General features: G+C 37.1%; 4 protein-coding genes, 2 long non-coding RNA genes and 1 other non-coding gene across 7 annotated transcripts in view; 2 read left to right on the top strand and 5 right to left on the bottom strand.

Moving 5' to 3' along the window:
* Positions 1-3,108, top strand: part of LOC104106404 (uncharacterized) — a 4,196-nt gene extending 1,088 nt beyond the window's left edge. The window contains exons 3-6 of the mRNA XM_009614946.4: positions 1-92; positions 637-706; positions 2,152-2,217; positions 2,655-3,108. The exon at positions 1-92 is cut by the window's left edge and continues 44 nt beyond it. Of these exons, the coding sequence (XP_009613241.3) occupies positions 1-92; positions 637-706; positions 2,152-2,217; positions 2,655-2,885 (459 nt within the window). The 3' untranslated portion in view covers positions 2,886-3,108. The remainder of the gene's footprint in view (positions 93-636; positions 707-2,151; positions 2,218-2,654) is intronic.
* Positions 3,109-3,481: 373 nt separating this feature from the next.
* LOC104106406 (uncharacterized) lies at positions 3,482-4,531 on the bottom strand. The gene is made up of 2 exons (XR_011410665.1): positions 3,879-4,531; positions 3,482-3,656 (listed from the first exon to the last, which is right to left on the bottom strand). It is a non-coding gene; the product is annotated as an uncharacterized lncRNA (long non-coding RNA).
* A 2,725-nt stretch (positions 4,532-7,256) lies between these two features.
* LOC104106407 (uncharacterized) lies at positions 7,257-8,159 on the bottom strand. The gene is made up of 2 exons (XR_011410666.1): positions 7,513-8,159; positions 7,257-7,429 (listed from the first exon to the last, which is right to left on the bottom strand). It is a non-coding gene; the product is annotated as an uncharacterized lncRNA (long non-coding RNA).
* A 13,518-nt stretch (positions 8,160-21,677) lies between these two features.
* Positions 21,678-23,848, top strand: LOC104106408 (probable WRKY transcription factor 53). The gene is made up of 3 exons (XM_009614948.4): positions 21,678-22,203; positions 22,305-22,433; positions 23,036-23,848. The coding sequence occupies exons 1-3, from the start codon at positions 21,848-21,850 to the stop codon at positions 23,646-23,648; spliced, it is 1,098 nt and encodes a 365-aa protein (XP_009613243.1). The 5' UTR covers positions 21,678-21,847; the 3' UTR covers positions 23,649-23,848.
* A 1,586-nt stretch (positions 23,849-25,434) lies between these two features.
* LOC104106409 (protein SEH1) lies at positions 25,435-32,353 on the bottom strand. Its single transcript, XM_009614950.4, has 8 exons — positions 32,000-32,353; positions 30,681-30,792; positions 30,011-30,111; positions 27,804-27,881; positions 27,114-27,269; positions 26,664-26,776; positions 26,059-26,185; positions 25,435-25,881 (listed from the first exon to the last, which is right to left on the bottom strand). The coding sequence occupies exons 1-8, from the start codon at positions 32,156-32,158 to the stop codon at positions 25,750-25,752; spliced, it is 978 nt and encodes a 325-aa protein (XP_009613245.2). The 5' UTR covers positions 32,159-32,353; the 3' UTR covers positions 25,435-25,749.
* Positions 29,198-29,315, bottom strand: LOC117279235 (small nucleolar RNA snoR104). The gene has a single exon (XR_004509641.1). It is a non-coding gene; the product is annotated as a small nucleolar RNA snoR104 (small nucleolar RNA).
* Positions 32,354-40,930: 8,577 nt separating the features above from the next.
* On the bottom strand, positions 40,931-41,733 carry LOC104106410 (uncharacterized). Its single transcript, XM_009614951.4, has one exon. It carries the CDS (start codon positions 41,643-41,645, stop codon positions 41,151-41,153), a length of 495 nt encoding a protein of 164 aa, XP_009613246.1. The 5' UTR covers positions 41,646-41,733; the 3' UTR covers positions 40,931-41,150.
* Positions 41,734-72,089: the final 30,356 nt, after the last annotated feature.

Here is a 72,089-nt window from a genome sequence, read left to right as displayed (position 1 = left end):
TTGGTTGATTTTCACTCCAATATTGTCAAAGAGGTGTCTGCTAAATATCCTGGGCATCCGCTGATCTTGGCAGGGAAGTCAATGGGTTCAAGGTGTTAGTCGTTGCTCGTGTTTAGAACACCGTTATACAATTTGGAACTTTCTCCTGTTTTATTTGGAATCAGTTGATGCCATCTAGACAACATAATTCTAACCTTTGTGAATAAGAACGAGGGGTAATTCATCTTGAGTTGAGTTTCTAGCACAAATTAATGTATCGGGGTGTTAGTCAGAAGGATGTCCGGGTCCTTACATTCTAGATCTCTTTCAATAGATGAGCTTCAGTATGTGTCCATTCTAATCTCCGTAGCATTGTAACAATTAACTTATGTGTAGATATCTTATATTACCTTTGCTCAAATTTGGTTTGCTGGATGCTCTACTACTTCCAATTGCATTGTTTGCATTGTTTCTTTCTAAGAGATTATGCTGAAAGTTACTTAGAACTTTGTTGTGTTTCACAAAGCCATGTTTCTTTGGGTGCATTGCCTGATCTTATGTATTTATCGCCTTGTTGCACCGGATAATTGATGAAATGCAGGGTAATGCCATTTAATTCCATATTAACACATGCGGCGAATATCCTCTTTTGTGTAGGGTTAGCTGCATGGTAGCTGCTAATGGCGTCGGTGCTTCAGCTATCGTTTGCTTGGGGTACCCATTAAAGGTTATCTGTTATCCAGATAATGCTCCTGTCCTTCTTACCCATTTGGTTTTATTTAATGTTCCCTTTTTCCCCCCAAGCTGGAGAGTTAATGATGATTGATTTGCCAGATTTATGTCTAATCTTCCTAAAGCTTAGATGGTTTTCTCCCTCCAACATGTATTTTGCTGACGTTCATATGATGGTGCCTTTGGCAGATTGCGTCAACATAATTCGAGTAACGCGAGATGCCGGAAAGATGACACTTCTTACATACTGAAAATCTAATCCCACCATAAATTCATGGATTTTTGTATTTCTCTTGCTGGATTGAATTATTTACTCTTAGCATACAACCACAGATTTTAAAAAGCTTATAAAATTTGTCTCTCAACTAGTAAGATGGATAAAAATTTTAGCTTGTGTTTGCATCCTGACATGGAGGACAGTTGGACACCAATTGGTTTGTGTCTTTAACACCAACTTAAATTTCTTTTCTCCTTTCTAGTTGTTAAAGGCTGGATTGTTGTGCCCTCTATTTGAAACTATGAGCTGCTTTTCATTTTTTTTTTAAAAACTCCGTTTCATAAGTCAAAATTCCGTATCCCTATTTATAAATGTGGAAGAATAAAGGCCTCCTTTTAATAAATCTAAGTTATTATAAGAAGAAAATCCCTTAATTCCCTCATTGCTAATTTATCTACTTTTAGCACTTGAAATTATTTTCTAATATTTCTTGATAACTATTGCAATTGAAAATTCTTGAATACTTGCATCTATTTTTTGGTCATTGGAGCCTACAAATTGTTTGAGTATGTACATTATGCATATACACTCAGACACTTCTTCGGGTGCAGTGGTTGAGCCATGAATTTCGCTCAAGGGTGTTACAGGTTTTGATATATAAAAAGTAACTTTTGACCTATAATTTTCTATATATGCAGTATAATTTTCTGATGAAGGGTGTTCAACTAACCACCCTTCACCCTCTATGTGGCTACACCATTGCATAGATGCACAATTGGTTGCTCTCAAGAGTATCTATTTGTGTTTGATGTGTATGTACATGTTCTTTGCTACATTGGTTCTTACTTCTTATTCCAAAATCAAGTGCTTTATTTCTGTCAATCTTGAGTGGTCTAAATTGATTATTAAGATTGAATGCTCATCATATAAACTAAGTACTGGTATCTGAGCAACTTAGTGAAGAACAAACTCAATCACATTAATTTTTGGTTCGATGCTCAAGTTCTCGATGTTCATTACTTATTTACTTATAAAGGTGGAGATATTTAGGCATGTATGTGTATACATTGCAGTGAAAATATATACTTCATATAAATGCATGTGTAGTTCACCGTTATTAATTTATTTGTTGCTTTTACCTTTTTAGTAATTATCTTTTACTGAATATATATGCAGTCATTTCTTTTTTGTCTCTTTTATAAGTCTAGCTGCAAATCTTTCAGGGTGCAAAAGGTGCAACACGAGATGAGTTGCTGTTACAAATTGATGTACCTATTATGTTTGTGCAGGTAAAAGCACTTGCTTATAGATGCATCCATATCACATGGACATAAAGGTCGATCTTTATGAGAGGCTTATTTGTTAGACGACCATTCTTGTTTAGTAATACGCACAAGAATGGGCGCACACATTAGCTAAACCTAATTGTCTACAGGTGGGCTATACACATACGTGTTATAGCCCTAATTGTACATTTGCACTGACATACATGCATACATAAATACGTCTCATTATGATTTAATTTAATGGCTTTTGTGCACTCATTGCTAATTTGCTAGGTCATATAGCTAAAAAATTTATACTATTCACAGCTCAAATTAATCATTTTTGTTGTCAGCCATTACTATAATACCATAATATTAGTTTCGGGGAGAGGGTGGCGGTGCTAACTATAAACTTATCCATGTTCAAGACTTTGTAAATGTTGTGGCTTATTTTCATGTAGGGTAGCAAAGATGGGCTTTGTCCACTGGAGAAGCTGGAAGCTGTAAGAAAGAAAATGAAGTGTGCTAATGAATTATATGTGATTGACGGTGGTGATCACTCCTTCAAAATTGGGAAAAAGCACTTACAGTTGGCTGAGTCCACCCAAGAGGAAGCTGAAAAGCTTGCTGTTCATGCTATTGCAAATTTTGTTTCTAATCACGTGAAAGAGGGGTGCTTTTCAACTACTTAACTGTAAGCAACCGGTGATAGTTTTACTTTTTTTGTCCGGTTTGTGCAAAGATGGTTCATGACTGCTTCCTTGTAGGGTATAGGATTTTTTCCCCCTTTTTCTTTAGGGGTGGGGGGCATCTTTTTTGTTATGGCATTGTTGTAGCATATCTGCAAATGTTGCTCACTGTGAAGTACTACTAGTAATTAGTATCTAAAGCTTTAGCCTCTAGTTCTTTTCCCCACCTCAGGAGTATCCTCTTTGTCTATTTTTCTATGATACCATTACTTTCATGCAATGGACCAAGCTTCTGTATGGAAAAATATGATACGTACTCACTTAAAGAAGTAGCAAGGTTCCTATAAGTAGTTTCTGGAAAACTTTTATATGTTTGTTTTGCTTATAGCCAAGATATATGGACTTCTAATCGGGGGTTTTCATTTTCTATAAGCTTTGGAAAGAAAATAGGTGGTCATTGGCCATTATATGTGCAACCCTGTTCGTACTTTCTCACCATCCAATTTCTTTTTGTTTGGTTTAGGTAATGCTAATGAAGTTGTAGTGCAATTATATGGTCTTATTGATTGGTTTAAGGAACTGATCTTTGTTCTGATCACTTAAATTCAACATTGAACGTTTTCATTGCATAATCAAAATGATAAGCATTTATTGACAGGCACATCATTCCTCCATTCAGGTAAGGTACTTTAGCATCCGTCTTATTGAAGGATTCAAGTTGCTTTCATCTTTGCACTCCTTGTATATGATCTTTCATGGGATCTTCTCTTAGTTCTGCACACAAAACAAGAAATTTAGGTTGTAGAGAAAAGTTCTGATATTCTCTGGTCATGGGCTCGGAAATGAGAAAACATTTATAAATTTCAAGACATGTTACTTTATTATAAAACTTCGCTGTTGTGACTGTTTCTGCAAGTTCCCTACTAGGCTTATATGGATAAATGGTTACTAACACAATTGCCTTCTGAATGATGCATAGGAGGGTGTGGATCATACCTTCTTCTGTCCACATTTTTCATTATCACTGTCATCACTGCTGCTGCTGCTGTCACTGAACTTGTATTTTTCTTCTTTGTTCTTCTTCCTCATTTGCATCGTAGGCATGCAATGCCCTTCCATCTTTTTCCTTCCATTAGTTGTAGTATGAGTCGAACCATGGTATGAAGAATGCTGGGAATGGTTAGCATGAGTGCCATGAGTTGCACAGGATTCATGGCAGACAGACTGATGTAGTTGCTGGGTGTGTGCCTTCTGACCATTTTGAGTTTGATGTTCATGGTGAAACATTTTGTGTGCCATTTCTTTCATTTTGTCAGTGAAAGAGTGGCGCTCATTATTTGCCTTTTGGCTTGTTGGGGTGCTAGTCTTGTTGCCCACAGCTTTTTGGCTAGTCGGAGTGCTGGTCTTGTTGCCAACAGCCTTTTGGCTAGTTGGTGTGCAGGTCTTGTTGCACACGGTGGAAGATTGAACATGATTGTTTTGCTGAGTGGGCTTGCTACATTGAACTGATGCCATGAGTGATTGAATTGAAACTAGAGATATTTTCTTCTGGACTATTCTCTTCTTGTTGCCTGATATTCGCAGGATGATTGAAATATATGCATGTATGCAATAGCAACATGAATTAGTGGTGGGATTCTTTTCTTATCAGTTGTCCTATCATCTTTGAATCTCCTTTTCTACCAAAGGCTAAACTTTGAAGAGCATCTCATTCTATTCCAGGCCATGTTTTATTTTCTTATGGTTATATTCCAAATCCTTCAACTAAGCTCTTGACCTCATCCACCGCATATATTGCAGTTCACAAAGAAGTGGTAATGTAGCCCATGAACTGACCTTTTGGCTTTTACAAAAATGCACAGAAAGAATAAGACAGGTTCCCATTCTTTTGAGATTCCCATACCTCTTCTTCCACCTGCTTCAGTTAAAAAATATGTAAAATTGTTCTGGTTCAGAGGCTTGCATAATAAAATAGACCCAAAAAAGAAAAGGAAATGCTGATATTAGTTTGCTATTTAAAACTTGAAAATTCATTGCCCTAATAATTTAACGATTTTCTCTAGAAGGACTGAAGTGTAAATTTCTGAGAGAAGCAGTAATGAAACTTATTCTCATCTTGATTGACATGAAGGCAAATCAACAGACTATTTTAATGGAAAGCATGACAAAATTATTAGTCATAATTTCTTTGGCAAATAATGCATATATCTGGTGTTCTCAATTAAATCTCAGTAGCTGAGTTCTATGGAAGTAATCAACATCTTTTATGTTTGAACTGTCTAGCTATGTAGAAATATAATGCCATTGTTATGCCCCTAGGCTTCGCTAAAGGATTTTTGTGGTACTGACTAGATTCCTTATTTTCTCCGTCTCAGCTCTCCATCTCTTTAGGTGTGCGTATTATGAATGACAAAAACTTAGACACACTCGATGTTTACACCAAACAAGTTTAACATGTTAAGTGGTTTAGAGTATATGTAGAAGACATATGTTATGCATTCATTGATCTGATGTAAACACCGGTCTGGGTGCGTCTTTATGAACATAGGCATTGCAGAGTCCAATAGGCCAACAGAGTTTGATTAGTTTCAATTAAGGATGTCCAACGGGACGGGCCGTCCCGTCCTGTCCCATCCCGCGTTCCGTCCCATTTAATTCTAAACGGGATGGCCCCATGTTAAACGGGACACGGGATGGGACGGGATGGCCATTTCGTCCCGTCCTGCCTGTCCCGTCCTGCGTCCTATTTTTTGTGTGCATTATATACAAAAAACTTATAATCCTGCTTTTCAAGGTTTTCCTAAGACCACGGTTAGAAATGATGTTTTTAAATTTCAAATCGAATATCTTCAGTATATTCGTTGTGTATTGTTTCACTTAGATTGTAAAGTGTCTATCACAACTAATATAGGTCGTAGTCCTAATGGCTGTGATTATTTAATTGTTACATGTCATTGGGTTGATTATCACTGGAACATGCAAAAACGTATTATTGGTTATAAATTTGTTGATTCAAAACACACTGGAGCATATATTGCAACTACTGTTCTACAAATTGTTGATTTTTATGGACTCATTGATAAAGTTTTAACTATCACCTTAGATAATGCTTCTGCTAAGTGCTAACACAATTGCAACAACTAGCTTAATGAAATGATTGCAAAATTAATCCAACTTATACACCAGCCATTAATGAAATGATTGCAAAATTTAAAAAGTATTTTTTCCTTATTCCACAAGTTTATTTAATTTCTACTATACTTAACCCATCTTTAAAATTAAGAGGTGCAAATGGACTTGTTCGTAAAATTTAGGAGAATTTAGCGATTCAAGAAAATGAACAACCATCTCTCGAATACTGCCAAGCTAACATATATTCTTATGTTAGATCAATATTTGATAAATATAAATCTATGAAAATTACATGTGGTGAAACTAAGGAAGAAGAAGAATACAATGAGATACTTAGCACTGAGAGCTATGACGGCATGCAACTCACGGAACATCAATAAACATTGCCAATTCCAGAACAATGTCCGAGAGAAATTATAGATAAGTTACAACGAAGTTATATAGGAGTTTACAAATATTAGTATGATAATTTGTAATTGGCTACTAAGAGGCCTAGTTCAAACAGAACCCTTCATAGAAGGTGGCTGCGTGGATTAGGTGCTCTTCAAAAGAATTATATTTGTACGTGAGATTTGAAAGTTCTATTAATAAAATAAAAGGCTCTAAGCGTTGAATTTTTTTTTATGAATTGTCTTACACTCTTACTTAGTTACTTAATAGCTTGAAATTATATTAAATAAATTATAACTCTATTATAAATTTATAATTACTAGAATATTTCATTACAAGTCTTTTGTTTTAATATTTTATAATTCTTTACTTAGTTTCTTAATTTTCGTTTAATTTTTAAGTTTATTAAATAAGTCAAAAAACTAGCTGTTGCAAACTTTAAAAACTTAGTCATTGTCAAAAGAATAGCGGTTGCCAAATTTAATGCTTAAATAATTTTTTTTTTAAAACGACACTTAAGGCCCGCGAACCCATCCCGTCCCATCCCGTTTGTTAGCGGGACGGGATGGGCCTACCGTCCGTCCCGTCCTGTCCTGTTTGTTAGCGGGACGGGATGTGCCTACCGTTTCGTCCCATCCTGCCACCGTCCCAGCAAAATGTCGTCCCGTCCCGTTAATTTTGTCTCGTCCCGTCCCGTTGGACAACCATAGTTTCAATATACTCTTTCTGACCCCTGTTTACCAGCTGGACGATGGTGCTGTCTGTCCTCATTGTGCATCTCGTTGCGTTTTAATTTTGGACTTTGTGACATGGATTCCTGCTTTATTTTCTAGTAAAAATGCAGCAAGATCAAACCCTTCAAATGGCTGATGGAATAAACTATTTTGCTAATACATTCATGAGTAGCCTGAACACTTTAAGCCTTTCTTTATTTCCATTTACACTTGCTGCTTTCTTATATTGGTTTCTGGAGTTTTATGAGGAGTTCCACGGATGTCTTGAGCATTCCTTTTAATACCTACCAACTACCAACAATGAAATGACCATCTTTTTCTTCATCAGTGAACATTGAAATATACAGAAGCAAAAGGTAAACAATAGGCTATACCTTGTTCCTTCCACAGTTCTCGTTGTCGCTCTCATCACTGCTGCTATCACTGCCATCTCTGCAGCGTCCATCTTTGTTCTTCTTACATGGTCTTCAGCTGATCACCTATTTTATGCATGAAACCCCCTTCCTTCTTCGAGCCATGGCATGCTGTCTGCTGGCTGTGGTTACCATGACTTCCTTGCATAGCAGTGGAGCCATGGCATCCTGATTGTTGAGGTTTGGCGCCATGGCATGCAGTCTGCTGGCTGTGGTGCATGATTTCCGTGCATAGTAGCGGAGCCATTGCCTGCTGAATGTTGAACTTTGGAGCCGTGGCATGCAGTTTGTTGGCTATGGTTAGCATGACCTCCATGCATAGCAGTGGAGCCATGGCCTGCTGAATGCTGAGTTTTGGAACCATGGCAGGCGGATTGCTGACCGTGATTCTCGTGGTGGAACATTTTGCCCGTCATCTCTTTCATTTTGTCAGCAAAAGAGTGGTGCTCACTGTTTGCTTTGTGGCAAGTCACAGTGGTGGTTTTTTGGCAGACAGTTTGTTGCGCAACTGGCTTTTGGCACTGAAGTGATGCCATTGAATGTGGCTGAAACTGAACAGAGAATGACTCTTTTAATTCATGTTCTAATTTCTTATGGCTTGCTCACTTGACATAGCGAGTCATTTGACATCTATTTTTAGTAGTTTTGGTCGCGGAGATTCTTCTCTTTGCACCTCACATTACTAGCTCTATCATTTTTGAATCTCTTTCCGTCAGTTAAAGGATTGAGAAGCATTTATTCTATTCCTTGCGATAATTGTGTTATATATTCATTATTCTAATTTCTGAACTTGGACGAGTTCCACATATATGGAACAAGAATAGCTGGAAGAAAACTCTAGACAAGTAAGCATGTGGCATGGTGTAACAATTTAGGCCACTAGTGATATTGTTCGTTTTGGGTCTAGGCCCTCACGGCTTTAAAACGCGTCACTAGGGTCTAAGACTTGTTAACTTATATACCCAGCATCTCTCTTGTGTTTTCTGATATGGGACTCTGTCTAAAGTCTGGGGTGTTAGTGTTACACCTAGGATATGACAATTTAAACTTGTTGATTCTTTCCCTTTTGAGCGGTAAACCTGGGATATGACAGTTTATTCCTTGGGATAAATCTGTTATCTGTTGAATCTGTTCAATTATTTTGTTGCTACAGTGTGAAACTTATAAATAAGCAGAATAATTTGATCAACTATCTTCTTATTTGATTTACTATCGTTAATGTGTAGAAATGTGTACAAATCTTCCTAGGCATCAGCCAAGGAGAAAGGTAAGTACAGTATTTTCCTCCCTAATAGGCAGAGTACATTTGAATATTATACACATGCTACTGATTTGAAAAGCTTTTGAATTCGACTTTATTCTATATGCGTTTCCATTATTTGTTGTCTAATTCATATATTATCTTTTCTCTTTCTCCATATAATAACAAATAGAGGGCAGGGAAGGGCTAATTGTGCAGAGGCTATTAGGATTCAAACTGCAAACATTTTAGAGATAGATATTCTAGATTGACAGCAGCAGATGCACTGAAAAATGTGTGCGTATAAAAGGGCAAAATTCACAAATAGCCACTTTTTACTCATGTAATTGAAGAGTTCCAAATTTCACAGGTGAAAGTCCAGGATATTGTTACTTGTGGAATTTGAAACTTCATGACAATAATTATTTTTCAATTATTATAAGGCTAAAAAGCGGTTAGCCTGCACAATTACTACCCCCATTGAAGCAAGAGTTGTCACATAAACACATATTTAAGCCCAGTGCAATGGATGGTATCTCTATAAAATGCCCCAACAAAGATTGACACTCTATTACGAATTTTTCCATTCTCAAAATTCGAACCTGAGATCTTTGTAATTTTAACTTATACGTATTAGCCTCTAACAAATTTCATTCTCAAAATTCAAATCTGAAACCTTTGTAAGTTTTTATTCTTTTTCTTTCTAAATGGTCATCGCAAATTCCAATATCCGATGTTTACGGTTCTCATAATTGTATGAACATCGGGGGCCATTTGGTTTAAAATCAAGTTATGCATAAATTTGTTGTGCAAGGATTAATAATATAAAATTTAATAATACATTAATTATAATACAGCTGATCATTTTTTATTGACCCGTTTAGTCCATTGTACTAAAAATTGCATATATAATATATAACTTAAACTTGTGTTTGATTTAAAAGTGTGTAGTGTTTGGAAAAGGGTTTGAGGAGATCCACAAAGGAAGGTTTGGCATTTTGAATGCTTTATTCATATATAACTTAAACATTCTATTGTTATACTGGAAGGGGGACTTGACGTAACTGGTAAAGTTGTTGTCATTTGACTACGAGGTCACGGGTTTAAGCTGTGGAAACAGACTCTTGTAGGAATGCAGTTTAGTGCACCGGGCTGCCCTTATTATTCTATTGTTGGTCTTGGTAAAAAATAGTACATCAATTGGTGTATTATATTATACCAAGCTTAGCTATACATCATTCAAAAGACAAACCAAACATTGGATATAACAGTACCAAATCTTATACGATAATTGTTTCAAAATTCCACCCAAACAAGCACTTAGTTTTTTCAGATAGTGATTGGAGAGTAAGAATAATTCAACTGGACAACAGTCGGTCAAAAAGGCAACTAAACTCCGAACTCATAACACTATGGTCAAATTTGAGTCTCGTGGAAGCCATCTCGTTGGAGATATTACACTATCTAAATTGGGGGAAAAGGAAAAAAGTTTGACTCTCTGAGCAAAATGGGCAACCAAATGCAACTATTAGAGTAGTTTGGTTAGGATGGAATAGACAAAGATAGCTCACGGGATTAGTTATTCCATTTTTTATATAGGATAATTAATTTTACTATTTTAATACAAAATGATTTACGAGACTAACTAATACTCATAACGAAAGGAATTATTCCTTATTTCATTGACCAAATTCTTGGTCAGCGCCAACTTCAACCAGTGATGGAGCCAAAATTTTGGTTAAGAGGTGTCAAAATATATAAAAGTAAACATACCAGGAAATTAAGGGAAGTCAATATATAATATATATATATAATTTATATTTTTACTTACTTACACAGTGTATTTTTTTCACCAAGGGATGTCATTTGACACCAATTCCTATAAGGTGGCTCCGCCACTTACTTCAACAGAGTTGAAAGAGGAAATCATAGTACTAGCACTTAAGGTTAATAACATCTAGAAGTTCTTGTCTAGTAATCTTTGAATTTTCATCCCTTTTTGTCAGTGAGCAATAAACCAAAAAAAATTAAAAACTACATATATAAGAGAAATTATGTGGCACTCATCTCATCTACTGATCTACTCAATAGACAGAAAGGACGCGGAATGAGAGGTTTGAATATATATTCTTGTAATTTTTGTTTGTCCCCCAAAAAATCACATTTTTCAAATTTTCAATCTCTGACTTAAAAGACAATTACTTTTATAATTGTGGTAGTCAGACTAGCTCATGCACACATCGATCAATTTTACTTCACATCAATATAAATACCAGATAACTTTATTTACTCAACAAATAAGAAGAAATCACAGTATTTTTGCTTGGGCTAATATTTGAGCCCGAGACTGTATGATTATTAACCTACGTTATAACTATTAGTCCATGTCATTGGGTGCACAGTTTTTTTATTATCGAAAACTCAATCATTAACGTCAAAATGGCCAAATCATCTAGAGATAGAAATGGACCCCATTTTTGTGGTTTTGAATTGGTCAGACAATGGACTTTTTTTTTAAATTTTCTAGAATTACAGCGATAAGCAAACAATGCCTCGTGCAAATGTGATGTATGGGAGAGAAATAGAGAATTGAGTCAGATTCCAAAAATAAACGCATTAATTTCCTAATGTTTGCACTGTTATAGATTCAACTGGTTTGGTCAACATTACTATAAGTAACATGATTGTAATAGAATTAGAGTTTTTTTTTTGGTAATTAATAGAATTAGAGTTGTTAATGATTGAGGACCTGAACTATTCAATAGTAAAGGGTGGCCTTTGAATAGTGTATTACAGGATTTTTGTTCTCACTGAAAAGCATAGACCTAGGGCTAAAAAACATCAATTTGGAAACGCAATACATAATATAATAAATAAATAAAATAAGTATGCCAGCAGAGATGTTCTCCAATTATTCGTACCGTTAAAAACTCATTTCGTGGTTTATATTAAACCATAAAATTTATTCAAGAAATTAAAAATTAAAGTCAAATACATGTTAATTAACAACATATTAAATGTTAAATATGTGAAAGACATATATCTTTTATTCATTTATTTAATGTAAACATCGAATATAAGTAAAATTTTATGGTTTATCCCATGCATTGTTTTCCTTTTGGGATTTTCTCGGACTATATGTCGCCATTGCTACTCAACCTCCTTGCTAGTTCGTATATCTCTATATAATCCTATGTGGATTAGATTGATCGATCGATATCTATCTATTCTATATTATTATAAAAATATGAATACAATATCGGTTTATAAAAATAATTTTATAATATTAACTATAATAACTCTTAATAAAATGATATAGCCGAAATTCTAAATATTCGCCTTATAATTCAATTAGTTTTATGACATAATACTACACGTTAGGAATCCTACATGATTACCTTTAGAAATCCTATTAATATAATTACTTTTGGGCATAGACATATAATACTGCATGTTAGCGTGTATACCTAATACCTTTAGGAACATGTTATGCTTTCTTTTAATATAACTACTTTCGGGGTAGAAACATATTTTTAGTCATGTAATCCTATTACTTCTAGAATATACTTCTTAAAAATTTCTATTACTTATTTAATTTGAAAACGTATTATAATGTCCTATTACTATTTTAATTTGAGAATGTATAATATTGTCCAAATCGATTTAGAAAAAGGAGATCTTGTACTATTATAAAAGCACAAATTCAATATTAATAGATCAAAGTAGCCCTAAAATATTAAATTGAAGAACTCACAAGGAAAGGACATAACTGCAATAACCTTTTTTTGGATTGCAATAATCTTTTATTCTAATTTTTAATATTTAAAATATTATCTATTAAATTCTTATTAAAATATGTATGAAGGTTTAATAAAATCAATTTCATAAGAATCATCCGTATTGGCAATACATTACCACTCCATAAAATTAATTTCATAAGAATTGTCCGTATTGGCATAAAATATTGAAATTAAGAAAAAAAATATCCCCACAATAATATATTTTTATATTATATTTAAACTGCTTTCCTACTCAAATAAGATTTTTTATCAATTTTTCATGTAATACTGAAAAATACCCAATTATTAAACAACAACTAGAAAAATATTTAAGAATATAAATGTGTGAGAAATAGAAAAAAATAGTTAGTAAGAGTCAATACCACTAATGATTCTACAAACATAAAGATCTAAAAGTGAAATGTCATATCAATATTTTACTTTTTAAAAATAAAATTTATGGTGGATAAAATTATAATTAAGATTAAATATTCAAAACAAGAGATGAACTAATATTAACAACTAAATCAACATAGAATAAATTATTTTTTATGTTAAAATTAAATAATTATATCTTTTAATTAATTATTTAACAAGAGAATCCAATTTAATTATTTTTTAAATTCATCATATGAGTAAAATTCTTATTCAAGTTTAAAAACAAATCTTAGGATACATAAATTTATTCCATAAAAAGAGCGTTAGAGATTTAAAAGATTAGAACACAAAGTAAAAGGGTTACTATATTATTAAGTATCAAAATGCTATACAAGTGTATGAGGAATCACAATCAAAGCTAAATCCTTAACAAGAACAAGCTTTCAAGACTATATTATAAAGAGTCGACTTTGGTATAGCAGGATAATTCTTTGTAGATGCCTCCATCAGAATCAAAATAATATTTCTATGTCATGCATTATTTTCAAATATCATATCAAGAGGCATGATACTGTTAGCAATAATAGCAAGTGATGTACCAACAACGATTTTATTTTGAGGCCACCCACTTTAGATTTGGTATACCTCTTCAAACAATTTAAATAACTATCAAAGCAGAGCAATGATGCTAAATTTATAAAGAAAGCAAAATTGATAATATGGGATGAAACACTTATGGCTAAGTGTCAAACGATCGAAATAACTGCCCGAAGTTCTAGGGTTATACTGGATATTAATGAACCGTTTGGTAAAAAATTAATGGTTTGGGAGGTAAAATCTGTCAAGTACTACCAGTAGTTCCAAAATAGACAAAATCGGAGACTGTAAAAGCTAGCTTGCCAAAGTTATACTTATGGCCTCAAATGAAAAAGATTCAACTGACAAAAAATATAAAATAAGAACTGATCCAGTATTCAGTATCTTCTTGCTTCGTGTTAGAAACGAAGAAGATCATCCAATAAAAGATGATTTGGTTCTTCCTGAATACCTGGTTATCAACCCCAATGATAATGGTAGTGCATTTAATAAGAGAAATATTTCTATCATTAGATTAAAACGCAATTTGTGCATATCACATGATAGTATTAAAAAACAATCTTAACTAGCAGAAATGAATATGTTGATCAACTAAATAAAAGGTTGATTGCAAAATTTTATAGTGACAACAAAATATTTTTCAGCAGCAGAAAATGATACCGATAATTACTACCAAGAAAAATACTTAAATACTTTAATACCAAATGGACTTCGACCATACATGTTTGTTGTCAAGTTTATTATTTCACACGTATGTTAGTGTCACCGTATATATAATAGACTACGTTAAAATTCATCTTCCGTTATATATAGGTTGATTTTGAAGAAAAACATATGCATGTCATGCTACTGAAAAAGTTAAATACGCCGAATAGCTTTTGTAATAGCACATAGATGGTATATAGAAATTTTGACAATAACGTCATACATGCAAAAATTATGATACCAGTCAATGTGCTTCTAAGTATATTCTTATCCCTAAATTCAACTTTGGTCTTCCGAAACTAAGGATTATCCTTTTAAATTTGTGTGAAAATAATTTTTAGTATGTTTATATTTTGCAAATATAATAAATAAAGCACAAAGATAAACATCCTAAATATTGAACTATATTTACCGCAATATATTTTCTTGCATGAAAAATTATATGTTGCACTTTCAAGAGGGATATCAAGATCGACAACCAGAGTTCTGATTAAGGCAGAACAACCAAATCATTAGGAGGAAACAAACACACACAAAAATATCGTCCACAAAGAAGTGTTCAGTAAGATACCATCACATTGAATACTTTTAAACTATACTTCCTCCGGTCTACTAAAAGGTTAATATGGTTAATTACATTGTTAATTAATGCTAAAAAGTGGATTCCTTAATATGTGTGAAAGCAACTAAAAAATCACTTAAAGCGGACCAGAGGAAGTAATACATAATTATCTAACTAACATGACAAAATTGATCATTTGTGCAAGTTTTGATGATACCGTTTTATTTTAAATTCATGTATTATGCTAATGCAATAATATTTTTCGGCATTTAGAATATTATTGTATTATTATACATAAAATTTCTCTAATTAAATAAATTTTATTATCCCTTCATATAAATAAAATTTTAAATCATCACGTGTCATTCATAGATACTAGTATTATTAAAAAAATACGAATATTTTATGCTAAATGTTGAACGACTAAAATATTCCGAAAATATTAATCGACTTTTATGCCCTTAAATATTTGTATTATTTAAGGATGTAATTGTAAATTATCCAAGGCTCAAATTCTTTTCCAATCTAAACTAAAATTGTAACATCAAAAACCTCACTGCAATATAAATTTGCGTTGAATTCTTATACCAATCGTGCATCCTACTTCCATACAAGTCCCACCTGAATAAGAATACCTGGAACCACCCCTTACTAATATAAAAAATGGTTTTACTACTTGAAAAAAGGCATTTTTATCGTAGATATTATCACAAGTGTATAGCCGCATGGACCTTGTAACGATCCGATCGGTCGTTTTGAGCTATAGCGCGTCACTCGGCGGTTTGAGGCCTTGAGTAGTTTCACTTCATGTTTATAACTTGTACGCGTAGTCGGAATCGAATTTCGGGAAGTTCAAAGTTGATTCAGATGGAAATATCTAATTTCGGAAGCTTTAAGTTGGGAGAATTGACTAAGGTTTGACTTTTGAGTAAACGACCTCGAAACCGGGATTTGAAGGTTTTAATAGGTTCGTATGATGACTTTCAACTTGGGCGTGTGTTCGGGTCGAGTATCGGGTGTCTCGGGAGCATTTCAGCGCTTATTATGGAAAGTTGGCATTTTGAAGGTTTTAGAATTTCATATGTTTGGTTTGAAGTAGATTTTAATGTTATCGATGTCTGTTTGAGGTTCCGAGACTTGGAATAGATTCGTATCGTAATTTGTGACTTGCACACAAAGTTTGTCGTCATTCCGGAATGTTTAAGTATGAATCGAACGCGTTCGTCGAAGTTTGAATGTTTGAAAGTTTAAAGAAGGTTTTGATCGTCGATTCATGTTTTGATATTTTTTGGTGTGATTTGAGACCTTGAATAAATTCGTGTTATGTTTTGGGACTGTGATTGAACGGGGTCTCGGGGGGTCTCGGGTGTGTTTCGGATGTGTTTGGATGGTGTCGCGCTCTTATTTGATGTTTCGAGGTCATTTCTTTGGGCATAAAGGGCACTATATTGAGCAAACGGCCTTTGATTTGTGATTAGATTAAACCATTACACTCGTATCGTAATTACGGAGCCATAACAACAAGAATGTCGAATTTCTCCCTAGCCGAGTAAGATCCAAACGGACGGGTACATTATATAATAACTTCATGGCTTTCATAAATATTATCATGTATTTATAGTTTGTAGTTGGTTATAAGCATGTCAAAAGCTTCTTCTTCTTTTTTTCTATTTGCAAACCAAAGATAATTTTCCTAACATGTTGAAATCTTTTAGTTTTATGTGATGTGGAGTAAGTTTTGGAAAAGGATAATATTTGTTTATAGAATATTTCTCATGTCTACCGATGAATTAAAAACGACTAAAATATCCTAGAAATATTGATCGATTTTTATGCCCTTAAGTATTTATATATATAATTTAAGGATATCGTTGTAAATTATCCAAGGCTGAAATTCTTTTCCAATCTAAACTACACATACATCGCTCTACAAGATATTGCGTATAATTCTTGGGCTACACTTGATATTTGGTTCTCCGGTTTGTATGGGTATTGTTCCACATTATTCATCATAATAAAATTTTTTGATGCAGATATTTCAAAGTGTAAAGCTATAAGCCTCTTTGTTTACCCGAAAAATAAATAAAGTTGAATTTGTACGTAGTTCTAAGGATACGTGATATAACTTGGTACAAATCGAAAAAAATAAGTAAAGATATATCGAAATTAACTGTAAAAAGAATGAATACAAACCCAAATTGAATAGAGAGCGATTGATAAGAGAACAAGATGAATCAATGTCAAAGCCCAAAAAAGATAATATTTGTTGGATGTTATGTAAATCTCAGTAAATCTGAATGTGTGAATGAATCAATGTCCCCCTTGTACAAATGATAATCACTCTTAGTATAGTGGGGGAAATCCTACTTTGGATACAATTAAAAATATATAGTGGGGATCCCATGATAGATTAATTAATTAACTATTCCTTGATTCAAGCCATGATTTCCGCCGAGATTCTACCCCCAATTGCGGTTATAACGGCTTTTCTGTTTTTTGGTTTGATCTCGATCCCGGCCGCTCTCGATCGTGATTGGTCTCTATTCACTCGACTTCTATCTGGGCTCGATCTCGATCTTTGCCGCTTCCGATCTTGATCGGTCTCTATTTGCTCGACCTCTATTTTGACCGGTCTCTGGGATTCGAACTCGATCCTGGATAATATCGATCTTGATCGGTCTCTGGGGCTCGAACTTGACAACCCAACTTCACATCACATCTTGATATTATAATGACGAACCTCGGTCCATCATGCTCCAATCTTGATTAGTCACACGAAGGGCAAACTCAGTTTTGATCGTATATAGATAGTCCCCTCGTTTCTCGGAAAGAAGGTGGCGAGAAATGATATGACGTCTGCGACGAGCCCAATTATGACGTATGTGACAAATATCTCGTCGGTCCAGTTACCAAGGCATTAAATGCGCGTCAGTCGGTGGTCGGCCACTACCAATTTTGAACCGTCGTTGTGAAATCTATAAATAACTCCCTTCTTCATTATTTCAAATTTTTACCTTCAAATCTTTTTCATTCCAATCTTCACAGTTTTTCGCCTTCTCCAAATCTCCCTATTTCTAGGTTTTGAAATTTCTTTGCTTGTTCTTCTCAAAACACCAAATACTTCAATCTCCCTTCTTCTTTGTTCACAAAAATTTAGATGACCAAAATATCTAAAACCGTTCCACAGAAAGAGGTTGCTTCCTCATCTCAGTTGGTCGCTGAGAAACCAGTGGTGGAGCCACGCCTTGAAGAACTCATTCTGGGGTGTGTGTTATCGATTCCGACTTTAAGGTCGAGAAACCCTCATCGGTTGCTGGTCTATGCGAGCCGGTATCGAGATATTTATGCTCGATACCCTAAAGCCTTCTTGATTTGGTGAAGAAAGATTGCAATTGGGAAAACAAAGAGATTGTGATACCGGCACTGGAGGAAGCGATCACTACCCACGTGGAAAGGTACCTGAGTGTTTACACTTATCCTTTCACGTTGGGTCCCCTCGGTCCGATAATCCTCGATTTTTGCAAGAAATACCATGTGACCCTCGGCCAAATTCACCCTTCTTTCTAGAGAATCGTAATACTGCTCCGTTTCTTCGTGAGCAAAATCGACGGGCTCCTCTTTACCCTTGACCACCTCGTAATATTATATAGCCCTCGACTCTACCTAGGTGGGCTGATAAAGTTTCAATGCCACGCCACCAAGGCGTTCACCTCGAGTATCTATGGAGACAAAGACCGGGGCTGGATGGGCCGGTTCGTTCGGGTGAAGACCACATACCTAATCCTGGCTGAGAGCATGTCATTTCCTGAGAAATGAAATATGAAACATAAGTATGATGCCATTTTTAATTTCCGTTTGCTGTTTTTACTTATTCATCCCTTCTTATTAGTGTTTTTCTTGATGCAGTCATTTCTTGGATGTCGGGTGTGGTTCCCCATCTCGATAACTGGGTCAGGATCCTGGTTTCGACGTCAATATACGCCGAGCGCGCGTGTCGTGAGTTGTCAAAGGGCTGGTGGAAGGCTCGTACTCATGGTAAACCTCTTCTTGTCATACTGATTTACCTATCGTTCAAGTATTTTTTCAAGAACAAGTTTTACTTACTTTTTTTTGTAGGTCTCGGAAAGGTTGCTGCTATAAGACCCCCGTCAGGTGATGAAGAATCTTTACCGCCTATCCCAAAACTGGCGAAGATGATTTATAGAAAAGGGGCCTCGGACTCAGAGGGTCAAAAACCCAAGAAGAGAGCGGCCCGTAAACCCAAGGGGAACACAATCCTACTGACTATGGAGTCGATAGTGAGTCTAAAGGAAGAAGAAGAAGAAGAAGAAGAAGAAGAAGAAGAAGAAGGTGACTCTGGGATGGTGGCCCATGCACGAGCTAGCATCGATATTCAAAAAACTTCAGTACGGGCACCAAACTGTTTACTCGAAAAACGGATAGAGTTGAATTTATACGTAGTTCTAAGGATACGGAATATAACTTGGTACAAATCGAAAAAATAAGTAAAGATATATCGAAATTAACTGTAAAAAGAATGAATACAAACCCAAATTGAATAGAGAGTGATTGATAAGAGAACAATACAAATCTGAAAAATAAGTAAAGATATATCGAAATTAACTGTAAAAAGAATGAATACAAACCCAAATTGAATAGAGAGTGATTGATAAGAGAACGAGATGAATCAATGTCAAAGCCCCAAAAGGATAATATTTGCTGGATGTTATGTAAATCTCAGTAAATCTGAATGTGTGAATGAATCAATGTCCCCCCTTGTACAAATGATAACCACTCTTAATATAGTGGTGGGGGTGGGGGAGGGGGAGAAATCCTACTTTGGATACAATTAAAAATACACAGTGGAGATCTCATGATAGATCAATTAATTAGCTTTTCCTTGATTCAAGCCGTGATTTCCGCCAAGATTCTACCCCCAATTGCGATTATAACGACTTTTATGTCTCTTGGCTAGATCTCGATCCCGACCGCTCTCGATCGTGATTGGTCTCTATTCGCTCGACCTTTATCTAAGCTCGATCTCGATCTTGGCTGCTCCCGATCTTGATCGGTCTCTATTTGCTCGCCCTTTATTTTGACCGGTCTCTGGAATTCGAACTCGATCCTGGCTAATCTCGATGTTGATCGGTGTTTGGGGCTCAAACTTGACAATCCAACTTCACATCACAGCTTGATATTATAATGACGAACCTCGGTCTATCATGTTTCAATCTTGATTAGTCACACGAAGGGCAAACTTGGTTTTGACCGTATACACTCTCGCCGAGTAAGTTCCAAACCAACAAAAAGTTTAAACTTTCAGACTAACAAGTAGTTTACATCCTTGTTACTACTATATTTACATTTTGTAATTGGCTATAATTAAGCATGTAAAAAGCTTTGCCTTTTTGTTTCTTTTGGCGCTCTTCCGTAACGTCTTTATATGCTAATGAAAGAATCTAACATGGTTCTATTTTGCTTTCTTTTTATTCCTTTATTTCTTAATGCTGAAATCTTTAGTTTATGGGGTTTGGCTATTGGATATAATTGTGATATTATTGTAGAACGAAGAAAAGTTCTCCAAAGGCATTATTAGTTTTTTTTTCTTTTTTCTTTTTCGAAATTGAGTAATGATTTGGTTTAGGACTAGGGATGTTCGTTTGGATCGGATATCCGAAATCCGAACCGATTCGCTCAATTTCGGATTTCGAATATTTGTATCGGATTTCGTATTGTGTTTATTAAAATTTCGGATATTCGGATCAGATTTGGATTGATATAATTGAAACCCGATCCGATCCGAAATTATTAGGGTGTGTATAAATATTAAACTTTAATTTCTGATAGTCATTACTTCCTTTACATGTTCCTCCAAGTTATTACCTTTACAATTGATGGATTTAGCTATATTGGCACCATAGTACTCTCATAATTGCATAAACATGAATTTTTCTTACTTTATTGCCTCTTTTACAAAGAAAATATTCATATAAGTTTGCAACTTTGAGGCCTAATAATCTGATCTGAAATCTGAAAATTCGATCTGATCCAAACTTTAAAATTCGATCTGATTCGATATTAATTCGGATCGGATTCGGATTGCATTTTGTAGAATCCGAAATTCGAAATCCGAATCCGAAATGTGATAAATCCGATACGATCCGATCCATGCACAATCCTATTTAGGACCATATATATGAATTTGACGGCAATAGCTATTTTTGTCCTATTCTCAATTATGGTGCTTTGGTTTAGGGTCATATGTAGGTCGCGTTTTAAATATTCTTTTACTGATAACGCTTACCGTTCAATAAATAATAATTCTCTCTTCAGAAAAGAATTAGACCTTCAGCAATTACATGAGAATTCACAATTATTACACACCAGTCAAAAATTATTATATAGCATGAGGTAACATAATTCAACTCCTAATTCGTTTAACTCTTATTAGTAATTCAACTTAAAATAATGTACTGTCTCATAAAATATCAACATGACAACATTTCCCCTACTTAGAAGTTGAAGATAATAACTCATCTATTTTATGTGGACGTGGAGATTTATGAAAAGAAAGAGAGAAAAAAATAAAAGATTGGAGAAAGTGATTTATTTGTTGTTAGTGGATTTTTTTTGTGTGGGGGGAGGGGGGGGGGGTTATTGGAAGTTTGAATTGGTCAGCATTTGGACTTTGTTCACTAACATTTTTTTGAAAAAAGATTATGACCAAAGACTGGTCTACTAAGAAAAACTCGTTTTCCACAGTCAACTTTCAAACTATCTTCCATTTCACCATTCCCTTTTTGAGTATATTTTTCCACATTGCCTTTTTCTCACCTTCCCTTTTATATATAAGCTGCTTCTACTCTCTAATTTCATCATCATTTTCCAAAATTTCATGCACCCAACTTCACAAATATTTTCAGAAACTTCTCTTTTCCTTCTTCAGAAACTTCTATATTCACTTCATTTATTTATGTAACTATAAGCACCTGAAATATAACTAGCCATTTATTTCCCCAGCATTATTTCAAGAAAATGGATTGTGGTTTCAATTGGGAATACAATTCATTGATCAATGAATTAACACAAGGGATGGGACATGCTAAGCAACTAAGAGCATATTTCAGCTCTGCAGCTTCTTCTTGTTCTTCTAATAAAATTCAAGAATTGCATTTGCATATGCAAATGATTCTTTCTTCTTTTGAGAATTCTCTGTCAATTCTCAAATGGACTGGTTCAATAACACAAACCCCACAACTTGTAGTAGCACCACCTATATCAAATGTTGCACTTGAATCTTCTTTTTCTGTTGATGAAAGTCCTAAAACTGTTGACTTGAATGGAAATTTCAAAGAGAATGATCAGGACCTAAGATATGTTTCAAAGAAGAGGTTAGACTTGGATTATATTGTCTTAGAATTTAGTTACAAAATGTGATGATTAGTTCATTTTTTTAAAAGCTAAATTGACTTGGTTTTTATGGTTTTTGCAGAAAACAGTTGCCAACATGGACAGAACAAGTCAGAGTTAGTGCAGAGAATGGATTTGAAGGGCCTACTGATGATGGATATAGTTGGAGAAAGTATGGACAAAAAGACATTCTTGGTGCTAAATATCCCAGGTGATAAGTCAGTTTCTTTATCCAAAGTCATAAAACTCAAAAAAATTACTAAAAAGGGGTACCAACTTTTTTAACATTATAGATTAAAAAATGAAAAATTTAACTCAAAATGTCAAAATTTCTTGTCTTTTAGTAATTCTCTCTTGTTGAGCTGTCAAAACGGACTCGTCCAACTCAACCAACCCACGTGGGTTATGGGATTAGATCTCGGGCCGGCCCTTTACTTAAAGGGCATTTAAAATGCCAAGTCAGCTCAGCCCAGCCTAAAGGGTCGGCGAGCTGACATGGGTCGGTCCTATTAGTTTCATATTTATATGAGTTCCAACTCTACTCAAGTAACGAGTTGAGTTGTCTAGCATGATGGGCCAAAATCATTTTGACGGCTCCAGTCTATTAATAGTGTAAAAATGACACCAAGTAGCCACTCTAAAGTGCTGCTATTTCAGAATTAGTCAGTGCATTCTGAATTTCAGTTTTTCAGTTCAAATTTTCGGGACAAAAATGTCCGAAATTGTCATGAAGTTAAGAATTTTAGTTTAAAGTTTCAGAATTTAAGAGAAATAATGTTCCTTTGTACTAATGACAAGTTTTTATATTTGCAGGAGTTACTACAGATGCACATATCGACTAATGCAAAATTGTTGGGCAACAAAGCAAGTGCAAAGATCTGATGATGATCCTACACTATTTGAAATCACATACAAAGGTTCACATACTTGTAACCAAGCTTTTAACTCTGCAGCACAACCAACATCACCAGAGAAATATGAATTCAAGAAACAAGCCAACAATCCAAAAATAGTACAATCGAACCAGATGCTCGCCAACTTACAAGCAAATTTAAGAGTGAATACTAATGACTTGGACAAGAAGGAGACAACATGTTCTTTCCCATTTTCACCTACATTCTCTGGTTTCGTAGACGAAAATCTGCATTTTCAAGTGTCACAAGTTAATGACAATTTGGTAGGAGGTTATTCGCCGTCATTTATCTCTCCCACAACCCCAGAATCAAGCTACTTCTCATTACCAAGCTGCCAAATGAATGGTTCGCAACGAATTCACAGCTTACATAATTCAGAATCAGATCTTCCTGATTTATTCTCTGCCAACACTTCATCAACAAGCTCTCCAATTGTTGGCTTGGAGTTTCCACTTGAACATGTGGAGTTAGATCCAAATTTCCCATTTGATAACTCAGAATTTTTCAGATAAACTCAAACTAGTACTGTCAAAAAGGAATAATAAAGAGGAATAGCTGTGTTTTTCATCACTAAATCAACTCATTAAAGTTGATGATTTCTTCCTTTAGGAAGTAGTAGTATAGAGGTTTTTGTATAAATTAACAAGAAAGCTGGCCAAGGGTAGTAACAAGCTATAGTATTTGTATCAATATAGCTTAGTATTTTTGAACTTCTAGTCATCTAACATCAAGCTACTGAGTGAAACTCAAGCACATTCTTGCTGAAGACACTTGAACATTCATCAATTTAATCAAGCTTGGTTTTTTTTAAACCTTATATTTGCATATAAGAATTGAGTTTGACACCAAGTAGAATAAAATTGTTTAAAAGCAACAAGGATAAAGAAAGATTTAAAACAAAATGTTTAGATGAGTTTCGTGCAAGATATGAACCCAAAATTTAATAGTACAATGAGTTTAGTGCAAGATTGAACCTATTAATTTAAATCCTGGATCCGTCTCTACAGAAAATTGGTGAAATTCAAAAATAGCCAAATTTACAAGTGATAATTGAAAAATAGTCACAGTTTCAAAAGTAATCGAAATTTAGCCAATTTTCATGTAAAGATAAATCTGAAATTCTAGCATAATATACTGGAATTCCACTGTAATATACTGGAGTTCCAGCATAATATATTGGTCCAGCATAATATGCTTGAAGTTCATACACGTGCTCCAATCTCCAGTATTATGCTGGAACTTTCCGTGTGTTGAAGTTCCAGCATAATATGCTGGAAGTTCATACACATGTGCACCAATCTCCAGTATATTATGCCAGAACTTTCCGTGTTGCAGCAAAATAGTGGCTATTTTGTCAATGACTTTGCAAACACTGGTTATTTTTCAACTACCAGTCCGAAAACTGGCTAGCCCGTGCTATTTTCACACAGAAAATACATGGCACTTCAGATGGGCAACTACCCAACTTCTGAAGCCCACCAACATTAATTCTTCTCCCTCCCGTTCACAGGCAAATGACCACTCCTTCGTATTCAAAGACAACAGTAAACTAATCGGTCTAAGATTAAAGTCAAGTTGATCAATCAATTGATTAACTAACTGCATATAGCTTTAATTAAGTATCTATTGAGGGAAACTAACAGTTTTGCAGTTGCAGTTACACTTTGGTGCTCTCTTCTTTCTTGCTTCTTTTCTTTTCTTCTGTCTCTGATTTTTTTTTTTTTGGGGGGGGGGGGGGGGGGGTAGTTCCGCTTTCATTCACTGTTTTGCATCAATTTTTGGAGATTTCAGAAAAATGGAAACTAAGTATAAAGATTGCATAGTGCAGAGTAGCTTAATTTCAACTTGGACATCATTCAGGTGCGACCAGACAAACAAGTAAAAATAGCACGGGCTAGCCAATTTTCAGATTGGTAATTCAAAAATAGTCATCGTTTGCAAAATCATTGAAAAATAATTGCTATTTTGCTACAACACAAACCGGTCCAGCATAATATACTGGAGATTGGTACACCCGCGTATGAACTTCCAGCATATTATGCTAGAACTCTAACACACGAAAAGTTTATAATATACTGAAAATTGGAACAACTGTGTATAAACTTTCAGCATATTATACTGATACTCCAGTATATTATGCTAGAATATTTTCCGGATTTTGAACAATGTTTTCGTTCAGATTTATCTTTACATGAAAAGTGACTAAATTTCAATTACTTTTGAAATTGTGACTATTTTTCAATTACCACTTGTAAATCTGACTATTTTTGAATTTCTCTAAACAAACAAGGCCTATGCTGCCTGCCCAAAGAAGTCAAATTGGATATGAATAATAATAGTAAATCAAAACCTGTATCCCAATTTTCCACACTAAAACAATGGGATAACAAGTTCATGATGTCAGATGAACATAAATTATATTGGGAATTTCCAATATTCCCACTTGCTACAAAACCACTTTATAATGCAAGAGTTGAAGCCACAGAATGATATGCTTTACAAAATGATATGCCTGATGGCAAACTGGTAACGTGGATAACCACCAGAGAAACTGTGTTTTGCTGGGTTGTTGCCTCTTTGTCAAAGCTTGAATGTGAAAATCACATAAGCAACCTAGCTAGTGGGCTCTAATACCGCTTGTTCATGCCAAACCCCATTCAAGTCGGACTGCCACAAGCGAACTACATCATCGCTCCCAGTAGTAGCAAGTGTCATCCCGCTCATGTCCCATTCCATCTGCCATACCTGCATGACAAAAAAATCAAATATGGGGTAATAAAATGTGTGAATTAGTCGCTTGCTAGTCAAAGTTTACCCTAGCAAAAAACTCAGAATAGATAACAAGTGACACTACTAAATTGAGGCTAAGACATAATTGATTTACAAGGGAACAGCTAAACTAAAGAGTGTGGCACTAGGTACCTCGCTGTCATGAGTAGAGAGCGTGGCAACCTTCTCCACCGAGAGCCTTCCATTGGGGTCAGGATTTGATCCAACATGCCATATTGCAATTTCCTTGGAAGTAGAAACTGCTATTAACTCGTACGGCCTGAAAAAGGAAGCTTTTAAGTTAGAAAGCGCATCCAACAAACTGAGCAGATAAATTTTTCTTTGCTTTGCAGGACTTTGGAAACCACCCGTGAATTCTAGCACTGAGCAATTTTAAGCCTCAGTCAGCTGTCGAGTTGAGTGTATAGTATTTGCATTTTTTATAACGAACAAAAAGAAGCAGACACTGCACACTCAACTAAACAGTTCTAAGGAAGTCATAATTATTCAATTATTAAGATACAGTATCTGCATCATATATGCCTTAAATGTGCAGAGACATCTGTCCATGGGTTAAGTACAGTATGTACAATGGAAATCCCTTACTCACCCAGATTAATAGTGGATCGTTCAGGCTAGAAATCTCCTTGGCCAAAAAGGAAAGACTACAGAAACATCTTTTGTAAACTCCCTAATACCACTGCTGACGTTCATATATGTTCTATAAATGATTAAAGAGGATGTTTCCAAGAGCGAACCTTCCAATATTTGGTGCCCATGCAACTGTAGAGACTGGATCACCTTTATCTGCAGGTAAAGCTAATTCCGCAACTGGAAGCCATCTCTGATGATCCTGATCGAATTCCCAAACCTGTAGAAATCTATGATATGATAACATTACATATGTCCCACCAGAGACCAAGTACACTAGCAGCTTTTTAAGACCATACTGCATGATAGCAGCTTAAGATTTCAAGAATTGCCTCTTCCGACTTTATGAATGCCCAATAAATACATATAAGTTGCATAACTAGCTTTACTCTTCATAAAAAAAAATAGCTTTACCTTTACTCATAATCAACAAGAGTCTGAATGCAATAAATACACTGCCAAGTTTTAGCTAATGAAGAAAGACTTTGTAAATAGAACCAAATAAGGATTTTAGAACGCAACCCTTAAAGTAACATAAAGAAAGGAACTCATCATACCTTGGAGGAGTTCATGTGTGGCATGTCAGAATTAAAACCCAAAACAAAGCTTGATTGCTGAATTTCTCCTTTTAAAGGATTCCAAGCAATAGAAGCAGATCGGCATGAGACGTTTCCAAATTTAGATACAGATTCAATGACATTCTGAAATTCAGCCTACAGAAAAGAGGACTAAAAGTTAGCCTCTGCAATTTTCAGTAACATACATAATGTGTCATCTACAAGATGTAGTCAAAAGAGCTTAAAAATGCTACCTATATAGGATAACCAGCTCAAGAAGGTAACAGAAATTAAGAATTAAGAAAGTACACCATGAAGAAAAGAGCAAAGACATGGGGAGCTTGCAGAGGATATTATTATAATACACATTACTGTAATGGTTGGTGACCAGCAAACCACACAACGATAGGGCACACCAAGCTTTGGTGCCAAAGAACCACCAGTAGAATTTGGAATTTGTACAATTGCCAAAAATAAGCAGAATAACACTATTCCTCTGATTCGGTTGGAGCTCTCAATCCAAAATTTAACAAAGATCATTTGTTTGAGAGCATGATCAAAACCATGACTAGGAAGAGAATGCTGATATGTGACCAAATAACAACATGAAAGGTGATTGCCGTATTTTTCAGAGTTTGGTTAGAACAAGTTCTTTTCTGGAAAGGAAAGCAGACATAGATGATAATATACCTGTAGCTGCCAGTTCTTCAATTCAAATGGATCTAGGAGCTCAAACACTTTTACTTGGCCATCTGAATATGCGGCAACCTATGGGAAATAAAATAATGATGTGTCACCAAAATGACTCTGTGTATTCATACTCACTAAATGCTATTGACAGAAAAGCAAGAGTCACTGGATCAAGCAGATTGATCTCAACATTGCCTATCCAGTGAAATTGAAGAAAAAATGAGAAACATAACATCAGATAAAGGCCCCATAAATGTTTTGCGACTAAAATAAAGCAAGACTACAATGTACATTTATACATTGACCACTCTGCTGTATCACCTTCCTCAATGAGGATCCCCACCTAACACATTTAAGTGGCTTTTATAACACTTTGGCATCTCATATTGTCAATTATAAAAGCAAGCAAACCAAAGAAATTCACTTGTAGCTAAAACGAGTGACAGCAGTTGTACACCAATAGAGCTTTGGTGCACCAGCCAACTGTTTTTCCTCTCCTCTATCATGTATCCAAGCAATATAAGCTTCTTTCTTCAGCTTGTACTTTAGATCTGTGCAAAACCCTTTCTACCTAATACTGAAACTTCAATAAACAGTAGAGTGGGGCTGATCCCTCCCTATAACTGACCTTCAGATTGCTTCTGAATTGTCAAAAGTTGCTATTAGTCACATTCACCTCAGGTATACATGTCATTGAGGTGCATAACTCGTAAAACCATAAGATTACACATAAAACAATTATCAAGTCTAAAAGTAACTATGTTAGACAATTATCCAAAAATAAAAACCAAAAGAGCAAGAGAGAGGGAGAGGAAGTTACAGGCAACCCCCCCTCTCCTCTCTCAGACTGAGGAATGCAAAAGAATTTTAAAAGGAAGCCAGATTTTCTGAAGAATAACATGGAAGACCAGACTCTTTCCTATCGCTCCAAAATAAGTACCTAAGAAGAGCAACAACAACAACATACCCAGTATAATCCCACATAGTGGGGAAGTACCTAAGAAGAGCGCAAGCCAAATTTGCAAATTAGACACAACTTACTTCTTGAAAAACTAAGTTTAATGGAACATATAAAAAGGAAGATATTTGTAATGCTTGAATCTAAACATATGATGAGTTTAATCCATGAATTATAGAGTAGAATCCAAAATGCTGATAAATATGAAAACACCAAATGCTTCTCTCACCGAGAAAGAGGAATGCTGGAGTAGTCTTAGAGATCTTTCCTTGGAACATCAAAAAGGAAAGAGAAAAAAACTTGGGAATACTTTTAACTTAGTACCAAGTGATCTTGTTCAAGAGAGCAATTCTTTTTCTTTTTATAAGTATTCTAGACAGTTCTTAGAGCCAAATAACAAAATCCAGTGATGAATTAGTATTAACCTATAGTTGCGTCATGTGCCTCCTGATCAATAGCTTGAAGAACTCTCTCAAGTAACTCGAGCAGATTATGACAGAGTTTTACTGTGGGAAGATTGTATCGGGCAACATCTTACCTCATAGATGCTCCCCTTCTTTCCTTCCAGATGAATTTATTAACTAACACAATCAACTTCACAAGGACTTAGGCACGAAGTAAATTAAAAGACTAATTCATCCTCACACTACCAAAAAAGTTTCAGTTTTGCGACAAGTAAAATAGATAACTGCAATAATTAACAAATATAGAAGCAACCTTGGCATTGTAAGTTGTATTATACGGTTAGCAGATTAGTAGAGGTGATATCATTTCAAAACAACTTAATAAACAAAATTAAGTACCAGTTATGTTGAACAAATTGCGATATAAGCTTTCTAAGCAATAAAAGAACATTATCATAGCAGATCGCTCTAGGAAGTAACAAGAAATCAACCCCAAACGGAAACTATGAAGCAGCAAAAATCCAGAAGAGAAAAAAAAGAAGACGGAGGAAGTCATCTCAGTCGAGGGCAAGCAAAAAGAACTTTTTAATGTTTTTTCAGAGATACATTAAAGAATAGATTGTTCATGACTATCGCGTAATCTCATCATAAAGCCTCTAAAGCACTATAGACATGAAGGAGAAAGAAGAAGAAATCCATTAAGCAAGTCATACGCAACATAGATACCTCCTTTGCTCTAATCCTTCCTCCCCCCCCCCCCAAGCCTTACCCCGCAATTCAAACAGCTACAATCACATTATAATGTCAAATCATAGACATTTACAACCAATCTATTTCCGACTCACCAATTTCAGACTTGTCTTGGAGACTCCAAACTGAACATCCAGAACTTGAGATGAGATTCTGTCAAAGCATTTGCACAGCTTCCACTGAAGTAGCTCTGAATCTAAAGAATAGATACTCATTGTAAGGCTATGATCAAGTTTTAATAAAACAAAAGCAAAAGCAGGAGAAACTATTGTCAGAAGAAAATTTTGAGAAGTATATTACAGGTAAAACTAGAAAATAAAAGATTAAAAAAGAACACAAAAGCGAATCCAGGGTAAGATCAAGATTATAGTTTTACTGCTAGTAGGGGACAAAGATTATTAACAAGAATTTAAGGTAAAGATTTTTCTTCACATTTACTCTTGCAAAAAACAATAGAAAAGAAAGAATAAATACCACAAAGAACCAAAATGATCTGCAATTCGAAATCAAGTTTTATTTTTAGATTTTTTTCTCAATATTTCATAAACATTCGTGGAAGAACAGAGAATAAGTTTTCCTTTGATCCATTTTCCTGTCTCTGGAGATTCACACAAATGAAACCAAAGATTTCACATTGACTATCTCCTTTCATCAGCAAAACATCCCCATGCAAAAAGAGGAGAGGGACAAATAACATAATAGTGTTTACAAGTTAGCTTCATGACAATCATTTCATCATCAAGCATAGAAGAAAAATGTGTTTACCTTCAACCACCTCCTCCCACAACAACAAACTTCCATCAGCACAAATGCATGCAACTGCATCTCCATATTCTGGTGGAGCCCAAATAATTTTTACAATGCTGGATTCATGCACCTAAATCAAGATGTAAAAGGTGGAAATGCAAAACCATAGACTTCAGTTCAAGAATTTAAGGCTACTTTATAATCACAATTATTTTTTTGATAGGTAAGCAAAAGAAATTTTTTCTAAGCTTACTGCTCGGTACTACGTCATTGCTGGAGTTGGACAAAACAAAAAGGACTAAGCCAGTTACAGTTCCTCTTCCTTCTGAAGATAGTTTATATAATTCATCGCATTTTCAATTTCATACTCATTCTTTTAAATTACATCAGCGCAAAAGAGTTCTCAATAAAGCTGCCCGACTGAAAAAAGGAATTAACTTTTCACTGATCTGGAATAGTTATTTCTTCCTCTACCTAGTTATCCTCGAAAATTCAACATTTTGCAAAACAGACCACTAACACCCCAACTTGCCGCTTTCTGGCCATAGTTCGATAATACTACTTGTGCAGTTTTTTCTATGTAAACTTCTTAACAAGATTATGGTACTTGATGCCTCCACAAGAAGCACGAGGATGACATGAATCCTCTCTTACTACATTATGACTTCCCTGCAGAGCAGTGGTACTTAATATATCAGTTTTCAACATTCAATTGGTGATCTCCTATACAGTTGCAGATACGATAGCAAGTTGGAGGATTACCCAATCAGAGGCAAGGAAAAAAGAAGTTTTGAATGTCTGCCCCCTTTTGCATTTTATTGGCAACTTAAGAAATAGGAAAAAATTGAAACGAAGTCAAAAGTCCTTTTTTGGTTATAAGAATCCTTATTATCCCATATAGCCGATCCCAATTATCTTGAATTGATGCATAGTTGTTATTGTTCTATTTTTATGCAAAAGTGCAAATTCCTATATGAATCCTCACTATCCCATATAGCCGAATCCAACTAGCTTGGAATTGATGCATAGTTGTTATATTATTTTTGTTCAATGTGCAAATTCCTACATGTATAAACAGTTGATTAAATTCTTTTGTGAGGCTTGATGTACATTGCTACAACATTATTTGTAAAGTTAACACCATCATTTTTTTCTTTTCCCAAAAGGGGGTTCAATCTATGTCCAAAGACTTTTCCAAAAAACTTCAAATATGTAATAAGAAAAATCGTCCAAAGAACACAAACATTACGACACAGACACATATGACTGTAAAATGTGAGTAAAAGGACAGATAAACAAATTCATAGGAAAAATGCAGAGTATTTAGATTTTCGAACCTTAAATTTAGAAGAGCAAGTGAAAACAGAAGAAGCAGGGTCAGTAGAATCAAAGATGGACAAATTGCCGTCAGTAGAACCAGCTGCTAATCTCTGACCCGAAAAATTCCAAGCAGTACATGTTGTACCTTTGTCCAAATTTATAATAGTTTTGTCCATTTTTGCTTCTACAAAAATCTCAAGCTAATCTCAAAGTCTGCAGCTTTGCTGCTTCTAAAACCCTTTTCTGTCTAGGGCTTTTGCTCTGGATCTGTTCCTTCTTTTTATTATTTGAGACAATTATATAAATCTCCCCTATAGTTTCAAATATTACATAATTTCACTTCATGGTTATGTTTTCTAACAAAACTAATCAAAGTACACTCATATGTCCCAATTCCCATTTTTTGTGGCATTGGCATACTTCAGATTATTCAAACAAGAATAACATATTTTTATATTTAAAAATAATATAAAGTTAATTTTTTTATTTTACTTTTAATAAAATAATTTATAATCACACAAATATGTATAATTTATTTTAGATCATAAATTTTAAAAAATAATTAAATTTTAAACTTCGAGTTCAATCAAGCACGGCCACGTTAAATTGGATCAAAGAAGTAATATAAAAAGAAATAAATTTAAAATCCAAATTTGCCCCTCTATGGTTGGAATTGTGTTAAAGTCACTAGTGGTTGTACTTTCAGTTTGTTGATATCTTTACTGTTATCAAATTGTCTAGTATTTATCATTCACTCTAATGGAGCTTTAGTGTGGACTATGAAATTTTGAATACGGTGGTTAAAATTACAACAACAATAACTCAGTAATAATCTTATTAGTGAGTTTGGGGAGGGTAGAGTGTACGCAAACTATACCCTTACCCCGGAGGGGTAGAGAGGCTGTTTTCGGGAGACCCTCGACTTAGAGACAAAAGATATGTAACAACAACATAAACTAGACAAATAATATCAGTATCGTAAGAAACAACAAATAAGTGAAAGGACAATAATTATGGTAATACTAAAATTGAAAATAAAAAAGTGTGATGAAACAAAAACCGTTAGTAGTCCTAGACAAAACACTATCAGATTAGCCGGAACAATGAGGAAAAAACGCTCAATTACCCCCTAACATACAATCCTAATGTTCGACCTCCACACCTCCTTATCCAGGGCCATGTCCTCGGAAATCTGAAGTTGCGTCATGTCGTGTCTGATCACATCGCCCCAATACTTCTTAGGTCGCCATCTACCTCTCCTCATACCTGTCAAAGTCAACCGTTCACACCTCCTAACCGGGGCATCTAGGCTCCTCCTCCGCACGTGCTCGAACCATCTAAGTCTCGCTTTATGCATCTTGTCGTCCATGGGAGCCACGCCCACCCTCTCCTGAATATCTTCATTCCTAATCTTATCTAGCCTAATGTGCCTGCACATCCATCTCAACATCCTCATTTCGGCTACTTTCATTTTCTGGATATGAGAATTCTTGACTCGCCAACACTCAGCCCCATACAACATGGTCGGTCTAACCACCGCTCTATAAAATTTACCTTTAAGTTTCAGTGGCACCTTCTTCTCACACAGGACTCCAGACGCTAACCTCTATTTCATTCATCCCACCCCGATACGGTGCGTGACATCCCCGTCGATCTCCCCATCTCCCTGGATAATGGACCTAGGTACTTGAACTCTTTCTCTTAGGAATGACTTGCGAGTCAAGCCTCACATCCACGTCCGCTTCCCCCGACACATCGCTGAACTTACACTTTAAATGTTCGAACACGGTGGTTGAAATTCACATGTGAAAATACTTTGGAAAATATCCAAATCTACTTTTTCACTTTGAATATGTTTTAAAATTACCGTACACTCACTCTTGACAAGGTATTAACAGTTATATTATTGAAACACTAAGGAACGATTCGTAGAAAAAATAATAATAAATGGCCTTTTATTTTTTTTTAAAACGTCAAATATTTTATAATAAACTTAATTTGTCAAAATGACTACAAAATTGTGTCTGAAGGGAGTGACATTCTTTTTGTTATTTCGATTTGCTTCATTAAAAGAAAAACACAAGGAATATCCAAATCAATAAACAGGAAATCAGCTACAAATTAATGCATTCATGGCAAAATTCCATATTAAAAAAATAGAATAAAAAAGCAAGGTTTCATCGCCTTAAATTAAAGGAGATTTTTCATGTAGTAGTACACAATAAAGAAGGAAAGTGTCATTGATTTGTACCGATTGAATTAAGGCAACTACCTTATTAAATCATCTTAGTATCATCTCATTATCTATCATTTTAAAAGATGATAATGAGAAAATGAAATTGGCAAACCTAACCGCCATATTTTCCCTCGCAAATGGGGTGTCTTAAAGATAAGTGGATAACCTACCTCTTCACGTCGACAATCACAACCACAGGTTTAATTTGTACACGATATATATTATTAAAGGAATAGAATCTCTCCACTTAACTATAGATTTTGGGTTCGAATCTAATTATAGAAAATTAGTGGAAGAGAGCGTTTTCTTCTTTAATGTTTTTTTTTTTACCTTTTCAACTAATATAATGTTAATTAAGTGAGACATTTAAAAAGAAATAATAGGTTATTTTATAGATACTCTTATTCAAAACAAAAAAATTGTGAGCTAACTCGAAGACCTGAGATCTTAGCTTAGTAAGATGGAAGGAAGCTCTTCGAGCTCTCTTGTCACGATCCGAAATTTTTCACCGACGGGACCATGATGACGCCTAACATTTCACTTGCTAGACAAGCCAACGTAAAAAAATCGTTAAACCAATTCTTTATTTCCATTCAGTAAATAACAATAATTAACTAAGATGAAATATAATAAGTGCAGAATATCATAAAACTGTATTAATTACTACCACCCGGATCTGGAGTCACAATTCACGAGCATTCTAGAATTTACTACAAGTAATAGTCTGAAAGAAATACAACTGTGTTGAATGAAAGAAAACAGTAGGACATAAAAGATAGACAGGGACTTCAAGGTATGTGAACGCCGACAGATCTACCTTGAGTCTCCAGACAGCGGACCAGTAGCAAATCTCGATCAACCTGAACCGGTATCAAAATCTGCACAAAAAGTACAAAGTGCAGCATCAGTACAACCGACCCCATGTACTGGGTAAGTGTCGAGCCTAATCTCGGCGAAGTAGTGACGAGGCTAGGACAAGACACTCACATGTAACCCGAGCAATATAATCATGCTAGTGGCAACAACGGTAAATAAAAAAATAATGCAGAAATAATATGAAGGGGACATACAATGGGGAATACAACATAAAGAGTGGGAATAATGAAAAGTCATAATTAAACAGAAAATCCGTAAACGAATTGAGCAATTAAAACAGCAAAGGAAAACTGCACGGCATCACCCTTCGTGCTTTTACTCTCAATCCCGCCAAATAAATAAATAGAACGATACGGCATCACCCTTCGTGCTTTTACTCTCAACCTCACCCAAATAAATAAATAGAACAGCACGGCATCACCCTTCGTGCTTTTAAACCTCTCATAATATACACGACATCACCCTTCGTGCTTTACACTCTTCCTCACAATATAAATAATGCATGCATGACATCACCATTCATGCTTTACACTCTTCCTCATAAATCACAGAATCAATAACAACGGATAGATAAGAGTATCACAAAGAAACGAGTATTTTTCCCATACACAATAGTACAATGTAATCTCAATTTCGAATCAATATTTGAAAGTTACCAAATCTCAGTGAAACCAAATATGAGTCACCCAATATTTTAAATAACCCGCTAAGCATGTGTAGTAGAATTTAAGACTACAAAATAGACAAGAATAGAATTTCACTCGCATGCTATGGCTCGACAGCGACGCATAGATGCTCGTCAGCTCACATATACATCGTATTTAACAACCAAACACGTAGCAAATGAACACATAATACGTATTCTCTCAAGCCAAAGTTAGACACGACATTTACCTCGCTATGAAAGCCACTTAATTCTCAATCACAACTTTTCCTTTGGAATTCACCTCTAAACCACTCGTATATATTCAAAAATGACTCAATAATATCAAACATTGCTAAAGGAATCAATTATATTTCACAAATTAAATTTCCAAAATTTTTCTCCAAAAAGTCAAAAAAATTGACTACGGGCCCGCTTGGTTAAAATCCGAGGTTTGGACCAAAATCGTTTTACCCATTCACTCCTGAGCCCGAATATATAATTAGTTTTGAAATCTGATCTCAAATCGAGGTATAAATCTCCAAATTCCTGAAATTCCTATTTTCTACTCTAACCTCTAATTCTACCATGAAAATTCTAGAGTTTAGGTTGAATTCTATTAAAATGAAGTAAAATATTGAAGGAAACGAGTTAAGGAACACTTACCTATGGTTTGGGGAAGAAAATGTCTTTGAAAAATCGCCCTAGGCCTCCTACCCTTTGGAAAACGAGAAGAAAAATAGTTGGAGTCCGAATTAAATGAACTCACTGCCCAACGACCTTCGCACCTACGGTGCTTTGGTCGCACATGCGCATCCGCACGTGCAGACAGGATGTGCGCTTCTACAGAAAAGGGCTGGGCCAACTGGGGCCGCACCTGCGGACATGGTTCCGCTTCTGCGGAGAAAAGTCCGTATCTGCGTAAAAATGAAATTCAGGCCTGGGTCGCACCTGCGGGGCTATTGCTCGCACCTGCGAACTCGCACTTGCGACTAAAGGCTCGCAGGTGCGGGCACACCAGATTTGATGCACCAACAGCCTTGTTGAGGTGTGAACTCAACTCGCGCATCGCCTGAATGGCACCCGAGCCCTCGGGGTTCCAAGCCAAACATGCACGCAAGTCTAAAAACATCATACGGATTTGCTCTTGCGATCAAATCGCTAAATTAACACCTAAAACTACGAATTTAGCACCACATCAAATGAAATTCTCAAGAACACTTTAAAATTTCTATCTTCTCAACTGGACGTACGAATCACGTCAAATCAACTCTCTTTCTCACCAAATTTCACAAACAAGTCTTAAATATCATAATAAACCTGTACCGGGATCCGAAACCAAAAATACAGACCCGATACTAACAATACCAAATATCAATTAATTCTTAAAAATAAATAATTTTCAAACTTTTAATTTTCATCAAAAAATCATAACTCAAGCTAGGGACCTCCGAATTTGATTCCGGGCATACGCCCAGGTCCCATAATTCGATACGGACCTACCGGGACCGTCAAAGCACGGATCCGGACCTGTTTACCAAAAATGTTGACCGAAGTCAACTAAAATCAACATTTAAGGCAAAAATTCTTATTTTCATTAGTTTTCAACATAAAAGCTTTTCCGGAAACCTGCCCGAACTGTGCACGCAAATCGAGGAGGGTAATAATGAGATTTTTAAAGCTTAAGAGTGCAGATTCTAGTTCTAAAATATAAGATGACCTTTTGGGTCATCACATCTCTTTGCCAACGACTTATGTATTAGTCATATTATATATAAAGCTCGCTAAGCTTCACTCCCCTCTTCCTTTCGCCTATTAGGTGAAAAATATAATTGGTTCAATGAAACGTTATTTTTCTTGTAGTTAGCCCTTAATGCCTCGTGGAAAGTGCTCCAGTTCCGATCTGGTAAAGTAAACCTCGCTTTCAGTGGCAGAGCCACATGCACCCAAGGGAGGCGGAGCCACATGCACCCAAGGAGTGACCAACACCTATTCGTCGGAAAATTATATTATTTAGATCGGTAATTTTTAAAAAAATATGTATATATATATATATATATATACTATATAATGATTCCCCTTGACTTCTTGGTGAGTTTGTTTCTTTATATTTTGACTCTCCTTAATAAAAATTCTGGCTCTGCCATTACTCGCTTCATTGTCAAGGACTTTTCTCTTTAATTTTTTCCGCTAATATATCTCCTATTTGATCCTTTTCCACGCAAGTTCGTTCTTACACATAAGAAACGGTCACAAAGGTGGTCAACTAACCACCCTTCGTCGAAAAATTGCATTGTGTATATAGGTAAAATATTACGTTTTAGAGGTATGTAACACATATTGAACACCCTTTGTCGGATTTTTTTTTTTCACTTCTTTCAAATTTGAATACCCTTGGGAAAAAATCCTAGCTTCGCCACTAATAAGAAACACATAATTAACATATTTTATGGAGGAATTTTCGAAGTAAGAAATCAATGAGATTATACTTTGCCTAATTACTATTTATAACTACTATTTAATTATTATTAGCTTGTATCACTTGTATTCGGATGTGCAACAGATACAACATGTGTCAAACCGTAGTGTATTCGTTCGCGCAACGAACATAACTCTCATTGAGAGTTGATGAATTCAAGACTTCCACCTACTAAGCGAATGTTCTAACCAATTGAGCTATAAGAGCTGTTATTTTTTTATTTCAGTTCAAATAATTGATCTCTTGTTTCAGTACTACATGTGAATTTGTATAAAATTCAAATGTAGCTACAAATGATAATTTTCTGAAAGTATAACTATGAATAATAAATACATTGTATGTGTTGCTATGTTACGTAAATCATCCTATATCAAAAGCGGTGTGAACTTCCGCAACTAGTGGTAGATCTAGAGTGTTGTTATTGGGTTCCGGGGAACCCAGTAACTTTTGCATATATATGCACTGTATTTCTATTAAGAAATCCTCTAAATATTTATAAATATATAATTGTGAACTCAGTTATTATTGTATATTAACTTAAAATTACGATAGAAACCCATAAATTTTAAATCCTAGATTCGCCTTCGCCGGCAACTCACACAAAAAATAATGCACAAACTCACTTAAAAACATGCACTTTTCATATTTATCAGATTGCCACATATTATATTTTTGAAGTATGTACAAAACTTTAAAAGTTGTGCGTATATGACCTTTAAAAGTTGAAAACAGCACCACGTCGAAACATTTCAAAAATTGAATCTGGGCCACGCATGCATAGACAGCCTGCATTAAATTCATTGATCAATCCTTTTTAATCTTTACTACTAAAGACTGACATGAAGTTTGAAAAATAAACTCTGAACTTTCTAGTCTCAGTCCTTCTCATTTGGCCAATCAAAAGCTTCCCTCTTCAGTAAATGCTGCCACCAACCTCACGAGAACTATGGTATCTTCTTCCTAATTAAACCGTTCATTAATTCACGTTCTATCCGTGAATATCTTTTAATTTTTATAGCTATTTTTGTGTAATTATATTATCTACTGACACTCAATCATTTATGTTATCCGAACTCTTTAAAAATAAAGCGGTGTGTGTATTAGATCTTCTAAAAATAATGCATTTTGAAGAATTAGATGTGTTATAATATTTTTGAAGAGTTTGAGCGACATAGCTGGTTGCTAAGTTTGATCCATAGCCACGATTTGAAATTAATAACTAATTTTTTGGACTCAGATCCGGACCCAACTAATTATAGATAGTGGCTAAGTCATAAACTCAAAGAAAAAGAAGAGTAAGAATGAACACACTTGGAATTTGAATGAGATTGTTTTTTTTCCCCTTAAGAACAAGACAATATAGGTAAATAAGGTACATAATATTAATTCATAAGTTCTAAAACAAAAAACATGGATGAGAATTGAGGATGTCATTAATATTCTCTTTAGTAGTTTTTTAGCTGACGCCACAAATATAGACAATACCTCGAGTTTATTGCTTCTTGTTTTCTTCTATTCCACCCACCACAAGATGCCATTAACTTCTTTGTGGTAGCTTAGCATCTTCTACATTTGTTTGATGCATAGTTCTATGGTACTGCAACTTAATTATTCCCAAAACTACAGTTCTAAAGAAAACAATTCTTTAGTCATTTTTTGGTATTTGATTATCAAGAAAACAATTCCAGCGAAAGTTATTTTCCTTCTAAATCACTTCATTTTAACATGTAAATGGTAATAAAACTACCTCGTATAGTGCTTGGTTAGTGTCAAATTTTGGTCACTTACAAATGTTAGAATATTTCCTGTCAATTTTACTTAAATACTGCACGTCTCCACCTCTAACGTAGATAGTTGGAGTCAACTTATATGTACCGTCATCAGTGATGTAAAAGATATCAATCACTTCGAATTTAAGCTAGAATTAAACACCTTTTCCCCAAAACAATCGCGTCGACAAATTTACAAAAATTATCATCTCAAATCGAGATCGCAATCCTCTTTGATTGATTTCATACTATTTATACTACATAATTTTTTTAGTAAGATATATATCACCAAATTTTTTTTTAAAATGTATTATCATCTAGCCCGTAGCCTGAAGACTGAAGACGGCATGTTCGAATCATGTATGCCTAATCAGTTGAGGTGTACTTTTGCATATGCGTTAGTGATTGAAGTTTGTAGGTTTGAGATTCTAGTTCGTTTATATGTAGGTTCCAAATTAATAATTTATATATATATATATATAATGAATTTTTTAAGACAAATACATGGTTTAGATTAGAATTATTGGATTCAGCTAAACCCGCAAATCCTATGCTAGCTCCGCCCCTGACTATTTGTAATTTTATACAAACCTTACCCCTGGCTCACAATATAGCTTGGAGTCAACAACAACAACATACCCAGTATAATCTTACATAGTGAGGTAATGGGAGGTTAGTGTGTACGCAAATCTTACTCATACTTTGTGGAGATAGAGAAGTGATTTCCAATAGACCCTCGACAATATAGCTTGGAGTCATATATGATAAATATAAAATACTGGCAATGGATGCATGGCAGCCCGGTGCACAAGCACCCAAATTAAAGAAGTATGACGTTGTTTTGGTTAATATGCAGAAAGGCACCAACAAATGTTTGATATGAAACTAAAAATAAATTACTAATTCACAATCTTCAATTGAAGAAAAATGGTCCTAATATGTAAGTCGTACCAAAATGATCAACCAATATTCTTGGAATCATGATGTCACATAGAAGTACTACATTGTATACGCCATTGAAACTTCAAAATTGAGTTTTAAAACTAGCAACAACAATATTCCAAAAGCAGAAACGTATTATTGCACTGCTGAACTTAATTAACCACCCTATACATATTAGTCATTGGTTTCTAACTACTACAATTAATTAATACTAATATCTATATTAAGCACATGAAATACCAATAGAAGCCGCCGTAAATCGTTCAGAACCCGTTCTTCTAACCAACGACTTAATTTCTGGCGAAAGATTATCATATTCAGGACCTTCGGGAATCGTCGTAAGTGCACCAGATTTATCATAAACAACGTAAAATCCATCTCCAATTGACTGTTTATGTCCCGAAAAGAGCGGACTATTGTTCTGCTTTTGTCTGAACAAGGATTTCAGAAGTTTTTGGAAAGATCTAGAGATTTTTGAACTCTTTTTGGAAATGGGTTGAGTTTGTTGTTGTTGTTGTGAGTTAGAAGATGGAATAAGAATATGACGATCGGGTAAATGAGGCATAGAGAGACTTCTAGAAGCTATGGCTGAATCGAGTTGACGTTCGAATGATTTTAATTCGAATGAGTCGTAGAGTGAACTTCCACAATCCCATATGTGAGTTTTGTTTGATGCTGCCATTTTTTGGGGTGAGTTTTTTTCTGGAGTTTTTGCCATTAGTTGGAGTTATTATTATGGAGAGAATAGAGGAAAGATTTTGAGATTTATATATATGGGAAATTGTGTTGAGGGACTTAGGAGGAAATTTCGGTTTTTATGTTGTGGCGAGTAAGATTTTAACGTGTTGGCTTTGACTAAAACGAGTATGGGGTGGGGTGACTTGGGTTGGTTGGGGGGGGGGGGTAAAAGAAGTTGGAGGGTCTCATATAGTTGAAGGAGCATTAAATAAGATTGAATGAATGATTTTGGGCATTTAAGAAAAAGAAGTCAGATTTCACGGGGTCGGATGAAGATAATAAACATAGGGAAGATCAAGGATTTTAGAAGTTAAAATGAGTTAGATCTATTTAATATGATAAAAATATATTTTAAAATAGTAGTCAAAGTTCACATAATTTACGAAAATAATTTATATCGAATATAAATACTATTAAGAAAAGTGGTCAAAATTCCCTATGCTATACGAGATATTCTTATTTTATCCATTGTTTTACTTGAGTTTATTCATATCTTTATCCCTAGCAAAATATCTTGTATTTGCTTGCATTTGACGTCCAAATTAGAGTACCGTTAGATGAACAGAAAATAAGAGACAATTTACTAATGTCAAAAGTATGAAATATGAATGAATTCAAATATAAGATATGATAAAATTAAGAAGGTATAGTCGAGAGTCGGATTTGGATTTTTTTTCTTATTTACTATTAAAAATTCACTATATATATATATTATAAAATAATAATTACTATAATATTCAAGTTTTTTTAAAACTATTTTTTCATGCGATGTTCTAATATATATTTTATATAATACCACTTTGCTATAATAATCAAAAAGTATTTGGAACAAATAAGATTGTTATAGTAAGGATCTAAACGTACAATGAGTGCAAGAGTTTCTCTTAGGAAAAATTATGTATTTAAAAGAGAGAAAAAGAAGGAAAGAAAAGGGTAAGGCGATTTTTTTCCTTACACAGCCAGGACTTTATTTCTTATAAAGAAAGTAGCACTCTAAAAACATGTATGCCTTTTCTTTTTCCCTAGATCTTGAAGCTATTGGATTTTATGTAGTTTTTCTTTTATAATTCTGACTTTAAGTAAAAGAAAACTATATACTAATAGTATTTTGAATGCATTATATAGCACATTTATATACATCTATTGAAGTATGGACATTTTGACTCGAACCTATTACTTTGTCAAATATCATTTCTAATATGAATAGCAATTGGACTCCTTTTTTTCTTTCCATTTGACTAGTGCTAAAGAAATATTGTTATTCCTTTCCCCTATATATTTTTTCCACGGTTTCGTTGATCTTAAGCTTATCTCACACGTCGAAGGAAACGAAATTATAAAAATAATAGTGTTGAACTTTGATACAAAGGAAAAGATTAATTTAATGTCAAGATAGCCTAATTATTTGATGACGATTGAGACTAAAGGTAATTAACGTGGCACAAGTGCTTGATTTTAAAAAGGCATTACGAAAGACTAATACTACCAAATCTTCATACAACAATAAATTTATCATTTATGTTTACTACCTAATTCCCCTTGGATTAGGAGTTTTTTTACCCCCCCTTGTAATATATCTACGAGTAGCGATTCCTCCGATCCTTTTTACTGTCATTTAATATTTTGATACACTCATTAAATAAGTACTTAATAATTTTGATCGTAAGAGATATTTTACTAAATTATACACATGTAATACATAAATTATGCATATATTATACATTCACCGACTATTTTTAGTTTAAGTGATAGGGTGAGAGGCTATTTGGGTTAATTCTTCGTTATATTACTCCTTCCGTTCAGATATCAAGAATAATTAACTTCTTTTTTTTTAAAATTGCCCTTCGAGTAAAGAGTCTCGGAATGTCTATTATATTTCTAATTAACAAATTAATGAGATAGTAAATGTTAATATGAATATTCATCGTTAATTAATGTTAAAATGTGGATTCCTTAATAATTAATATATGTGAAAATAACCAAAAATTAATTAAAATGGACCGAAGAGAGTAATAATTAATTATTAAATATCTTTTTGGAATACTAATAAGGGTGGAATTTGAAAGAAAAATTAATGTCTCCTTGATTTCTTAAAGTGTAATTTTGGAAGCAATTTTTTTTGGTGATAGATAAAGAAGAGTAGAAAGTATAAGTTTTCAAGGAAAAGTCAAATAGACAAATAGAAAACCACGTTTGGTTTGTATTAGTTCGACTTGTGGCATCTTAGCAGTTATTTTTGTCCCGAAGTTAAATTAAGTGATTTGAACACTTGTAATTATAGCACAGTATACGGTCAAAACCGAGTCTTGCCTTCGTATGACTAATCGAGATGGGAACATGATGGTCCACGGATCATCATTATAATATCGAGCCATGACACGAAGTTAGGTTGTCGAGCTCGAGCCCCAGAGACCGATCGAGATCGAGTGAAGGTCGAGGTCGAGACCCAGAGACCGGTCAAAATTAAGATCGGCCAAGATCGAGATCGAGCCAAGAAACAAAAAAGCCGTTATAGCTGTATTTGGGGAGAGAATCTCGACGGAAATCACGGCTTTAATCATTTATCATGAGATCCTCACTATGTATTTTTAATTATATCCAAAATGAGATTCCCCTACTATATTAAGAGTGGTTATCATTTGTAATAGGGGACATTGATTGATACACACATTCATTCTAAGATACAGAGAAAAGAGAGAAAATACTATCCTTTTTGGTTTTTTATATTTAATCATACTGCTTCTTTCTACTAATCATACTTTCCTCAATTTGGAGGTGATAAAACTTGAAGGCTTAGGCCAACTAGTTCATTCGGTTTGCATCCATTTCTTTTATAACTAATTTCGATAATTATTTACATATCTTTCCCAATTTGTATCAATTTATATCACGTATCCTTAGAACTACGAATAAATTCAACTCTATCTATTTTTCGGGTAAACAGTTTGGCGCCCACCGTGGGGCTAAGGATAATAGTGGTTATTTGGTACGAATCTACGTAAAACGCACTATTTTACACTTGCTCTTGGAAGTATCTTTGATTTCAGGTTAAAAATAACGAACTATCAATTAATGGCCCTACCTATCGACAACGAAGCTGGCCATCAAGATGAGAATAACAACCTGATGCTCGGGGATGAAATGCCACTCGTTGACCCCGTTGGGACTCGGACCGTAGATCCAATTGACGTTAATTCACATGTGGCCATTAAGGCGAACCAACATTCCGACCCCGAAAATAGCATTCATGGCGGAACTCGATCTGCAGTTCGAAAAACCCAAAATGTTGGAGAAGACGGTATCAGCCTGCGCATGATTTTCGAAATGTTGCAAGCTCAATAGGTAGCGATAGCTCAATTGCAGAGCCAAACCCAGGCACCGAGCAGGCCCGAGCCCGGTCCACCCCAAGAAGTCACCCACAGAACGAGGCCAGTTATAGTAAGGTCAAATAAATAAGAATCGGGGACTAACCCCGAAATTATAAAGATGTTCGAGGAACTGACAAAACAGATAGAGTTAGGAGAAAAGATGATTGAAGCAAATGACAAAAAAGTAGAAACTTATAAATCAAGGGTTGATCAAATCCCTAGGGCACCACCAATATTAAAGGGTTTGGATTCCAAAAAGTTCTTACAAAAGCCCTTCCCCCGAGCGCAGCTCCCAAACCGATCCCCAAGAAGTTCTGCATGCCCGAAATTTCTATATATAATAGAACGACCGACCCCAACGAACATGTCACCTCTTACACATGTGCCATTAAAGGGAACGATCTAGAGGACGACGAGATCGAATCCGTATTATTAAAGAAATTTGGGGAAATTCTGTCAAAGGGAGCAATGATATGGTATCATAATTTACCGCCTAACTCTATCAATTATTTTGCCATGTTGTAGATTCTTTTATAAAAGTACACGCCGGAGCCATAAAGGTCGAGACAAGGAAGTCAGACCTTTTCAAGGTAAGGCAAAAAGATAATGAGATGCTAAGAGAGTTCGTATCTCGTTTCCAAATGGAAAGAATGGATCTACCACCGGTCACGGATGATTGGATCGTTCAAGCTTTCACCCAAGGACTGAACGAACGAAGCTCAATGGCTTCAAGGCAGTTGAAGCAGAACTTGATTGAGTATCCGGCTGTTACCTGGGCCAATGTACACAATCGATATCAATCGAAAATTAGAGTCGAGGACGACCAGTTAGGTTCTGGGTCCGTTATTAAAAGGGACACTGACCGAGAACCAAGATCGAACAGGGACCGTTACCGCTTGTATAGCGGAGATCATAGGGGTAGCGAACTAGGACGCAACTCCATACGAGGCGAAAGGAGAAGTGATCGAGGCCAAGGGTCTCGAGGTCTGATGAACAAGAATGGTTTCGACAGGCATACCGGACCTAAGGAAGCACCGCGATTATCAGAGTATAACTTCAACATTGATGCATCTGCCATCGTGTCGGCTATCAGACACATCAAAGATACTAAATGGCCTCGACCTCTGTAGTTCGATCTAGCCCAGAGAAATCCCAATCAAATGTGCAAGTATCATGGCACCCATGGCCACAAAACGGACGATTGCATGCAGTTGAGAGATGAGGTAGCATGGTTATTCAATGAAGGGCACCTTCGAGAGTTTTTAAGTGACCGGGCCAAGAATCATTTCAAAAACAGAGAGTTCAACAGACAAAACGAATAAGAAGAGCCACAACATATTATCCACATAATCATCGAAGGGATCGATGTCCCCCAAGGGCTAGTGCCTAAATGCACTAAGATGTCGATTGTAAGAGAGAAGCAATCTCGAGCTCAGGATTACATACCTAAAGGAACCTTATCCTTTAATGACGAAGACGCAGAAGGAATCATACAGCCCTATAACGATGCACTGGTAATATCTGTACTTATGAATAAAACTCAAGCGAAGCGTGTGTTAATTGATCCAGGTAGTTCGGCCAACATCATTCGATCGAGGGTCGTAGAGCAACTCGGTCTAGAGGACCAGGTCGTGCCTGCAACCCTGGTACTAAACGGATTCAATATGGCATGTGCAACTACTAGGGGCAAGATAGTTTAGCCAGTAAACGTGGTCGGGACCATCCAAGAAATGAATTTTCACATGATCGAGGGCGACATGAGGTATAACGCCCTGTTCGGAAGGCCGTAGATCCACAATATGAGAGCAGTACCCTCGACCCTTCACCAGGTTCTAAAATTCCCAATACCATAGGGAATCAAAACAATCTACGGAGAGCAATCTGCCACAAAGGAAATGTTTGTCGTCGATGAAGTAATTCCGATATCAACAAAGGGATCAAATTCGAAGGAAAAATGGGATACCAAATAACAATCACAAATGTCGGCCTCGACCCAACTAGGGAAGCAGAAGACTGACGAAGATGATAATTATGGGATCCCACGATCCTTCGTGGTCCCCAATGATTCCGACGCTACCAAATCAACGGTCGAAGAACTGGAGCAAATCACACTAATCAAACATCTGTCCGAACGAAAGATATACTTGGGCACGAGGTTAAGTCCCGAGCTCAGGGAAACGCTTATTCAATTTCTTATAGCTAACATGGATTGTTTCGCTTGGTCCCATCTTGACATGACAGGGATCCCACCGGAAATCACCACTCATAAACTAAGCTTGGATCCGAAATTTCACCCGATGAAGCAAAAAAGAAGGCCCCAGTCCGAGGTCAAACATGCCTTCATCAAGGATGAGGTAACCAAACTTCTCAAAATAGGATCCATTTGAGAAGTAAAGTACCCAAAATGGTTAGAAAACGTGGTGGTAGTCCCTAAGAAGGGAAACAAACTTAGAATGTATATAGATCATAAAGACCTAAATAAAGCATGCCCCAAGGATTCTTTTCCTTTGCTTAATATCGATCGTATGATCGATGCCACGACTGGCCACGAGATTCTCAGTTTTCTCGATGCCTACTCTGGGTACAACCAGATACAAATGAACCCGGAGGATCAGGAAAAGACCTCGTTTATCACTAAGTACGGTACCTACTGTTATAACATAATGCCATTTGGTATAAAAAATATTGGTGCAACTTATAAACGCCTAGTAAACCGAATGTTCGAAGATCAAATAGGAAAATCAATGGAAGTTTATATTGATGACATGTTAGTTAAGTCCCTGCGAGCAGAGGACCATTTAAAGCATTTGCAGGAAACTTTCGATATACTGAGGGAATACAATATGAAGCTCAACCCCGAAAATTGTGCATTCGGGGTTGACTCGGGCAAGTTTATTAGTTTTGATGGTGTCCAATCGAGGGATCGAGATCAACCCCGATAAAATCAAAGCTATAGAGGATATCACGGTAGTGGATAATGTAAAGGCCGTGCAGAGGCTAACGGGACAGATAGCCTCTCTAGGGCGATTCATTTTGAGATCCTCAGATAGGAGCCACCGATTTTTCTCACTACTTAAGAAGAAGAGCAACTTTGCATGGACTCCTGAATGCCAACATGCCTTGAAGGAACTAAAACAGTATTTATCAAGCCCGTCGCTGCTTCATACCCCAAAAGTGGACGAACAACTTTACCTGTACTTAGCTGTCTCGAAGATAGCGGTAAGTGGATTCTTGGTATGAGAAGAATAAGGTACACAATTCTTTATTTATTATGTTAGTCGGACCTTAGGCGAGGCCGAAACTAGATATCCACACTTAAAATAATTAGCGCTTGCTTTAATAAGCACCTCTAGGAAACTAAAATCATATTTCCAATGTCATCCGATATGTGTTGTAACAACTTATCCTCTTCGAAATATTTTACAAAAACCCGAGCTTTTGGGTCGATTGGCCAAATAGGCTACAGAAATTAGTGGGTACGATATTGAGTATCGACCCCGAACCGCCATCAAATCTCAAATCCTGGCGGACTTTGTGGCTGATTTTATGCCGACCTTCATACCCGATATTGAACAAGAACTGCTGATAAAATCTAGTACATCCTCCGGAGTTTGGACCCTCTTTACGGACGGTGCTTCAAACACGAAGGGGTCTGGACTTGGCATCGTACTAAAATCACCCACATGTAATATAGTTAGACAGTCTATCAGAACTACAAAGTTAACTAACATTGAGGTCGAGTATGGGGCCATGATTGTAGGTATCAAACTAGCTAGAAGCTTGGGAGCGGAGGTCATAGAGGCTAAGAGTGATTCCCTCCTCGTGGTAAACCAAGTTAGCGGGACTTTTAAAATCCGAGAAGACTGAATGCAGAGGTACTTGGATAAACTATAGGTGACCCTACATCGATTTAAGGAATGTACCTTGCAACATGTACCTCGAGAACAGAACAACGAGGCCGACGCTCTTGCAAATTTAGGTTCATCGGTCGAAGACGACAAACTCAACTCGGGGACTATCGTACAACTCATGAAATCAGTAACCGAAGAAGGTCATGCCGAGATAAACTCCACAAGTTTAACCTGGGATTGGAGAAACAAATACATAGAATACTTAAAGAACGGAAAGCTTCCATCAGATCCTAAGGAATCGAGAGCTCTGCGCACAAAGGCAGCACAGTTCACCTTGTTCGAAGACGGAACGTTGTTTAGAAGGACGTTTGATGGACCATTAGCAATATTTTTAGGACCGGGAGATACCGACTACATCCTACGGGAAATTCACGAGGGCACTTGTGGAAATAATTCTAGTGTCGATTCACTGGTCCTCTAAGTAATCAGAGTAGGGTATTATTGGACCGATATGGGCAAGGATGCAAGGGAGTTCATTCGAAAATGTGATAAATGCCAAAGGTATGCCAAAAGGGAACTACTCCACTCCGTCCTATCCCTATGGCCTTCATAAATTGGGGAATGGACATCGTTGCCCCCCTCCCATCAGCCCCATGTAAGGCTTAGTTTATTTTGTTTATGACTGATCATTTCGCTAAATGGGTTAAAGCACAGACTTTTGAGAAAGTCATAGACTTCATTTGGGACCATATCATATATCAATTCGGGATGCCATCCGAGATTGTATGTGACAATGGAAAATAATTCATCGGCAGCAAAGTAACTAAATTCCTCGAGGATCACAAGATCAAAAGGATCCTATCAACACCTTATCATCCCAGCGGGAACGGACAAGCCGAATCGACCAACAAAACCATCATCCAAAATCTTAAGAAGAGATTGATCGACGCCAAAGGAAAATGTAGAGAAATACTACTCGAGTTCCTATGGGCATATCGCACAACATCGAAATTCAGTACCGGAGCAACACCGTTCTCGTTGGTTTATGGCGCCGAAACTCTGATCCCGATCGAGGTCAAAAAACCTAGCATCAAGTTTCGATATGCAACAGAGGAGTCGAATTACAAGACCATGAATACGAGCCTAGAATTGTTGGACGAAAGACGAGAAGTCGTTCTCGTCTGATTGGTCGCCCAAAAACAACGGATCGAAAGGTACTACAATCGAAGAACCAATCTTCGACATTTTAACATCAAGGACTTGGTGCTGAGAAAAGTCACCCTCAACACCCGAAATTCGAATGAAGGGAAACCGAGTCCGAACTGGGAAGGACAGTATCAGGTTTTCGAAATCATCGGAAAAGGATCCTACAAGTTCGGCATGATAAACGTCAAACAACTACCGAGCAACTGGAACGTATCGTACCTAAAACGATACTACTGTTAAGGTACGATTCCTCCCATTTTCATTTATATTTCAAAACTAACCCTTGCAGGTGTTCGACTAGGAGCAACGATGGATTCTTTAACACGAAGCCTTTAGGTATGAAAGCACGCGTTGCACTCTTTTTTCCTTAGACCGATTTTGTCCCAATAGGTTTTCTGGTGAGGTTTTTAATGAGGCAACCATTGATCGTGCTAAACTTAGAACAATTCAATAGTATCTGAGGCCTATTTACAATCAACCTCGAATACTAGGGGCAATACCCTCGAATATCAAGTTTGATGCGAGGAAGTTACTTCATGGCAGCAGGGTTTCGATAGGAAAAAATTATAAGGGCCAAATGGTCAAACGAACCATGCCCGCGTAGTTTGCTCGAGCCCTGGCACAAAACATGTACGCATGTATAATGATTTATAAAGAGAAGTATTCTTCTTTACCGAACTAAAGAGGGAATTGTTTAGGCCATAGCCACCCCACTCGGAGACTGACACTTCGGGCAAGCTCGAAGTAAAACGGGGAAAAAAGCCCAAGAGAAAAATCCCAAACTAAAGAGGTTACGGTCAAATTAACACGGATCGAAGACGTCCGAATTCCGTAATAAAACATGCCTTCGAAATCTTTCATAAACCGGTTAAAAAGGCTACCCCCGACAAAATCATAAAAGGCTTCGATAAATACCTAAGCCTCAATAACTCTAATGAGTACAAAATTATTCGAACCCTCGAACAATTCCTTATTTCATGCCAAGGCATTACATGTTTCTCAAATACAAATGATAAGAAACTCTTTCAAGCCGAAAAGAGGACAAAGGGTTCATGTTCTTTTTCCACTTCTCGGCCTCCACTTTCAGTGCGTCCACTTCAACACGAAGCTGCCTGATCATATCGAGCTTTTGCTGGACCTGTGGGACAGAACTATTAGCCATCACACCCGAGTCATTGTCATTAACTTCAAAAATTCTTTTTACTTGCTCGGACAAATCGACTTGTTCTTTTCGAGTTGCTTCTAGCTTAGCGCGAAGTCCTTCTGCTTCTCCTTCTCTCTGCTCACTGAGAAGCTTCAAGGCATCTCTCTCCTCAGTAAGCCCTCAGATTTCGGCTTCGTACCAGCTTAGCTCCCCTCGGGATCGGAGAAACACCTCGTGATGAAGCACAAAGGCCTACAAAAATAGAAAGAAGGAATTATACAAGGAAAGAAAAATACAAGTATGAAAATTGACAAAAAGAAAATGAACTTACCCAATTCAGGGCCTGTTGAGCTTTGTTGAAAAGACAAGAAACTCCCATCTTGCCTGAGCTCTTCTTCAGAGCCTCCAAGTCACTCAGATCGGTGACATCTTCTACCCCGACAAAATAACCACGGAAAGGATCTTCCTCTCCGTGGGCCTCCTCCCCGTGACAAGTCTCCACGACTTGAGCATCACGTATCATCGACTAGGAAAATGAAGGAAACAAGGGGGAATCCCTGATCTCTATTACCCAAGTAGGTCTTATGGGACACCGCCTCCCTCTCGACAAGCTTCAAGCCCGGTTTCTGCATCGGCATCCACTGCCTCTTTAATGGTCCCTTCACCCCGAGGTAAAGTATCTTCGGTTCCCCTCAGTTCTTTCCGAGAAATGAGGGGACTATCTGTATACGATCAAAACCGAGTCTACCCTTCGTATGAATAATTGAGATAGGATAATGATGGCCCAAGGATCATCATTATAATATCGAGCCATGACACGAAGTTAGGTTGTTGAGCTTGAGCCCCAGAGACCGATCAATATCGAGATATAGTCAAGGTCGAGCTCGAGACCTAGAGACCGATCAATACCGAGACCGTCCAAGATCGAGATCGAGTCAAGGTCGAGCTCGAGACCCAGAGACCGGTCAAGATTGAGATTGGCCAAGATCGAGATCGAGCCAAGAAATAAAAAAGCCGTTATAGCCATATTTGGGGAGAGATTCTTGGCGAAATTCACGGTTTTAATCAAGGAAAAGCTAATTAATTAATCTATCATGAGATCCTTACTATGTATTTTTAATTATATCCAAAATGGGACTTCCCCACTATATTAAGAGTGGTTATCATTTGTAATATGGGACATTGATTGATACACACATTCATTCTGAGATATAGAGAAAAGAGAGCAAATACTATCCTTTTTGGCTTTTGATATTTAATCATAGTGCTTCTTTCTACTAATCGTACTTCACTCAATTTGGAGGTGATAAAACTTGAAGGCTTAGGCCAACTAGTTTATTCGGTTTGCATCCATTTCTTTTATAATTAATTTCGATAATTATTTACATATCTTTCCCAATTTGTATCAATTTATATCACGTATCATTAGAACTACGTATAAATTCAACTCTATCTATTTTTTTTGGGTAAACAAGCACATTGCATGATTTCTTTTTGATTTAATGATAGTTAAGTAAAAACTGTTGAGTCACAATTTTGTCTCTTTCTAAATTAATTATGTGGTCCAATAATTAATCCTAAGAAATCCAATGAAAAAGATATAGTCCATGCATGCAAGTCACAAATATTCTAATCATTATCCTTTCAAATTATTAAAACCAGCGTATACCTAATTCAATGATTTAATTTCAACAATTCAATGAGTTGATAAATTCCCAACTTTTCTTGTTCTTTTCTCTTTAATGAAATAACATATCTAAGAGAAAGAATAAAATGATGAAGACATGGAATTTGTCTAATATCTGTTAGGGTCAGTTAGGCATATAAAATCAAAAGTAAATCCAATATTTTGTGAAGCTGAGGAAAGTCGGTGTCTATCTCTTAAACATTTGGCAATTAAATTGTATTTCCTTTTACAAATAGGTTATACACTATGATATAAAAGAGGGGAAAATGGTAGAGGTAGAGCAGAGAGGTAAAATATTATCCGCACCAAATATGAACAGTGATCCAAAATTCCAAATTAAGTCAAATTTGTGATACTCCGAGGGTCTTTTGGTGGAAATAAGTTATCTAATGATTAATTATTTCGGGATTAGTTATTCCGGAATTAATTATCCCGCTCTCCTATGGGGATAAAAAAATACTATGATTCCGGGATAACTAATCCGAGATTAGTTATACCACATTTATCTCAACCAAACATGAAATAAACTTATCTCAAATTTAATTTCGGGATTAATTATCCCTTATCACTCGTACCAAAGGACACCTAAAAGATTATATTCTTTTTATTCTTTTGGATCTATGTGTGGGTTCATAATCATAAACTCTAGATTGTGAATATCTTGATTTTCTATGGCATGGTTTCTTCACTATTGTTTTCTTTTTCAAACCTGCTAGAGATGCTTTCTTTAGTCGAGGGTCTATCGGAAATAACTTTTCTACCTTCTCGATGGAGGGGTAAGGTCTGCGTATACGTTATCCTCCCCATATCCCACATTATAGAATATACATTGGGTACGTTGTTGTTGTTGCATATGACTAAAAAATCTCTTTCCAATATTAGGAAGTTTCTCTTCTTCATTCATCGATTACAACTAGAAACCCGGTAAAATCTCACAAGTGGAGTCTGGTCTTCGTCCACTGATTGTATGAAAATATATATTCTAAATGATTTAATAAATCTACGATTTGTCTAATAAAACAAATCGTTGATAAACTAAGCTTGTAGCAAATATCACATTAAAATACGTAGAATAATAGCGATGATATGAGAAGTAGATGTGACTTTAAAAATAAAATAATGCACGACGTGAGCATAAAACTGGATTTTATTACCAAACTATCTTGCAAAACTTGGGGAACAGACCAATTTTCTTTGCTAGCTGTGGAAGTTGGAAACTCTATGCAATTCTTTGACTGATTAAAAAAATTCTAAAACATCGTGACAATATCTATTTAATTAATTAAAACTTTGTTTTTTTTGAGGTGGTCCTCGTTAAGAATACATATTTGTCTCTCATTAATCAATTTAAATACCAGGCCAAATGGGCACATCTCCATTTTTTTAAAGGATAATAATCATGTTCGAATCAATTTTTGCACTATTTCATTTGATATTTGCTATCTCTTGCTGCCAAACCAACTATCGAATAACTCCATCACCCTTTGTTTTCATTCCCTCGTTTTTTTTTTAATTTTATTTTTCTTTTGAAGACAAATATAAGAAGCATCAAATAACAAAGACATGCTCTCCACTACTTTCCTACAGAAGCAAATTATTAGATACAAATGCTAAAGTGGGAGAATATTTCAGGTGAAACTAGAAAACATATGTATTGTTCTACAATTGGAAAAATATATTTTCAAGTCCTTCTCTAATCTATTTGTAAAAAATAATCAGGTATTTCGTGCAAAAATAATATTATATATATATATATATATATATATATATATTATAAAAGCACGAATGTTTTACGCTAAATGTTGAACGACAAAAATACCCTCAATAAATTGATCGACTTTTATGTCTTTCAAAACATAATTCTATGTTGGATAAAATTGTAACTTAAAACTTGGACTAATATTAATTTGCACTGAATTCTAATCATAATCAAATTTAATCGGACTTAGAAGTAAAGTTTTAAAAGGATAGTACGATTTGGAGTTGAGATAAAGTTTAAGAATCATAGAAGAAGATTAATTCTATCAAAATTAATTATTTAATTTTTATAGACCAATTGTAGGTCTTGTTGAAGAGAAAAATATGGGATATCGGCTGTCTGTCATTCTCTCAAAGTCACAGATAATATCCTTTTTGTTGGTAAAATTTTGTAAATATTTTATCTATTATAATGACAGGCAAGAAAATATTAATTACAGGCGATAAAAATATTACATGAAGTAAGAAACACACATTTATCTCTGCCATTCTAATTATTTGTGTGACTTTGTTTTCCTTTACTTCCATTCAAGTTTATGGAAGATTTTGTACTTCTGATTTAATGTTTTTATTTTGTATGATTTAATTAAAATTGCTATCCGGTAGACTGTTGCCTAGCTCCTTGATATGTGTACTTTTGATCACGGTCTTATTTTCGCAGTGAAAGAAACAAAGTCAATTCGATCTCGATATTATATTGTTCATGACTCAAAAGATAGAGTAGGTAATTAATTACTTTGGCATCATAAAGAATTTGTAAAGTTTTTCTTTTTGTTCAACATTTTTGGACAAAACTTAGTTTGTGATGCAACATGGCGTATATTGCACTAATCAGTAGTAAACTTTTTAAGAAGTGAAGCTCTTATCTTGTCCATGCCAATCAAGCAAAAGACAAGGAAAGAATAAAATATTTTGATGCATTGATATCTTAAAGTATGCTAATTATGTGGGAAATAAATCGGTAAATTTCTTTTCTTAGAATCAAAAATAACTGTCATGCTTAACTAATAATATATATTGCTTACGAATCCAGTACTCGGTATTAGTAGCCATCTAATATTCATCAACATTTAGTGTATATATGTTGCATGTGAATACAATTTTGATTTCAATGGAAGACTTTTATCGTACGACCTTAAGCGTTGACTAGAATTCATGCGATAGACCCAAAATGTTATCTTTAAATTTAATAATTAATTATATGTTCTAAGACCTCGAAAAATACTATTTATCATTCATCAACTTGCGTGCGCAGTCCGTATAATTTTCCAGAAAGTTTTTATGTGAAAAATGAATTAAATGTGAAATAGAGCTTTAAAACTCAATTGAGTTGACCTTGGTCAACATTTTGAGCAAACATACTCGGATTAGTATTTTGACAGTTTCAGTAGGTCCGTATCGTGATTTGGGACTTGGGCGTATGTCCGGAATCGAATTCCGAGGTCCCTAACCCGAGATATGAAATTTTGATGAAAAATTAAAAGTTTGAAAGCTTAATGATTTTTAAGAATTTACTAATGTTGAATTTATTGACACCGAGTCCGTATTTGGTTTTGGAGCCCGGTATAGGTCCACTATAATATTTATGACTTGTCTGCCGAATTTGGTGAGAAACAGAGTTGATTTGACGTGATTCAGACGTCTAGTTGTGAAAATATATGTTTTAAAGTTTTCTTGAAAATTTCATTCGATTTGAGGTTCAATTCGTAGTTCTAGGTGTTATTTTGGCGATTTGATCGCGCGAGCAAGTTCATAGGATATTTTAGGACTTGTGTGCATGTTTGGTTTGGAGTCCCGAGGGCTCGGGTGAGTTTCGGATGCTCAACTGACCATTTTGGACTTAAGGAAGATGGCTGATTTCTAGTGTTTTGTTGCAGAATTTTTACTCATCGCGATCGCGTGAGGTCGTTCGCGATCGCGTAAGTCTGTGAGTCAAAGCATCGCGTTCGCGTGGTGTTTTACGCGTTCGCGCAGAGTAAACTTCTGGGGCAGCAAAGTAGAGCTTCGCGATCACGAGGCTATTCACGCGACCGCGATTAAGAAGCACTGGGCAACCAAAAATGTGCTTTGTGATCGCATAAGGTAAAATTTGGGCATACATAACTTAAGTTCTGGAAAATGGGATTCGTCCCATTTTCAACCATTTTCCATTTTTTTAGCTCGGGTAAGGTGATTCTTTGGCGATTTTTACGAAACAATATTGGGTTAAGTGTTCCTTATCCTATATTGATTATAGTTAATGATTCCATACTCATTTATATCATGAATCCGTGAAATTTTGGGAGAAAAATCAGATTTTTATAAAACTTCCAAAAACGAAAATTTAAGATTTGAAGGTCCATTTGATATCGGAATTTGATAATTTTTGTATGATTGGACTCGTCTCGGAATGGGTGTTCGAATTTCATAAATGTTTCCGAGATTTGAGATGTGGGCCCCACTATCGAATTTTAAAATAAATTTTAGTTTTTTATCCGAAAATTAGTAAATTCATATGGAATTAATTCCTATGATTCGTATTGAGTATATCGAATTATTTGTGAATAGATTTGACGCTTTTGGAAATAAATTCAAAAGGAAAAGTTGTGGTCGAATAATTTATTGAAATTTGCAAAATAAGATAAGTGTCGTGGTTAATCTTGACTTGAGGGAATAGAACCCTTAAACTATTTGTTATGTGAAATGCATGTGAACGACGTATAGGCGAGGTGACGAGTGTCTATACGTCGTCAAATTAATTGTTTGCATAATTTTTTGAAAAATCATAAATCGTTTTAAATCATGAATTAATTGTTATAATAATTATTTCTCTCCTATTCTTTGTCAAATGTTAATTCTTGAATTCCTGCAATAATTGTTATATGTTATTTGATTTATGTGGTTTAACTGTTATTTGACATTTAGCATAAATATTAACTGCCTATTTTCTTCACGTTTTTTCACAATTTATTGATAATTGCCATTGTTTGCTCATAGATAAATTTTAATTATTGTGTGCCTTGATGCTTAATAGTTTCTCATTGTACGTGGTATTTATTGGAGTAATTTTTATTATATTTATGAGTTGTTTAAAGTTATATTGGGGGAACGGGTTGTACGCCGCAACGAAAATGAAAAGCAATATATATATATATATATATATATATATATATATATATATAGAATCGGGTTGCACACCGTAACAGACTTATTAAAAAGTCCATATTGGGAGATCGGATTGCACACCGTAACAGACTTATTAAAAAGTCCATATTGGGGGATCGGATTGCACGCCGCAACAGACATATTTTAAAAGTCTAATCAGACTTATTAAAAAGTTCATATTGGGGGATCTGATTGCACGCCGCAACAGACTTATTAAAAAGTCCATCTTGGGGGATCGGATTGCACGCCGCAATAGACTTATTAAAAAGTCCATATTGGGGGATCGGATTACACGTCGCAACAAACTTATTTTAAAAGTCTAAACAGACTTATTTTAAAAGTCTAAACAGACTTATTTAAAAGTCTATATATACTTGATTAAAATAAATATATGGGAGGATTGAAAATGAATATGTTGTGTGAGCGGGTTGCACACTGCAACGGAAATTGATAAAAATATTAATTGGTTATGACTGCTGAATTGGCTTCAGCTGTTAAAAATGAGTTACCTGATTTATTTATATTAATGTTATTATTACTATTATTGCGTATAGGTTATTGTAAGTGACCTGCCTTAGCATCGTCACTACTTCGTCGAGGTTAGGCTCAGCACTTACTAGTACATGGGGTCGGTTGTACTGATACTACACTTTGCACTTCTTATGCAGATTTCGGAGTTGGTCCCAGCGGCGTACCATAGACTTGCTCGAATTTCAGCCACCAGAGGAGACTTGAGGTATAGCTACACGACGTCTGCAATTCTGAAGTCCCCGTCTACTTTACTTTAGCTGTGTGTTTGTTTCCAGACAACTTTATTTTATTCAGACCTTTATTTGTATTATTATAGAAGCTCGTGCACTTGTGACACCAATTCTGGGATGGTATTTAGACACCGTTATTTTTATGGATTATTCACTACATTTCAGACCATACTTCCGTATTTGTTTCTTTGTTATTAATAAATTTAAAAATTATTTTAAAATGGATAATATTATTCTAACGTTGGCTTGCCTAGCAAGTGAAATGTTAGGCGCCATCACGGTCCCGAAAGTGGAAATTTCGGGTCGTGACAGTTGGTATTAGAGCACTAGGTTACATAGGTCTCACGAGTCACGAGCAAACTTAGTAGAGTCTGAAGGATCGGTACGGAGACGTTTGTACTTATCTCTCAGAGGCTATGAAGTTTAGGAACAATATCACTTCTTTCTTATTCTGTCGTGCAATTTTATTCTATCATCGATGATTGAATCATTCTACTCTTATTCTCTCGCAGATGGTGAGAACACGTAATACAACTACCGATGGACAGGGATCAGAACCCCAGTGGCAATTATGGCCAGGGGTAGAGGTCGAGGCCGAGGTCGTGCTAGAGGCCGAGGCAGAGGTAGAGCTCAGTCTAGAGCTCGAGCAGCAGGTCCTGTTGTAGAACCTCAGGTGGACCTTCAGGAGGAGGTTCTAGTTCAGAATGTACTGGTTGGACCAGTTCAAGTCCCGGAAGGATTCATAGCTACTTCAGTGCTTCAGGATGCTCTAGTCCGTTTGGTGAGTCTTATGGAGGGCGTGGCCCAGAATGGTACATTTCCAGTGGCACCAGCCGTCTCACAGGCTGGGGGAGGAGCACAAACTCCCACTACTCCCGCTTCGGAGTAGATGGCTCCCCAGAATCAGTCTCCAGCAGCCCCGCCAATTGGGGTAGTTCAGCCAGTTGTTGCGGCACAGATCGGTGAAAGTACCGCCATGTCTTTTGAGGCCTTATTGAGACTGGATAAGTTTACTAATCTCTTTCCAGTTCACTTCAGTGGTACACCTCCTGAGGACCCACATGATTATCTTGACCGCTGTCATGAGGTGTTGCAGAACATGGGTATAGTTGAGACCAATGGGGTGAATTTTTCTGTATTTCAAATGATGGGTTCCGCCAAGAGGTGGTGGAGAGATTATACCTTAACCAGACCAGTCGGATCGCCTGTAGTTACCTGAGAGCAGTTCTCTCAGCTATTTCTGGAGAAGTTCCTTCCTATCACACTGAGAGATGATTTCCGCAAGCAATTTGAGTGTCTACAGCAGGGCAGTATGACTGTTACTCAGTATGAGTCCTGTTTTGTGGATTTGGCCCGTCATGCTCTCCTTTTACTACCTACTGAGGGAGAGAGAGTGAGGAGGTTTATTAAAGGACTCACTCAACCTATCAGGCTTCAGATGGCTAAGGAGACCGGAAGTGAGATTTTGTTTCATGCGGCTGTTAATGTCACGAGGAGGATCAAGATGGTTCTTGCACAGGATATAGGGCAGAGGTCTGATAAGAGGCTTCGTCAGTTCGGTGGTTTCAGTGGTGCCTCGTATGGAGGTATGGGTAATTTTGGTAGGGGTCATCCTCCCAGACCATTTCATTTAGGACTTCATGCATTTCACGGTGCTTCAGGGCGTCACGGTCCTATTATGCCTTACTCTGGGCAACCAACATTTAGTGTACATTCAGCTCCTATCAGTGCACCACCACTCCAGAGTTACTATAGTGGTTATCCGGCCCATTCGGGTCAACTTCAGCTTCAGCAGCCACGGCGTCAGGATGGGTGTTATTAGTGTGGGAACGTTGGTCACATCAGGAGGTATTGCCCTAGGTTGGCGAGTAACAGATCTCGGCAGGATTCTCGTGCTATCATACCGACACCGGTTGCTTCACCGCCTGCTCAGCCAGCTAGAGGTAGGGGTTAGGCAGCTAGAGGTGGAGGTCAGGCCATTAGAGGTAGAGGTCAGACCGTTAGAGGTGGAGGCCAGCTAATTAGAGGCCGTCCCAGAGATGCAGTTCAGAGTGGTGGGGCCGAGCCTCGATTTTATGCTTTTCCAGCTAGGCCCAAGGCTGAGTCATCTGATGCTGTGATCACACGTATTATTCCAGTTTGCCATAGAGATGCTTCCGTTCTATTTGATCCAGGATCTACTTATTCCTATATGTCCTCCTATTTTGCTTCATATTTGGTTGTGCCTTGTGATTCTTTGAGTGCTTCTATGTGTGTATCTACACCGGTGGGAGACTCTGTTCTAGTAGATCATGTCTATCGTTCGTGTGTGGTTACTATTGATAGTCTTGAGACTAGTGTGGATATTCTACTTCTTAATATGGTAGATTTTGACGTCATCTTGGGTATGGATTGGCTGTCACCTTATCACGCTATATTGGATTATCATGCCAAGACAGTGACCCTATCTATGCCGGGGTTACCTCAGTTAGAGTGAAAAGGAACTCCTGGTCATTCTTCGAGCAGGGTTATTTCTTATATGAAAGCTCGGTGTATGGTAGAGAAATGGTGTCTAGCCTATTTGGCTTATATTCGTGATCCCATTGCGGATGTTCCTTCTATGGACTCAGTACCTGTTGTTCGTGAATTTCCAGAACTATTTCCTGCAGATTTGTCGGGGATGCCACCCGACAGAGATATTCACTTCTGTATTGATTTAGCTCCGAGCACTCAGCCCATTTCTATCCCACCATACTGAATGGCCCGGCCAGAGTTGAAAGAATTGAAGGAGCAGTTACAAGACTTGCTTGATTAGGGGTTCATTAGACCCAATATCTCGCCTTGGGGTGCACCAGTTTTATTTGTAAAGAAGAAAGATGGTTCTACGCGGATGTGTAACGACCCAGATGGTCGCTTTGGGTATTTTAACCCAGTTTTCCCATTTACTGCTTAATTTATGCTTTATAGTTATTTTATGACTTACCGAGTTAGTGGGTTCGGGTCCGAAAGGAATTCGGAGTGAAATGAGACACTTAGTCTCATAATTGAAAATTTAAGTTAGAAAAGTGTATCGGATATGGACCTATGTGTAAACGGCCTCAGATTTTAATTTTGATGATTCCAATAGCTCCGTATGGTGATTTTGGACTTAGGAGTGTGTCCGGGGGGTTGAATCATTGATATCGGGGTCGGAATCCAATTCTGAAAATTTTTAATAGGCCCGCTATGTCATTTATGACTTGTGTATAAAATTTGAGGTCAATCGGACGTGATTTGATAGGTTCCGGAGTCATTTGTAGAAATTAGAAATTTCAAAGTTCAATAGGCTTGAATTGGGGTATAATTCATAGTTTTAGCGTTGTTTGAGATGATTTGAGGATTCAACTAAGTTCGTATGATATTTTAGGACTTGTTGATATATTTGGTTGAGGTCCCGAGGGCCTCGGGTGAGTTTCGGATGGTTAACGGATCAAAAAGTGGACTAAAATAGTTGTTGCAATTTCCTTCTGCTGCAAATTCCATCTCCCAGAATCGAGCCCAGAATCTGCGAGAATCGAGCCCAGATGCGAGCCCAGATCGAGCCCAAGGTCGAGGGCCACAATCGAAGCCATGATCGAGCCCAGGGTCGAGGGCCACGATCGAAGGCACGGTCGAAGACCAGGGCTGAAAACATGATCGAAGGCCAGGGTCGAGGGCCATAATCGAGGTTCAGGATCGAAGCCACTATCGAGGCCCAGGATCGAGGGATAGGATCGAGGACCAGGATCGAGGCCCAGGATCGAGGACCTTGATCGAAGTCCAAGATCAGGCAGACTCGAGGCTGTCTGCGCAGAATTATAAAAATAGGGACTTCGTCCCATTCGCCATTTTTGACAAATTGGAGCTTGAGGAGAGGCGATTTCTGATAGATTTTCAAGGAAAACTTGAGGTAAGTCCCTTGTAATCATTTCTACTCCATAATATTGTATTATCATCGAATAATCCGACTAGATTACATAATTTTGAGGTGTAAATCGGAGATTGAAACTTAGAAATTTGGAAATAAGATTTGTAGATTTGAGGGTCGAGTTGAGGTTCGGATTTTTGTAAAATTGGTATGGGTAGACTCGTGGTTGAATGGGCTTTCAGATTTTGTAACTTTTGTCAGGTTCCGAGACGTGGGCCCCACGGGCGATTTTTGAGCTAAAATTCAAATTTTTATGGAAAATTAGTATTTTCTTATGGAATTAATTTCAATAAATTTTATTGACTGATACAAATTATTTGTGACTAGATTCGAGGCATTCGGAGGCCGAATTGTGAGGCAAAGGCATAACAGAGTAAAGAATTTTACGTTTTGAGGTAAGTAACCGTTTTAAATCTGGTCCTGAGGGTATGAAACCCCAGATTTTGTGTCATGTGATTATTTTGGAGGTGACACACATGCTAGTTGACGGGCGTGTGGGCGTGCACCGAGGGGATTGTGACTCGGTCCATCCAGTGGAAACTGTATAGTTAAATAATTTATTGTTAGCTATATGCTCTCTATGTGTTGAAGAAATTTGACTGTAAATCATGTTAGAAATCATGTTTAGGCTACGTTATAGTACTGTTGGGACTTGCTGAGGTCGCGTACTTGTTGAATTATTTGCTAATTGTTGTTTTGTACTCAGCCATGATTTTTCTTGCGTATTATACCTGAGTCTTTCTGGATATTTGTTGATACATTATGTTATCTTTGTTTGGGTTGATCTTTGTGATTTCTGAGAGCCCTAGAGACTAGAGAGGTTGAGGACTGAGTAAGGCCGGTGGCATATAGATGAGGTAAGGATATTATGGCACGTGAGTTGCCCGTGCAGGATATTATATCACGTGAGTTGTCTGTGCAACACGTGAGTTGTCCGTGCAGATTATGGCGCTTGGGCTGTAGGAGCCCCTTCGGAGTCTGTACACACCCCAAGTGAGTGCGGGTACCCATTGAGTGTGAGTGCTGAGGGATGAGAGCCGGGTGGTTGAGCTGTTGTGACAAGTTGAGTGATTGTTGCCCTGAGAGGCTGTACTTGCTTTTCATTTGTTGTTGCACTTAGTTGCTATATGTCATTATTGTGAAATACTCTGAAAGATTTTATATCCGGATTACACGAACTTGAACTGTATAAAATTGATTTGACTTAAACTGTTGGATTTGAAAGCATGTCTATTCTTTGCTGGAATTACTGAAAGTGAACTATAACTATGTAGCTCGTCATTATCTTTAGTTCCTTAGTTACTATTGTTACTTGCTAAGTTGGTTATACTCATACTACACCCTACACTTCGTGTGCAGATCTAGGTGTTCCCGGACATAGCGGGTGTTGATCATTTAACGCAGTTGATTTTCAGAAGATTTTGAGGTAGCGGCCGTGTTCCGCAGACCTTGTCTCTCCTTCTCTATCTCCTTGTTTACTGTATTTGATCTCAGACTTGTATTCACAATTAGATGCTCATGTACTCAGTGACACCAAGTTTTGGGAGTGTTGAATCGGAATTTGCTAGATTTTTGGTATTGTATTAAACATTATGTTTTCAAAACTTAAAGGAAATCATAGGTTATTGATGTTGTCAGCTTGCCTAGTACTGAGATAGGGGCCATCACGACAAGTTAGGATTTTGGGTCGTGACAAGTTGGTATCAAAGCGTAGGTTGCATAGGTCTCACGAGTCATGAGCAGGCTTAGTAGAGTCTTGCGGATCAGTACGGAGACGTATGTATTTATCTTCGAGAGGCTGTAGAACCCTTAGGAAAATTTCACTTTCTTGTATTCTGTCGTGCGAATTTGTTGATTCCGGAAACTAAATTTATGTTAATCTATTCTCTCACAGATGGTGAAGACATGTACTACTGGATCAGATGGTCAGCCACCAATGCCACTAGTTAGGGCCGCGAGAGGCCGGGGCTGTGGTAGAGGCCGGGTTCGAAGTGTTGCTCGTACCACAGTTGGACCAGCACCTGTAGTACCACCAGTTGCTCCAGCTCAGGAGTAGATTCCAGATATAGCTGAGCCGATATGATCAGCTCAGGCACCAGTTGTGCCCATTGAGATTCCAGGCCTTCAGGAGACTTTGGCCCAGATATTGGCAGCTTGCACTGGTTTGGCTCAGGTGGTTTCGGCTCACGCCGCACCTGCCACTTATCAGGCCGGGGGAGGTACTCATACCCCCATTTCCCGTACTCCAGACCAGGTAGTACAGGGACTTCAGATACCGGGGCACTACCAGTCCAGTCGGCTGCAGCTGCTCAGGCCACGGTAGTTCCTGTTATGGAAGATGATGAGCATAAGAGACTTGAGAGATTTGAGAGGCTTCGACCTCCATCTTTTAGCGGTGCTGAGTCATAGGATGCCCAGGGTTTTCTGGATAAGTGTCAGCGGATGCTTCGGGCAACGGATATTCTGGAGACCAGTGGGGTCTCATTTACTACTTTTCAGTTTTCTGGGGCTGCCTTCAGATGGTGGGAGTCTTACGAGAGGTGTAGGCTGGTCGGTGCAACACCCCTTACCTGATAGCAGTTCTCCGGTCTATTCCTGGAGAAGTTTGTGCCTCAGTCCCACAGAGAGGAGCTGCGCAGGCAGTTTGAGCAGCTTCGTCAGGGTGATATGTCCGTGACACAATATGAGATGGGATTTTCAGAATTGGCCCGTCATGCTATTTGGTTGATTCCCACAAACAGGGAAAGGATCAGGAGATTCATAGATGGCCTCACTTTTCAGTTCCGATTACTCATGACTAGAGAGAGAGTGTCTGGTGCTACTTTAGACAAGGTTATTGACATTGCTCGTCAGATTGTGATGGTTCGCAGCCAGGAGCGGGTTGAGAGGGAGGCTAAGAGGTCTCGTGGTTCCGATGATTTCAGCAGTGTTCCTTTAGGGGGTCAGTTTTACTGCGGTAGGGGCCGTTCTTACAGACACACTCAAGTGGGTCGTCCAGCTCATCGTGGTGCATCAGCTAGCCACGGTTCTTACAATGCTCACTCAGGCCAGTCTTCATTCAATGCACTACTAGCATAAAGTTCTCATCATGCCTCGTCTGCTCAGGCTTCTACAGGTAATTCTTCAGGTTATCAGGAGCAGCAGTTCGATCAGAGGAGGGGTTGTTTCGAGTGTAGAGAATTGAGTCATTTCAAGATAGATTGTCCTAGGCTGTTAAGTGGGGCTCCACAGCAGAGTTCTCGACCAATGGCACTAACACCAGTCGGTATTGACTTGGTGTAGGGCACTCAGTCTATTTCGATTCCTCTGTATCGTATGGCACCAGGTGAGTTAAAAGAATTGAAAGAGCAACTTCAGGAACTCCTTGAAAAGGGGTTTATTAGGCCTAGTGTGTCACCTTGGGGTGCACCGGTTCTGTTTGTGAAGAAGAAAGATGGTATTATGCGGATGTGCATTGATTATAGGCAGTTGAACAAAGTTACAATCAAGAATAAATATCCATTACCGCGTATTGATGACTTATTTGACCATCTTCAGGGAGCGAGGGTGTTCTCCAAAATTGATTTGAGATAAGGGTACCACCAGTTGAATATTCGGGATTCGGATATTTTAAAGATGGCATTCAGAACTCGTTATGGGCACTATGAATTTATTGTGATGTCCTTTGGGCTAACCAATGCCCCAGCAGCATGTATACATTTGATGAATAGTGTGTTCCAGCCATATCTTGATTTATTTATCGTAGTATTTATTGATGATATTCTGGTGTACTCATGTAGCCAGGAGGAGCATGCACAACACTTGGGTATTGTATTACAGAGGTTGAGAGAGGAGAAAATTTATGCCAAATTCTCTAAGTGTGAGTTGTGGCTTAGTTCGGTGGCATTCTTGGGACATATAGTGTCCAATGAAGGAATTAAGGTGGATCCGAAGAAAATAGTGGCAGTTCAGAATTGGCCCAAACCATCCTCAGTTACTGAGATTCAGAATTTTCTCGTCTTGGCCGGTTATTATCATCATTTCGTGGAGGGTTTCTCATCTATTGCATCGCCTATGACTATATTAACCCAGAGAGGTGCTCCGTTCAGGTGGTCGGATGAATGTGAAGAGAGCTTTCAGAATCTCAAAACAACTTTGACTACATCTCCAGTATTGGTGTTGCCTACAGGTTCAGAGTCTTATACTGTGTATTGTGACGCGTCACGTATTGGTCTCGGCGCAGTGCCGATACAAGACGGTAGGGTGATCGCCTATGCGTCCAGACAGTTAAAGGTACATGAGAAGAATTAGCCAGTCCACGATCTTGAGTTAGAAACTATTGTTCATGCCTTGAAAATTTGGCGGCATTACTTGTACGATGTCCAGTGTGAGGTTTATACCGATCAGCGGAGTCTACAACATCTGTTTAAACAGAAGGATCTTAATTTGTGGCAGCGAAGGTGGTTGGAGTTGCTTAAGGATTATGACATCACCATTCTCTATCATCTCGGAGACATCACCATTCTCTATCATCTTGGAAAGGCCAATGTGGTGGCCGATGCCTTGAGTCGTAAGGCGGAGAGTTTGGGCAACTTAGCATACTTACCGGTAGCAGAGAGACCTTTAGCCTTGGCTATTCAGGCCTTGGCCAACCAATTTGTTAGATTGGATATTTCCGAGCCGTATCGAGTTTTGGCTTGTGTTGTTTCTCGGTCTTCTTTATATGATCGCATCAGAGACCACCAGTATAATGATCCACATCTGCTTGTCCTTAAGGTCACGGTTCAGCACAGTGATGCCAAGGAAGTCACTATTGGAGATGATGGTGTATTATGGATGCAAGGCAGACTTTGTGTGCCTAATGTAGATGGTTTGCGTGAGCTGATTCTCCAGGAAGCTTACAGTTCGCGGTACTCTATTCATCCAGGCACCGCGAAGATGTATTAGGATTTAAGGCAGCACTATTGGTGGAGGCGAATGAAGAAAGATATAGTTGGGTTTGTAGCTCGATGTCTAAATTGTTAACAAGTAATGTATGAACATCAGAGACCAGGAGGATTGCTTCAGAGACTTGAAATTCTGGAGTGAAAGTGGGAGCGTATTACCATGGACTTCGTAGTTGGGCTCCCACGGACCTTGAGAAAGTTTGATGTTGTTTGGGTTATTGTAGATCGGCTAACCAAGTCCGAACATTTTATTCTATTTGGTACTAATTATTCTTCAGACCGGTTGGCTGGGATTTATATTCGCGAGATTGTTCGCCTACACGGTGTGCCAGTGTCCATTATTTCAGATCGGGGTACGCAGTTTACCTCACAGTTTTGGAGGGCAGTACAGCGAGAATTGGTCACACGAGTTCAGTTGAGTACAACATTTCTCCCTCAGACGGACGGACAATCCGAGCGCACTATTCAGATATTGGAGGATATGTACGCGCTTGTGTCATTGATTTTGGGGGTTCTTGGGATCAGTTTCTGCCACTCGCGGAGTTTGCTTACAATAATAGCTACCAGTCAAGTATTCAGATGGCTCCGTAAGAAGCTTTATATGGGAAACGGTGTCGGTCTCCGGTGGGTTAGTTTGAGCCGGGTGAGGTTAGACTATTGGGTACTGACTTGGTTTAGGATTCTTTAGAGAAGGTCAAAGTAATTCAGGAATGTCTTCGCACGACACAGTCTAGACAAAAGAGATATGCTGACAGGAAGGTTCGTGATGTTGTTCACATGGTTGGGGAGAAGGTTCTGCTCAAGATTTCACCCATGAAGGGTGTGTTGAGGTTCGAGAAGAAAGGCAAGTTGAGCCCTCGGTATATTGGGCCTTTTGAGATACTTGAGAAAATTGGAGAGATGGCTTATGAACTTGCTTTGCCACCTAGTCTATCAGGTGTTCATCCAGTGTTCCATGTATCCATGCTCCGAAAATATGTCGGGGATCCGTCTCATATTCTCGATTTCAGTACAGTGCAGCTGGGCGGTAATTTGACTTATGATGTGGAGCCGGTGGCTATTTTAGACCGGCAGGTTAGAAAACTGAGGTCAAAGAGCATATCATAGTAAAGGTGCAGTGGAGAGGCCAGCCAGCCGGAGAAACTACTTGGGAGATTGAGCAGGAGATGCGGAGAAAATATCCACACTTATTTGAGACTCCAGGTATTGTTCTAAACCCGTTCGAGGACAAACGTTTGTTTAAGAAGGGTAGAATGTAATGACCCAGCCGACCGTTTTGGGTATTTTAACCCCCTTCCCCCATTTACTGCTCAATTCATGCTTTATAGTTATTTTATGACTTACCGGGTTAGTGGATTCTGGTCCGGAAGGAATTCAGAGTGAAATGAGACACTTAGTCTCATAATTGAAAATTTAAGTTAGAAAAGTGGATCGGATATGGAACTATATGTGAACAACCTCGGATTTTAATTTTGATAATTCCAATAGCTTCGTATGGTAATTTTGGACTTAGGAGCGTGTCCAGAAAATTATTTGGAGGTCCGTAGTGGAATTAGGCTTGAAATGCGGAAAGTTGAATTTTTGGGAAGTTTGACCGGGGGGTTGACGTTTTGATATCTGGGTCGGAATCCGATTCTGAAAATTTTAATAGGTCCGTTATGTCATTTATAACTTATGTGCAAAATTTGAGGTCAATCAGACGTGATTTGATAGGTTCCAGAGTCACTTGTAGAAACTAGAAATTTCTAAGTTCAATAGGCTTAAATTGGGGTATAATTCATGATTTTAGCATTGTTTGAGGTTATTTAAGGATTCAACTAAGTTCGTATGATGTTTTAGGACTTGTTGTTATATTTGGTTGAGGTCCCGAGGGCTTCGGGTGAGTTTCAGATGGTTAACGGATCAAAAAGTGGACTAAAATAGTTGTTGTAATTTCCTTCTGCTGCAAATTCCATCTCCTAGAATCGAGCCCAGAATCTGCGAGAATCGAGCCCAGATGCGAGCCCAAGGTCGAGGGCCACAATCGAAGCCATGATCGAGCCCAGGGTCTAGGGCCACGATCGAAGGCACGGTCGAAGACCGGGGCTGAAAACATGATCGAAGGCCAGGGTCGAGGGCCATAATCGAGGTTCAGGATCGAAGCCACTATCGAGGCCCAGGATCCAGGTATAGGATCGAGGACCAGGATCGAGGCCCAGGATCGAGGACCTTGATCGAAGTCCAAGATCGAAGGAAAAGATCAAGGCAGACTCGAGGCTGTCTGGGCAGAATTATAAAAACAGGGACTTCGTCCCATTCGCCATTTTTGACAAATTGGAGCTTGGGGAGAGGCGATTTCTGATAGATTTTCAAGGAGAACTTGAGGTAAGTCCCTTGTAATCATTTCTACTCCATAATCGAGCCCAGAATCTGCCAGAATCGAGCCCAGATGCGATCCCAGATCGAGCACAGGGTCGAGGGCCACGATCGAAGCCATGATCGAGCCCAGGGTCGAGGGCCACGATCGAAGGCAGGGTCGAAGACATGATCGAAGGCCAGGGTCGAGGGCCATGATCGAAGATCAGGATCGAGGCAGAACCGAGGCTGTCTGGGCAAAATTATAAAAACAGGGACTTCGTCCCATTCACCATTTTTGACAAATTGAAGATTGAGGAGAGGCGAGTTTTGATAGATTTTCAAGGAAAACTTGAGGTAAGTCCCTTGTAATCATTTCTACTCCATAATATTGTATTATCATCGAATAATCCGACTAGATTACATGATTTTGAGGTGTAAATCGGAGATTGGAACTTAGAAATTTGGAAATAGGATTTGTAGATTTGAGGGTCGAGTTGAGGTCAGATTTTTATAAAATTGGTATGGGTAGACTCGTGGTTGAATGGGCTTTCAGATTTTGTAACTTTTGTCGGGTTCCGAGACATGGGCCCCATGGGCGATATTTGAGCTAAAATTTGGATTTTTATGAAAAATTAGTATTTTCTTATGGAATTAATTCCAATAAATTTTATTGACTGAAACGAATTATTTGTGACTAGATTCGAGGCATTCGGAGGCCAAATTGCGAGGTAAAGGCATAGCAGAGTAACAAATTTTACGTTTTGAGGTAAGTAACAGTTTTAAATCTGGTCCTGAGGGTATGAAACCCTAGATTTTGTGTCATGTGATTATTTTGGAGGTGACGCACATGCTAGGTGACGGGCGTGTGGGTGTGCATCGAGGGGATTGTGACTCGGTCTGTCCCGTGGAAACTGTATAGTTGAATAATTTATTGTTAGCTATATGCTCTCTATGTGTTAAAGAAATTTGACTATAAATCATGTTAGAAATCATGTTTAGGCTACGTTATAGTACTGTTGGGATCCGCTGAGGTCGCGTACTTGTTGAATTATTTGCTAATTGTTGTTTTGTACTTAGTCATGGTTTTTCTTGCGTATTATACCTTAGTCTTTCTGGATATTTGTTGATACATTATGTTATCTTTGTTTGGGTTGATCTTTGTGATTTCTGAGAGCCCGAGAGACTAGAGAGGTTGAGGACTGAGTAAGGCCGAGGTCTGGTCTGTGAGGTAAGGATATTATGGCACGTGAGTTGTCCATGCAGCACGTGAGTTATCCGTGCAGATTATGGCGCTTGGGGTGTAATAGCCCCTCCGGAGTCTGTACACACCCCCAATGAGTGCATGTACCATTGAGTGTGCGTGCTGAGGGCTGAGAGCCGAGTGGTTGAGCTGTTGTGATGAATTGAGTGATTGTTGCCATGAGAGGCTGTACTTGCTTTTCATTTGTTGTTGCACTTAGTTGCTATCTGTCATTGTTGTTAAATACTTTGAAAGATTTTATATCCGGATTACACGAACTTGAACTGTATAAAACTAATTTGACTTAAACTGTTGGATTTGAAAGCATGTCTATTCTTTGTTGGAATTACTGGAAGTGAACTATAACTGTGTAGCTCGTCATTATATTCAGTTACTATTGTTACTTGCTGAGTTGGTTGTACTCATACTACACCCTGCAATTCGTATGCAGATCCAGGTGTTCTCGGACATAGCGAGTGTTGATCATTTCACGCAGTTGAGTTTCAGGAGATTTTGAGGTAGCTGCCGTGTTCCGCAGACCTTATCTCTCCTTCTCTATCTCCTTGTTTACTGTATTTGATCTTAGACTTGTATTTACAATTAGATACTCATGTACTCAATGACACCGGGTTTTGGGAGTGTTGAATTGGAATTTGCTAGATTTTTGGTATTGTAATAAACATTATGTTTTCAAACTTAAAGGAAATCGTGGGTTATTGATGCTATCATCTTGCCTATTACTGAGATAGGCGCCATCACAACATGTTAGGATTTTGGGTCGTGAGAGGATGTGTATATATTATCGGCAGTTGAATAAGGCCATATCAAAAACAAATATCCACTGCCAAGAATTGATGACTTATTTGATCAGCTTCAGGGTGTCAAGGTATTTTCGAAGTTTGATTTGAGGTCTGGTTACCATCAGTTGAAAATTAGGGCATATGATGTCCCTAAGACAGCTTTTGGGACTCGGTATGGACATTACGAATTCCCAGTGATGTCATTTGGGTTGACAAATGCCCCAGCAACCTTTATGGATTTGATGAATCGGGTGTTCAAGCCCTATTTGGATTCTTTT

This window comes from Nicotiana tomentosiformis, chromosome 8, assembly GCF_000390325.3.
Source record: "Nicotiana tomentosiformis chromosome 8, ASM39032v3, whole genome shotgun sequence".
Classification (NCBI taxonomy): domain Eukaryota; kingdom Viridiplantae; phylum Streptophyta; class Magnoliopsida; order Solanales; family Solanaceae; genus Nicotiana; species Nicotiana tomentosiformis.
Note: the sequence above shows the minus strand (reverse complement) of the source record. Positions and strands in the feature narration are given on the sequence as shown.

Bases quoted from the DNA above. Each gene is read 5' to 3' on its own strand.
- LOC104106408 (XM_009614948.4), top strand. From the start codon at position 21,848: ATGGATTGTGGTTTCAATTGGGAATACAATTCATTGATCAATGAATTA. The intron at 22,204-22,304 runs GTTAGACTTGGA...TGGTTTTTGCAG, and splicing joins AGATATGTTTCAAAGAAGAG to AAAACAGTTGCCAACATGGA. The intron at 22,434-23,035 runs GTGATAAGTCAG...TTATATTTGCAG, and splicing joins CTTGGTGCTAAATATCCCAG to GAGTTACTACAGATGCACAT.
- LOC104106410 (XM_009614951.4), bottom strand. From the start codon at position 41,645: ATGGCAAAAACTCCAGAAAAAAACTCACCCCAAAAAATGGCAGCATCA.
- LOC104106409 (XM_009614950.4), bottom strand. From the start codon at position 32,158: ATGGACAAAACTATTATAAATTTGGACAAAGGTACAACATGTACTGCT. The intron at 27,270-27,803 runs GTATATTATCAT...TCTTTTCTGTAG, and splicing joins TGAAGAACTGGCAGCTACAG to GCTGAATTTCAGAATGTCAT. The intron at 25,882-26,058 runs GTACCTAGTGCC...TTTGTCATGCAG, and splicing joins TCTCTACTCATGACAGCGAG to GTATGGCAGATGGAATGGGA.